The 72,089-nt window shown below is 39.3% G+C and overlaps 1 protein-coding gene across 1 annotated transcript; it reads left to right on the top strand.

The window, feature by feature from the left end:
• Positions 1-39,001: 39,001 nt before the first annotated feature.
• On the top strand, positions 39,002-68,082 carry TFRC (transferrin receptor). The gene is made up of 19 exons (XM_074301537.1): positions 39,002-39,291; positions 46,625-46,691; positions 47,573-47,783; positions 48,290-48,506; positions 51,239-51,385; positions 51,608-51,710; positions 52,467-52,586; positions 53,258-53,356; positions 53,746-53,885; positions 54,689-54,843; positions 56,215-56,334; positions 60,074-60,159; positions 60,355-60,418; positions 60,894-60,961; positions 61,169-61,227; positions 61,469-61,550; positions 63,347-63,568; positions 64,110-64,250; positions 65,011-68,082. The coding sequence occupies exons 2-19, from the start codon at positions 46,656-46,658 to the stop codon at positions 65,251-65,253; spliced, it is 2,313 nt and encodes a 770-aa protein (XP_074157638.1). The 5' UTR covers positions 39,002-39,291; positions 46,625-46,655; the 3' UTR covers positions 65,254-68,082.
• Positions 68,083-72,089: the final 4,007 nt, after the last annotated feature.

The raw sequence follows: 72,089 nt of genomic DNA, 5'->3' as shown, positions 1-72,089 counted from the left end.
CTGACTTTTAATCCAGTCTGCTAACTGCTTCCTCTTTATAAGGCAGTTTGCCCCATTCACATTTATGGTTAGAAGGACTAATTCTATATTGCTTGCCATCCTATTAACCACTGCTTATGCTTTTCCCCTTTCCTTCCCTTTTACCCTCCTACCCAGTATTAAACTGGTGAACACCACTTGCTTTTCACAGCCCTCCCTTTTTAGGATCCCTCCCCCCACCTTAAAGATCCTCCCCTTATTTTACCCCTTTTCCTCGAAATTTCTGTATTCCCCTAATGCTTATTGTGCAACAAGAAAATGATATTCACACACATGTATTGTATCTAGGTTATATTGTAACACATGTAAAATGTATGGGATTGCCTGTCATCGGGGGGAGGGAATAGAGGGAGGGGGGGGATAATTTGGAAAAACGAATACAAGGGATAATATTTTATATATATATATATATACATATATATATATATATATATATATATATATATATAATAAAAAAAAAAAAAAAGAAATTTCTGTATTCCCTTCCCCTTAGCTTACTCCTTCCCTTTCACTTTTCAATGAAGTGGAAGAAGTTTCACCATAAATCGAATATGTCTATTGATACATGCTATGTTCATCTCCCTCCTTTCTTTCTCTCAGATATAATAGGTTACCTTTGCCTCTTCATGAGATGTAGTACCACCACTTTACACTTTTTTATGATATAATCTCTTTCCACCTCTAGTTTCTAAGACAAATTGTACATATGTTCTTTACATATTTTTTTGACAGAAGTATAGTTCTCAAGATTTCTTTTTACCTTTTTAGAAATCTCTTGAGTTCTGTATTTGAAGATCAAACCTTTTATGTAGGTCTGGTTTTTTCATCAAAAATAGATGGAATTCATTTATTTCGTTAAATGTCCATCTTCTTCCCTGGAAAACGATGCTCATTTTTGCTGGGTAAGTTATTCTTGGCTGCATACCAAGTTCCTTAGCCTTTCGGAATATCATGTTCCAGGCCCTGCTTTCTTTTAATGTGGACGCTGCTAGATCCTGGGTTATCCTTATTGTAGATCCTCCATATCTGAATTGCTTTTTTCTAGCAGCTTCCAATATCTTTTCCTTTGTCTGATGGTTCTTGAACTTGGCCACTATATTTCTTGGCGTTTTGATTTTAGGGTCCCTTTCAGTAGGTGATTGATGAATTTTTTCAATGTCTATTTTACCCTCTGTTTCCAGAATGTCTGGGCAGTTCTCTTTGATAATTTCCTCGAAAATGGTGTCCAAGCTCTTTTTTTCCTCCCATTTTTCAGGGAGTCTGATTATTATCAAATTGTCTCTCCTGGATCTGTTTTCCAGGTCTGTTGTCTTTCTGGTAAGGTACTTGACATTCTTTTCAATTGTTTCATTTCTCTGGTTTTGCTTGATTACCTCTTGGTTTCTCCTTGAGTCATTCATTTCTACTTGTTCCTGTCTAATTTTCAATGATGTATTTTCTTCACTCACTTTTTTTATATCTCTTTGTAATTGTCCAATTGAGTTTTTATCTTCTATGGAATTTTTTTCCATTTTATCCATTTTATTTTTTAGAGAGCTGTTTTCTTTTTCCAGCTCACTAATCCTATTTTCCTTGGAGTTGTTTACCTTTTCCAGCTCACTAATCTTGTTTCTCAATGATTTGATTTCTTTAATCCACTCTGTCTTTGAATGCATGGGATGACTTCTCCAGGCTCTCTTGCCAAACTTCCCTTTCCTTTTCCCATTTCTCTTCCAGCTCTCTTGTGAGAGCCTTTTTGATTTCCTCTATGAGGTTCTTTTGTATTGAGGAGCAGCTCATATCCCTCTTAGGGGATTCATCTGGGGACAGTCTGTTCCTAGTCTCCTCAGCATTTGAAGTCTGCTCCCTCTCCACACAGAAGCTGTCAATGGTTAGAGCCCTTTTGAATTTTTTGTTCATTTTGTCAGAGTAGGAATCGAAGAAAACAAACTGACAAGAGAAACAATTGGTCTGTTTTGGGGGGGATGGGGCTGGATGGTATTAATGGGCTTCCTCTACAGACTGGGGGTAGGGCAGCAGAGAGCCACTGTCAGAACAGCAATGACTGTACTGAGTCTGTGCTCTGAGGCTCCGAGAACGCACTGAGTCAGTCCAGGTGGGGGTTGGGGGTGGCCGGGCTCTGAGAGACTGGCTTTCTGGGGTTTTAATCTTCACCTCCGGTGTTTACACCCTCTCCGCCGCTCCTGGCTTGCTGCCAAGATGGAGCATCCACACTGGGGCAAAAGCCCTTTCACAGAAACGGCAGAGATCACACCCCTCCCCCTCCGGTCTGAGCTGTGTGAGCTGCCTGTCTTGCTCTGGCTTGCCTGCCCTCAGTCTGCGCCCAGTCTGATTGACCCTCCCCCGAGCAAACACAGACCTTTTCTGGCTTCTTTCAAGGATGTCTTCTCTTGGTGATTATTTGTGGATTTCTTTCTGGGTCAAGCATTAAGTCAGAGGTTTGTCATGAAGTAAGTTCTGAGAGAAAACGAGGAGCTCAAGCAGCTGTCTGCCTCCACGCCGCCATCTTGGCCGGAAGTCGGGTATGCACAATTTGATAACTTTTTGGGCATAGTTCCAAATTGCTCTCTAGAACGGCTGGATTCTTTCACAACTCCACCAATAATGCATCAGTGTCCCAGTTTTCCCACATCCCCTCCAACATTCATCATGAATCATATTCTTAAGAAACTGATTTCTAAATTAACGTTAGAGACTAGATTGCCTTGGACCAAATGTTTACTTATTGATTTGTTAAAGAATTAGGACTGTTCCTAGAAGTGACCTGGGACTCCCCTCCTATGAGATTGGTTTATTCTATTTGGAAGAAGAAAGAGAAAGACCCTCTTCTGAAACAAAGGATTAATTTTTAAGGAATTACATACTGGCAGTGTCCTCATCCCTTTTTAGCTTTTAGGAAACAAGAATTACTGACCCAGGCAACACCTTTGGAGTTTGCAGTTTGCAGGAGAGTGGGTGCTTACTAAGTCCTGGAAGAAGCAGAGTGGGAAGGATCTTACTAGACTTGACAGATGACTGAGACTGCAGTCTGAAAGCTGAAGAATACTAGGCTTACAGGATCTACAGAAGAACTTCAGAAATGTCTATTTAAGGACAATTTTTAATCTTTAAATTTGATTTTGCAATTAGAAATATTTTGGTTTGAGATGGGTTTGTGCCTAGAGGAATTTTAACAATATTTGTCTTGTACCTGTTACTTATTTTTATTTTAGGGGGGGGGAAATATAAGTTTAGAGGGATTCCTCAATTGGAGAAAGTTGAATTAACGTTTTTTTTGAATGAAGAAATCATTAATGTTAACTCTAATGTTTTATGTGAAATTAGGATATTCTATATTCTGCATGAGTTTTAATTGGTTATATTAAATCATCTTAAAGTTGTACCCATTATTTAAAGGGACTCTGAGAATAAAGTTTTTACCTTTGTCCCTTTGAACATGTTTCTATTATGGACAATACGTAATTTAGAATTTCTCTATGTATTGGGCATTTTAAACGCAAAATGAGTAGTGTAAGGTTGAAGTTAAAATCATCTACTTAGATATGAAAGATAAGCTGCAAACCTTCTAGGATGAATCTCTTACTGTTATCAATGTAAGATCATAGTCAATACTTTTTTAGGATATATGATCCTTGAGAGCTAGATTCATCTGAAGCCTTGATTAATGAGATTTGCTATTGGAGATAAAATCCCTTGGGACAGTAGCTGATATTATTTGTGTAATACCAGAGAAACTGAGGCTAGATAGATGTTAGAGGTTTTAATATTGTATCAATGGAGAGCTTGGACTAGTTGACTGATCTCAATGTATCTAGCAAGGAGCAAGGGATTCCAGGGATTCTTATAAGGTTTCAGCGATCAGGGAAACAAAGGCAGAGGAGGGATACAGCACTGGTGAGCAGGAACTTCCAGGAATGGACCATAAATTCCGTTCTGGCAGGTTGGGGGTGAAGAAGGATAATAAATTCTGATGGGGGAAGACTAGGAACCAGGATGTCTGAGGTAGGAGATGTGCCCACATATCTGAGTAAACCATCTGCAGTTTATGACTTTTTATAATGCTAGTGGTCAGGGTGCCCAGTCCTAATGGCCAGGAAGGGGAGTTGCCACCAGGGAGACTGAGGCAGAACAATCCAGGGAAACTAATGCAGGGAAATCGAGGTAAAACAAAGGACTGTTTGACAAATCATCAAGCCAATGATCCAACATCTGAAAGGAATATGTCACAAGCTATTCAGAAGAATGTGATCCTGAATTGTTACAGGTGGAAGTTAGTATCTGGGAAAAAATTTTGGAAGACCACTTTGGCCACTGTTGAGTTGGGATCCTTCTGATTCAGTTTCCCATGTGGTGTTTTCTTTAAATAAGAACCCACCTGATTACTCCTAATCTGGATTAAGGTGGATTGTTACTACCTGATTAATTAAAAAGCAGGGACAATTACCTGAAAGTAAAACTGAGTTAAAGATGCTTTATCCTGTATCCTGTATGTGCCCTCAGGTCAAGGCCTGAAGGACCTGTTTTGATGCTATCATGTCCCTGTTTTTTTTTCTCTAATGGCAAGTTTTTATAATCAGGACAAATGGTCAGCAGAAGCCATGAGCACCATTCAAAAAAAAATGTAGTCATTATATATTAAAGTAAGTAAATGAGTACTGACCTAGTCATCCATCTGTTGCTAGGTGCATATGTTTTTCTATTTATTTTAACATCTCTGTTGTTGCTGACTTTTGTGGTAGGCATCTTTATTTGTGAGAAGTTACCTATTCCAAGGATGGGGGACATAACTGGTTGGAATGATTGGCCCTGCTACCTGAGCCCAAGAAGAAAACTACCATCAGGAAGGAGATGGCTGTGGAAAGCTATCCTCATAGAACTTGGGGGGCCCTCCTGTTCCCAATCTGTATTATCCAAGATGATTAGAATGAAGGGCAAGGAAGGGAGTAAATTGTCTGGGTGATTTCATAGTTAATATTCCCATGAGAAAAGACTATGTTTCCAGGAGAAAATACTGACTATTGCCTTGGTAAAAGATATAGCCATCTTTTTATGGTTACATAAAACCATATATATGGTCTTGGTTTGGAGGAACCTGTTGCAGACTGGCTCTATCGTTTCTCCTGATAGCCCTCAGTAGTGTTATATTCTCCTCTGTCTGATGTAACTTATTACCAATGTGGTTCAGAAAACTCTGTGCAAAATCATCAAGACAGAAGGTACAGTTTTTGGGATTAGTGTGATCAATGGTGCTCAAGAGACAGGGGTTGGAACTGGAGCTTGGGAGGATAGGTGAGACTCCAAAGATAAAGTCATCAGGGAACTGAAGAAATATATAAACTTTGGTGTGAGAAGCTTTCAACTGATGAAAGAGAGTGGAGATTGAATGAAGTGAGCTGTGAAAGCTTTCTCAAAAGATGGAGACAGTGTTCTAAAGCGTGAGTGAGAGTCAGCTGTGCCCCAGGGCTAGGTATCTTTCCCAGAAATCATGTGGTTTACAGAAGGGGGACCTTTTCTTTGTGAGACTAGGTTAGGGCCACCTTGCACTGAAACTCCCAAATAAAGTAATTTAGTTGTTAGGCCCACTCTTTATTCCGAGGCCTATCAGAGAGAAACTGGTAAATATATCAATCTTACCTCTGCTCTGAGTCCCAAGAATCCTCCGGGGGCTATCTCATAGGGAAGCAGTTTTTAAGCACAACAGAGCACCTGAGAGTTTTGGTGAACAAGCTTAGACTTTATTCAGGTGGCTCACATCTACTCCATGACCTCTTTCACCTATCTTGGTAGTGCTTCTCCAGGCCAAGGTCTGGATGGTGAAGAGAGATGGAGCTCTTCCTGCCCAGAGCTTATATAGGGTCTATGACGTCACAGACACAAGCAGATCAATGATGAAGGTTACATCCCAAACTTGACAGAGATTTCAGAGTGAGACTTAGGTTCCACCATGAAGGAAGTCCCTAACTACTTTCAACTCCAATCACATCCCGGATCTCAGAGACCATTGGCCCACTTACATCTCAATTGTGCTTGCCTGACCTTTCTAGGACCCTTACATTTAGTAATCATGAAGATGGAGTTGGGTTGAAAGTTTTCCTCATTTATGACTGAGAATGTGAAGTCATTTGTCCTGGATAATCAGAGCAAAGGTCCAGCCTAAAAGGAGCCTATATATTAGCCTAGACCCCTTTATAATTCTTGTCTGTTAGCTGGTCCTTGCTTCTCCTTGACTAACTACTTGTGGGAGGGAGATGCCCTTTCTCACGAGATCGGAATAAAATTCCATTCTGCTTTTGCCTTGAGAAATCTCCTTAATTTGATTTATTTGAGCCGATGGTCTAGTCCCACACAAGGGTATACTTGGTTGTAGGCACTGAGAAGTACTGAGCTGCCCCAATGCACTCAAGTTAAAGGCTTTGACTTAAGGTTAGAAATTACTTGTGACTCCCTGCTTATCAATAAACTTTAAGTACAGTTTAGGGAAATTCTTCTAGCAAGTTGCCAAGGGCTCCCTAGATTTTGGTTCTCTACAGCTTCTGAAACCAAGAGTCTTTGGTCTCTCATCAATGAACTCAATGTGGGAAAAGCAGAGGAACAAAAAACTAAACTCAGAAAGCAAGGTCTTTGTCTAAAATAATTCCTGATTAACAACTGTGACTGGCAGCAAACTTAGATCATAAAGACCATTCTACTAAGATAGGCAATCTGCTTATTATAGGTAGGAGCTTCACCAGGGGCCTGGAGGCCAATCCTGATTAAGTCATGAATTCTTGGAGCTTGAGTTGTATGTATTGACAAGTTGGAACATATTTAAAAGAGAAATTCCAGGTTGTTGAAGGGAGAGGAAACCAATTCATAGGTGGAATAAGATGAAAGGAATTTGAGCATGCTTAACTTGGAGAGAAGACTTGGGGAACACATAATTACTGTGTTCAAGAATTTGAAGGGTATCCTGTGGAAGAAGGATAAAATTTACTATGTGTGACTCTGGAGGGCAGAATGAGAACTAATGGGTTCAGGAAGTCAGATTATAGCTCAAGATATGAACTATGAAAATTGAAGCACTACCAAAATGGAATGTGCTATTTTATAAGGTAGTTTCTATCCTAGAAGTGTTCAAGCAAGGGCATGTCTAAGAGGTTGTAGTAGAGATTCAGTTAAATTCACACATTTAGAAATATTAGCCACTGTGCTAGATACCAGAGAGATAAAGGCAAAGATGATTCTTTTTTCAAGAAGCTTATATTAGGATGTGGACAATTGGGGGAATGGAGGGAAGAGAGGACAGGAAACCGATATATGGATGTCAATATAGAAAATATACAAAGCAATTGAGGGTGAGCTACTAACAACTGTAGAGATCAGGAAAGGCCTTAGGAGGTAGTATTTAAACTGAATCATAAAGTTGTACCCAGAAGTATCCATTACTAGAATAGTATGTTAAAGACATATATATATTTAAATTTAGTATGATAAAACCTTTTAAATTTATCTTTAATAGTATTTTATTTTTCCAAATACATGCAAACATAGTTTTCAACATTTACCTCTGCAAAACCTTGTGTTCCAAATTTTTCTCCTTCTCCCTGCCTCCCTTCCCAAGACAGCAGGCAATCCAATATAGATTAAACATGTACAATTCTTCTAAACATATTTCCATATTCTCATGCTGAACAAGAAAAATCAGATCAAAAGGGAGAAAAATGAGAAAGAAAAAACTAGCAAACAATAACAAAAAAGAAAGTGAAAAGATTATACTTTGAAACACATTCAGTCTTCATTGTCTCTAGATACAGATGATACTTTATTGGAATTGCCTTGATTACCTCATTGTTGAAAAGAGCTGAGTCCATCACAGTTGATCAAAAGATATTAATTTTTTAAAAAAAGAATAAGATCTATTTATTTGAAATCATGAAAAACTGGATGGAAATGTGCTAAGAGGTAAAGCAGAGCAAAAAGAAAACAGTAACAGGTAAACATTCATTATGATCAAATAAAAAGAATCAGAATTGGACCTGAGATTTCATTGTTATAGATAACTTCTAGATGAAATAACTTGCTCTACTGATGTTGATTAGCACTTTTTCTGTGATTTAAAGTCCTTTTTGAAAGGGTGCTTAAAGCAATCAAGAGACTTTTGCAGGGTAACACAGGTAGTCTAAGCCAGCTGAGTGGCTTAGTGGATAGAATGCAAGGCCTGGAGTCAGAAAGTCTCATCTTCCTGAGTTCAAATTTGTCCTCAGACACTTCCTAACTGGATAAGTCCTGGGCAAGTCACTTAACTTTGCCTCAATTTCGTAGCTGTAAAATGAGGTGGAAGAGGAAATGGCAAATCACTCCAGTATCTTTTTAAGAAAACTCCGAATAGGATCATGAAGAATCAGACAACTGAAAAATGTCTGAATAATAAACGAGGATGTGTCAAAGCAAATGTTACCTAAGTCTTCTGGCTTGGTAGTTGACACTCCATCTATTATGTCAAATTTCCACTTTCTTTAAAAAAAAAAAAAAGAGATAAAAAAGCAAAACATTTCTTTAAAAGAAAAGCAATTATAAGAAGAATTATACAGCAAGTAAAATATTTTTCCCCAAAGTTTATATATAATTTTTCTTTTGTCAAAATAAAAATCACATATAATGCTTTTCATTGAGAATATTATTTAGTTTAGTTTTAAAAAAGAATTAGGACAAGATGATGGGAAGAAGCAGATTCCCAGATCCTTACAGATGTCATACTTTTAGGAATTGAGAAGAAAATTTTAGTTCTGTGACATATAGTCTTTATAGCAAGATGGTCCAGAAGTTAGAGTTAATTTTAGGCCATATTTGATATAATATCCAAATGAATGGATCAATGTAAATCTAGTTCTATTACAGGAAAAAAAGAATCACTCAAAACCTGTCCTCCCCAGGTTATCAACACTGTATGAGGGACATGGTTGAACAATTTAATTCTCCTCCAGTACTTTCTAAAATGGTATAGAACAGTTCTCCCAGAAACAGTATGGCAAATGAGATAGCATCTGCAAGACTCTTTTAACTCCTGGAGTACAGGATTATTAAACATCTAAAACTCCTCTGTTCTTAGAGAATAATTGCAATGAGTCATTGTTTTAGCTTGTGGGCCTCTGGGCCTCTTAATGTGGTCTGTATCACATGGGCTTGTCTCTTGCTTTTTGCCTTTTGTTTTGTGACCTGCCTTTGTTTCAGACCATTGCCCCTCACTTTGACTTTTGTTTTTATTACCAAAACAGATTATTACTGGCTGCTTTTTGTCATATTAAATAGGCATGCCCACATTACTAATTTAAAATTTATTAAGAACTTTGATAGGGACAATAGCTGGATCCATGATTTCATTAATAATAATAATAGCTAGCATTTATATAATGCTTTATAGTTTGTAAAGTGCTTGACATGTATTATCTCACAACAGGCATGAAAGGCTGTTACTATTATCATTCCCATTTTGCAGATGAGGAAACTAAGGAAAGCAGAGATTTGTTTTTTTTAAGTGACTTTTTCAGGGTCACATAGCAAGTAAATGTCTGAGGCTGGACTCAAATTCCAGTCTTTATGTGTTGATCAGTTCTGATGGACGTGACTTTTCAACAATGAGATGATTCAGGCCAATTCTAATAGACTTGTGATGGAAAAAGTCATCTGTATCCAGAAAGAGGACTATGGGGACTGAATTTGGATCACAACAAAGTATTTCCACCTTTGTTATTTTTGTTTGCTTGGTTTTTCTTTCTCTCATTTTTTTTCTTTTTTGATCTGATTTTCCTTGTGCAGTATGATAAATGTGGAGATATGTTTAGAAAAATTGTATATGTTTAAACTATATTGGATTGCTTGCTGCCTTGGAGAGGGGGATGGGGAAAGGAAGGGAAAAACTTTTGCAAAGGTGAATGTTGAAAACTATCTTTGCATGTATTTTGAAAATAAAAAGCTATTATCAAATTCCAGTCTTACTAATTCCAACTTCACTGCACTAAGTGCATATGAAGGGAACTCTGTCTACCAATGCATCATCATTGCAAGTTATAAGTCTTATTGCCTAGAGCACTGAGGGGTTATTGGCTCAGGGTCACACAGTCTTGCAGTTGAGGTGGGTCTTAAATCCAGGTATTCTTGGCTTCAAGGTCAGCTCTCTAGCTAACTCTGCTGCCTCTCACTGGGACCTAATATGTAGATACTGTATTCATGAAGACTTAAGTATATGAGTTACACTGGGCCATTATGATAACACATCTGAGATAAACAGTGCTCTGTGGGTAGAGCACTGGGCCTGGCGTCAAGAAGACTGGAATTCATACCAACCTCAGACACCAGCTGTTTGACCCTGGACAAATCATTTCACCCTGCATGCCTCAGTTTGCTCATCTGTAAAATGAGCTATAGAAGAAAATGGCAAACACTCCAGTATGTCTGCCAAGAAACCCTCAAGAAGGGTTTTTGAAGAGTAAAACACAACTGAAAACAACCAAGCAAAAAGAAGAAGAGGGGCTGGATGTGAGATTTCATTGATATACAGAACTCCCAGAGGAGGACAGTCCCTCTGCCAGACAAGTTCAAGATTTTCTCTTCACTTCTCATCTTAGAGAATCAACTAGCACTGAGATGATGTAGGTCAGCATCTTCACTGCAACTTATAGTCTTAGTGCTTAGTGTTGAGAGGTTAAGTCATTTGCTCAGGGTCACACAGCTACTATGTGTTAGGGGTGAGACTTGAACTCAGGTCTTTGCATCTGAGAGACTAGCTCTTTATTGACTACACCTCCTAGACATTTGCCATATTACCAGAAAAATTCTATTCCAAGATTATGTGATACTTGACTGAAGAAAAAGATTTTAGAATGATTTTTTTTGGGGGGGCATTTATTTCACAAAGATTATCTATTTAGGCATGGAGAAACTTGTGATCTGCTTCAGCAAAAGCATGCCCATGCCAGTGAAATTGTGGATCCTCTTAAGCACTGGATTAAAGATTTAAGCCCAGGGGGTTTTGAGGTATAAAAATAGACTAAAACAAATATATAAATCTAGGCAGCTAGTTAGCCCAGGAGATAGAATTTTGGGCTTGGAATCAAGAAGATGCATCCTATGAGTTCAAACCCAGCCTCAGATGATTCCTAGCTGTGTGGCCCTGGGCAAGTCACTTCATCCTGTTTGCCTCAGTTTCCTCATCTGTAAAATGAGCTGGAGAAGGAAAATGCAAAAAGAGACAAACACACAGACAGAGAGACACACAGACAGAGAGACATACAAAGAGAGATATCTAAGGGGAAGGGGAAGGGGGAAAGAAGGAAGGGGAGGGGGAAAAGACAGAAGGAGAAAGAGACAGAGACAGAGACAGGGAGGGAGAGAGAAAGACAGAAACAGAGAAAAGAGAGAGAGGGAGGGAGAACTAAAAGAGGAGGGATCCCAGTTCAGTACAGGATCTTCTCTTCAGTTCTCATCTTAAAGAGTTGACTAGTACTGAGAGGATAAGTTACTTGGCAAAGGTCACTCAGCTACTATGTGTTAGGGATGGGATTTGAACTCTTGCTTTTCCAGCTGAGAGGCTAGTTCCTTTTTGACTCCACCTTCTAGACATTTGCTATATTACCAGGAAATTTCTATCCCAAGAAAATGATAGTGTGATGCTTGACTGATGGAAAGGATTTTAAAATGATTTGGGGGGCATTTATTTCACAAAGATTATCTATTTAAGCATGGAGAAACTTGTGATCTACATCAGCAAAAGCATGCCCATGCCAGTGAAATCGTGGATCCTCTTAAGCACTGGATTAAAGATTTAAGCCCAGGGGGTTTTGAGCTATAAAAATAGACTAAAACAAATATATAAATCAAGGGGGTCATTCTGGGCAGCTAGCTAGCCCAGGAGATAGAGTTCTGGGTTTGGAATCAGGAAGATGCATCCTATGAGTTCACACCCAACCTCAGATGATTCCTAGCTGTGCAGCCTTGGGCAAGTCACAATATCTATTAGCTATCTATCTATGTGTGTGTGATACGTATCTATATCTATATCTATATCTATATCTATATCTATATCTATATCTATATCTATATCTATATCTATATCTATATCTATATATCTAACAACAATCATATGAAAAAAAGTCCCAAATGACTAGTAATAATAAAATTACCGGCATGTAGCAGGTGCTTAGTAAATGTTTATTAATTTGCTAATAAAAGGAGTGCAAATTAAAATAATTCTAATCTTTTACTTTATATTCATCAAATCAAGGATAATAAGCGATAGAAATAATGTTGGAGGAGTATGGGAAAATACACATTAATATTCAGTTGTAAGTATAGAAAAATAACATTCAGCGGGGCTAGAAGGATGTGATGGAAAAAGGAAGCCCTTTTTCCATCTGGAGCTGAATGAATAAGGGACATGGTTAGCTTTATACTTAAGGAAAATTACTTTGGCAACAATGTGTAGGATGGTCTGGAATTGTTTGCCCTTCATTCTCAAAGAGGGCCATGACTTTAAAAAGATGATACCATGTCACGCAAGTGAATTGGGATTTAAGTGAGGCAAAACTGTACAAAGTCGTCCCTCTCACTCTTTCTTCCACAGCTATTTGGGTCCAGTGGCAAGATACAAATATTCCAGGCTGACAGGAGATGGCCCCAAGGATGGTTTAGAATTGGGAGAGACTTGAGGCTGTGCTGTAATCTAGATGAGAGATGATAAGAGCCTGGATTAGGTGATGGCTGTATGCATGGAGAGAAGACCTATAATATATTTTTTTAAATTGATGATTAAAAAAAGGGCTTTCCTCACAAAAACGCTGTTGGGTAGACAGTGTGAGTTCTATTTCTCCCATTTTATGGAAATGAAAAGTGAAGCTCAGAATGGTAAAATGATTAGCACATGGCAATAGAGCTGCCTCTGAAGAGCTGGGGCCTTGAACTCAGGTCTTTGATTCCAAGTTCATATGTTTTTCACTGAAATCCCTGTTTGATCTAGATAAAGTAGACATGTATTCTTGTCTGCACCTGAAGTAGGATCAATGGCCTGAAAGTTGGGTGAGAGAATAATGGAATACGGTCTTTTACTGATCCATCTATGGTTTAATAGTTGAAAGATGGAATTTGCTGCCTAAGTGTGTGTTCTCTCTCTGCTTAAATCCTTATGGGTAAGAGTCTCATTAGGGAGCTATGATTCATTTTGGAAAAAAAAATCCTAACTATCCCTGTAAGACTTTTGTAATTTTTATCTGGTGTATAATATTATAATAAGAAAGGATTTAACCTAATACTTGAGAAAAAATAAACACCCAAGTTGCATTGAAGTCACTTTATCAAGCAAAAGAAAGCCTGATGCTAACCACTTCTGAGATATGTAGTTTTATTCTTCTTTTGGTGAAGTTTCTCATTCTCTCTAAAACTCAAATAATTTTAAAAAATAAATCTAAACTCAATAACTCAAGGGCTTGCCCAGTACAATTTCTGAAGGAAACAAATCAAATATTTTATTTTGCTCACCAATCTAGGAATTGGTACATCTAATAAGCTCTGGCACCTTTCTGTACCCTTAGGTGTTTTATTTGGCCTTGTAAAACTAGAAGAGAGTTAAACTTATTAACTCTAATTAAATTAAATTAGCTGAGCTGATTAAGATTAATAGTAAATTGCAAGAGGTAAATGAATTCTGTTCAACAATGAAAGATTAGATACTAGCTAAAGGAGAATGCTTTGTTTCTTTGGATATCTCTTCTTATCTTGAGACAAAAATTAAATTAATCATCATTCTCCTGCAACACAGCCTTCTCTTATCCTTGCTCCCTCAACTCTGGTCACAGGGACCAAAGGGTCAAGCAGGAGTCACTGGTATGTTCCTTAGCAAGGATTCAGATCACATATGATTCAAAGTGCTAGAAGTTCTTAGGGTATGTGTTCCTATATGCCTTGGAAGGTGGAGATGTTGGAGAGGAACAACCCCTCATCTCTGGGAAGGGAGAATGGATCTAAGAGTCTCTAGAGAGTTTTGGGGTCTCCTCTGAAAGGGGGGATGGAGTCACTGGTAAGAAGGTTAGATAGGTGATGGGGGCTTCCCTTGGTGCCAGCTCAAGCAGGAGTGTCCCCAGAGAAAGGATTCCCTATTGCTGCCAGCTCTCCATCCTTCTACCTAAACCTTCACACCAGCCTTGTCATAGGCCAGACACATGCTCTTTTCAGTTTAGAGCTCAGGAAAATGAAGGCCAGAGGGAAGTGACTGGCTTGAGGCCATATAGCTAGTGAACAGCAAGAAAAAAAATGCTAGAACCTAGATGTTCTCTTCTAGACCACAGGCCCTCTCACCTGAGGGGCACTAGGGTGGAGGGGGAGGGAGAGGCATCTGAGTCTGTGGGCTAGGTGGGTCTGGACAAGGCTTACTAAGGGAAAAGGCCCTACTCATAGGGCGGCCATCCCTGTTCTGCAGATTTGCTGAGACCTGGAAGTGTCCCTCAGACAGGATGCAGGAACTTAGTGGGTGGCCCCCAAAGCTAAACCCCTTGAAGTTTTAAGGAATTGCTTTAGGAAAATTAAAAGGAAGCACCGATTTACACAACTTAAGGAATTTGTTTTCCCAAGAGATTGTATGGACTCAAGATAAAAATAAGTTGAAGAGTAAAGTTTAGATCAGCATATTATTGATTTATCTAACAGGAAAGGAATTGATGTTTAGGGTACATTCCTAACTAATATTTAGAGAATATCATCTTGGAAGACAACCATGCTGTCTCACACAAAGGGGGGTGAGGGAGGAGGTGGGGGGAAGGAGAAAGAGACACCAAAGAGTAGGCTGGGTAGAGCCTCAGCCCAAGCCAGAGAGGAATTTGTGCCCTTCCGTAAATAAAGATTTAATTTTGTTTTTTTCCTTATCTAGAAACAAAAGGCACCTGGGCTGGATAATATTTATTTTGTGACTATACAGGTCTCTGATTTTAATTTACTTTGCACTGCCCTTTAGCCACTGACCCAGACTGAGGCCAAAGTACGTGCTGGCAGCCTCGTCCTTGCACAATAGCAGTCTCCACAGCACGCTGAGATTTGCAGGCCTGGACACAGAAGTTATAACTGTGGTTGCTTCTGAAAGATGGTGGCAGGGGTTTGATTTCCAAAAGGGCATTAAATGTTTTAGATAGATTTCAACCTCCCTTATGACCTGATTTTTTTTTAACAGTCAAGTCATCTTGCACAGAAGACCATCTCCAGCCTGTCTCTGTCTCTCTTTCTCTTTGCCTGTCTCTGTCTCTGTCTGTCTGTCTGTCTCTGTCTCTCTCTATATATCTGTCCTTCCTTCCCTCCCTCCTTTCCTCCCTCTCTATCTTTCTCTGTCTGTCTGTTTGTCTGTCTGTCTGTCTCTCTCTCTCTCTCTCTCTCTCTCTCTCTCTCTCTCTCTCTCTCTCTCTCTCTCTCTCTCTCTCTCTCTCTCTCTCTCTCTCAGAGTAAAATGCCCACCAGGCAACAAGACAATAGGAAATAAGAACTGACTAAAAAGGCAGTCTGGATATAAAAGGAAAGAACTTGCTTAGAAAAAGAGAAAGAAATGAAGCCATACTGGTCATTTTGTGGATTTCAAGAAGCACAGACCAAACCTCACATCAAGCTGATCTAATAACAGGGCTTACTGAATATTAAGTCACACGGTCATATTCATTCCCACAAAGAAGAAATCTGCCCATTTGTTTGAATGCCACCTGCTAGGTTTTCCTTCTTTTGTCTGCAACTGTCATGGCCCCTAGAAGTTCAGTTCTATCCAGAGGGATATCTGATTCTAGAAGGGGCCCAGATTCTAGGGCTATGTAGTTTTACATTGAGATTAGACAAAGGGAATTGGAGCCACCTATAAGTTGGAGCCCAGCATCTTTAATTTTTTTTATTATAATGGTAATTAAATTAAAAATGGTAATTTTCCAATTACGAGTAAAGATGGTTTTCAACATGCATTTTTAGAAGATTTTGAGCTCCAGTTTTTTCTTCTTCCTTCTCTTCCCTTCCCCCTTTCCAAGACAGCAATCACACTGATATAGGTTACACCTGTACAATCAAATTTTTAAACATATTTTCATATGATTCATGTTGGAAAGAAGAATCAGAGCAAGACGGAAAAACCTCCAATAATGATAACAAGAAAAACAACAGCAACAAAAACAGGTGAAAACAGTATGCTTAGATCCACATTCAGTCCCCATAATCCTTTCTCTAGATGGGGAGTGGCTCTTTCCATCCCAAGTCTATTAGAATTGCCTTGAATTACCTCATTGCTGAGAAGAACCAAATCATCACATAAAGTTATAGTTACTGTGTACAGTCTTCTCCTAGTTCTGCTCACTTCACTCAGCATCAGTCCATGTAAGTCTTTCAGGGCTTTTCTGAAATCTGCCTGCTCATCATTTCTTCTAGCACAACAATATCCCTTAATATTCATGTGCCATAACTTATCCAACCATTCTCCAATTGATGGGGCCACTAAAAAAGGGCTGCCACAAACATTTTTGCACATGTGGGCCCTTTTCTCTTTTTCATGATCTTACTGGGATACAGGCCCAATAAGGCACTGCTAGATCAAATGGTATATAGTTATATAGCCCTTTGGGCATAGTTCCAAATTATAGAGCCCTGCTTCTTAAACTGTGGGTTGAGACCACATATGGGGTCTCATAACTGAATATGAGAGTCATGAAATTATGATTTATTATCAGTAAATGTTTGATTTGTATACCTATTTTATATACCTGGGTCATGTAAAAATTTCTTAGGTGAAAAGGAATTGTGAATAGAAAAAGTTTAAGAAGCTCTGGTTTACATCATAGGTATTATTAAAATTAAGTATTATGGGCTTGATCACTGGAATATGGTTATAGAAATGTACATGTGGGCCCTTTTCTCTTTTTCATGATCTTACTGGGATACAGGCCCAATAAGGCACTGCTAGATCAAATGGTATATAGTTATATAGCCCTTTGGGCATAGTTCCAAATTATAGAGCCCTGCTTCTTAAACTGTGGGTTGAGACCACATATGGGGTCTCATAACTGAATATGAGAGTCATGAAAGAATAGAATAGTTGAAGGGGTTAATGGAAACCTTTGTATATGAAGAAGGTATACTCACATGTAGAAATTGAGGCATCTAAGAGGAGAAAAACGAAGGAAGGCATTTGGGCGAAGGTCAACCGGGGAGCAAAAAATATATAAAATCATGAAAATAAACTACAAATCACCCGAACAAGTGGAAGAATCAGCTGAAGGGTTTCTGGAGCAGGTAAAACACTAACATGAAAGTATTCTATTGTAATTATGGAAGACTTAAACGATGGAGACAGAAGTTCCCAGATGGAGAATTGTAAGGTATTTTAGAGGTTATTTCTTTCAACCCCTTAATTTTACTGCTTGGAAGCTGAGGCCCAAAGAGGTAAGGAGGTTTGTACAAAGTTCCCGTGGCAGTGAAAGTAATATGATGTATTTAAAAGCGGACCTCAAAATTTCAAACTATTTCCATGGTGCCATAGTGCCCCCAAGCAAGTTCTGCATTTGTCAAAAGCATAACAGTGAGAAAGTTTTGACACTTTCATGTTAGTTTTATTCTTGAAAATGTAGATTAAATGACTAGGGAAAATCTATTCTAGACTGATTTTTATCAACAAGAAGGGGTACTACAGGTGGTTGCTAAATTGGAAATGATGGAAACTGTTGAGGGCGGTAGCCCCTTTGGTATTCCTTGTTTGATCTCCAACTTCCTTTGGGACTTGGACCTTTGATACAAGATCTGGTGAAACTAGTTTGGGCTATCTGAGGTGGCCAGGGTTTTACAGCCCCCCATTCTAATCTGCTCAAACAGACCAAATGTCACAGCAGGGGAAGAGACTTCTGTCTCTACCCAAAAGATAACAAGAGAATCCTTATCTTATTTACATCACTCTCAGGAACCTCCCTACATCACTGCATAATAGAGAGAACCGGAATCTACTTTTGCAAAGGGCCTTGTACCATGCAGCCATTTTGCCCACCGGCTCTCCGGTGTTTCCATTCTAATCAATAAAGACTATGTTTCCATGCAGCATTAAGTAGCAAATTCCTTTGCTGCCGAACCCGCCATTGGTTACTTTGGGGAAGGAAGGAGAGAGAGAAAAGGAACTGACCCATCTCGGTTTAGACCTCAGTTTATTCCTCATCATTTGGTGGCCCGATCTTTCGAGGTAATTTTGCTGAGGTAAACTGGGAATTCTCCCTTTTATAAGCGTAGGCAGATTAAAACCAAAATCCCTGGAAGAATAGAGGTTTTAAACTGTGGGGAGCTGAAAGAGCTCTGGGAATGGTTTGATCTGGGTCGCTAGATGCAAATGGATTCTGTTTTTTGGGCAGATATTTCCTCTATAAGAGAGAAATATTTGTGGGACCTGACAGAGACGTCTGATCAGGTTGCGCTATAAAAGAGGAAATTTTCGGGCTTGTGGAGTGGTAAAAATGGGTCAACTCTTCTCTTCCATCCCTAAAGATTCACCTCTGGGATATCTCTTGAGAAACAGGAAAAATTAGGCCTCAAGAATTTCAAATTACTATTAGGGAATTAGATCTATATTGCAGATAACACGGTAAATGGTCAGAAGTTGCATACGTGCAAGCTTTCTGGGCCCTCTACACGGATCCCAAATCGCGGTTAACTTGCAGGATGTTTCTGCCTAAGTTTACTGAAGTGGAACTGGGGAGAGACGCTGATCTCCAGCAGAACTTAATCCCAGAGCCGGACTCTGGGAATACTCTGATGCTTTGCCCTTCTCGGCTGAGAAGCGGAGACCCTTCCTCCTCACCCTGCTCCCTCCCGGCTCCTAATCAGGTTTCCCTGCCCCAGAGCCTCTGCCCTCCTACCCCCCCATGAAGCCTGACTCTACTACAGCTGCGGCCCAGGACTCTGATTTAGCTATCTCTAAGCCTTGCCTCTGAGAGAAATGGCCAGTTCTTTGGGGGAAACGCTAGAGTGCAAAGGTCCCTCCCTTCTAGGGATTTTCCCCACATAATGGAACTTATTGGGGGGGGTTTACAGCCGTTCCTTTTCAGAGCGATCTGTCCTGGGGAGATGTTATCTCTTCTTATCCCACAATACAGGAGATAAGAATGATTCGGGAGCTCACGCCAAGGTTTGTGGCTAACGTGATTGGGAGGTACCAGATGGGGGTCCTTGCTATTATCCCCTTCGCAGATTCCGGGGGGAACTCTGAAGAGGGGAGTGAGGACATAGAAGAGGGGAGTGGGACAGAGAGAGGGGGAGGGGACAGAGAGAGGGGGAGGGGACTGGGAGAGGGAGAGTGGGACAGAGAGAGAGGGAGAGGACAGAGAGAGGGGAGTGGGAACAGAGAGGAGGGAAGATGAGGGATCATCTCCTAACCCATCCCATTGAAAGAATGGAAAAGGGGAATACAAAGGAGGTAGATTATGAGAAGCTTATGCAAGCAGCTGATAAGAATCCTATTAGAGTATTCACTAACCTGCACCCCACTTTTCTAGAGGGGATTGCTGTTATTTCCATGTATTTTTTCAATCAGTTTTCCCCAGATATAAGACTAAATTGGCAGAAATTGGCTCTAGAATCCCAAAATTCCACGATTCAATTATCAGAAGTCGCCTTTGGGGCATATAGGGATTGGGAGGAGGACGGAAGGCTCGGAGTAAAGGGCAGACAGCAGGCACAGATTCTGGCTACCGCCATTCTCCATGGGCCCCAAAGTTTGTGTTTCAGATTCCGTCAGCCACTGGGCGAGGAATTGCCCGCAGGCTCCGGCCCTTACCCTGAGTAGGACCGGGAAGGACACCGGAAGAGTGACGGCCCAGAGAAGGAAAGGACCACGGCCTCCAGCCTCGCCCCCCAGGCCTCTCTAGACTCGAGGTGCTGTGCCCCTGGACCAGGCCCACCTTCTTCTATCTGCAAAGCCAAGCTGCCCGGGGTAAATCTGGATTTAGCAGGTACGCCAATCTCGTTCTTTCCTACGGGAAGCCTCTGTCGTTCTACTCCTCCATTCAGATCCTACCCCCCCCCCCCCAACGTACTGGAATTGAAGGGAAAAATTGTTTGGAAACCCCGGCCTGCCTTGCCAGCTTGAGGACCTCAAGTTTCCAACTATCCCTTCCTATCTCAGCCTATTGATGGGTAGGAATCTGATAAAGGAAAACTAGGAGCTCAGTTCTCTCTGATTAAAATCTCCAAATAATCATCACACTCTCTCACATTCTCTGTGGGATATGGGAGGAAATGGGAGTTTTAAGAACAAGGATTAAGAAATTTGGGAATTGGTTATTTGTGGTTTTAAATTTTAACCTGTTGTACTAATGTAAGTGAGTGGAACTTGGCAATTTTAAAGTGACTAGAAAGTTTTTTTTCCTTTGAATAGAGCCTGCCTGAGTAAAGGCCATAAACCCTTATCTGATCGAAACTCAAGCAGTAGAAAAACCATTTGATTATGGGAAATACAACTTGGCTAGTGGCCTTGCGTATTCGATTGTTTATTCTGAGTATAAGATCTTGGAATTTGTTTGAATATTGATGCATTTACTGCTAAATGAGAGATTTGCTCATCGAAGTTAGGCAAACCCTCAGAAAGGGAAAAATTTGTTGGGTTTGATTCGGGTTATACGCTATACAGTGTGAATTTACAGGTTTTGACGGAAAAAAGGATTGAGCAATTAAAGATTTGCAAGGTATTAGAAGGTATGTTACAAGAAGAAAAGTTTTAAGGGAAGGATGAAAGGAAAAAAGTGTTTTTGAATAGGGGAAGGGTGAGCACATGGAATACTTTCCTCCCCTCCCCCCCAGGTGTTTCCTGCCGTTTTTTTCCTCAAGTTGCTGCTGTAGCAACAAAAGAGTGCTTTAAAGTGCCTGGATCAAGTTTAGGTTAATTTATTGAATATTTGTTTCTTGATACAAAATGGGTTTAATGTTTGTGCAATATAGCCATAAATGTGATCCATACTAAAAGTTTAATTGCTATTTTGAGAACTTCTTGAATTCTTATATGTGGTATTTGGACATTTTGTATAAGTTTAAAACATATAAGTTTAAAGAGTATATTGGGTCATTCTGAGATTATTAAAGAACCTCAAAAATAATAGTTTTTTTCTTCTTTGTCCTTTTGAAAGTGTTTCTATTAAGGACAATATGCAATTTGGGATATTTTACTATGTATTGAGTATTAAAAAAAAAAAGCAAACTGAATTGTATGTATAGTGCTCATTTATGAAACATCTATTTGAATATGATAATTGTTTAAGTTGTGAAATTATTGAGACAAATTTCTTATTGTTATCTATATAAGGTTATGATAAATATTTGTTTAGAATTTATCAGAAATCTGATGAGTGGAATTTATTATTGGAGATAAAAATTTTCTTGAGCTTAAAGTTAATTAGTTAATGTTTTTTGGGAGTTGTAAAGCTCCGCCCTTTTATATGCAATCTTGTATCCTAAATGCTTGGGCAAATAAGCACTTAGCCTGGTCATCTGTCTGCTACTGTTAGAAAACACAAATGGTTTCTTTTAAAGTTTTTAGTCATTTTTTTCACATAGGAAGCTGCTGGCCAATCTGTTTTGGCCTCTTCACATTTTTTCAGCACTCCTGTGGACCAATTCTTTCTATCACAGACTGTTCTAACCTTTATTTGTTAGATTTATGTTTTGTTTTAGATCTTGAGTCAAATTACAAATATTGACTTGCTTCTGGGACCTAGATCAGCTTTGATTGTCAGCACAGCAGACCTATCCCATGGAGCGAGAGCCTCCAAGCATTTCTCAGTCTGCAGCAGCTTTAGAAGAGACAATGGAATAGACCCTGCTTCTAGGGAACTTTGGGCTGATGTGGAGGACTTTGGGAATGGTTGATGAATGACTTTTAAACCTTGTCTGGGTTATTTATTACTGTGTTAAAATTTGGGTTGGGAGTGGTTAAAACTGTGTAACTATTGCTGTTATTCTAAGACAGTGTGGGAGATTAGCTTTGACTTTCTCAGCATTTTCTCCTACTTCTCTTTAATAGATGGGCCATTAGCATTTTACCAACAGCCCACAGAGGGGATCTGAAATATTTCCCCATTTCCAGGTGTCACCATCTCTACCCTGGAGGATACCCCATTTTTAATCTGTTCCTGAGATCTGTTTTCTCTGGGCTTCAACTTTTGGATTCTCAGCAGGAAAATTGACGGGACAACTGACTGGGACACCCCTAGATGCCCTGTTGCCACCCCCACACCTCACACCTCACTTCCTGGCATGAACCCCAAATCTCTTCCACCCTTGTCAGCTCGAAGCAGTTAAAGAGGAGTTCATCGCCCCTATTCCCACATGCATGTGGAAGTGACTTGCTTGAGGGGGGAACAAGACTAGGGGACCCTGCTACTCTGAAGATCCTTGGAGAAAATCTTCCTCAAATAAGAGACCCTGCCCCAAAATTTTTTTCTTAAAAAAAATTAAGAGTTAACTGCTTGAGGGGGGTTATGTTGAGGGCAGTAGCCCCTTTGGTATTCCTTGTTTGATCTCCAACTTCCTTTGGGACTTGGACCTTTGATACAAGATCTGAGGTGGCCAGGGTTTTACAGCCCCCCATTCTAATCTGCTCAAACAGACCAAATGTCACAGCAGGGGAAGAGACTTCTGTCTCTACTCAAAAGATAACAAGAGAATCCTTATCTTAATTTATATCACTCTCAGGAACATCCTTACATCACTGCATAAAAGGGAGAACTCGGGGATTTTCTCTTTGCAAAAATGGCCTTGTACCATGCAGCCATTTTGCCCACCGGCTCTCCGGTGTTTCCATTCTAATCAATAAAGACTATGTTTCCATACAGCATTAAGTAGCAAATTCCTTTGCTGCCAAACCCGCCATTGGTTACTTTGGGGAAGGAAGGAGAGAGAGAAAAGGAACTGACCCATCTCTGTTTAGACATCAGTTTACTTCTCATCATTTACTCCTCATCAGAAACCTCAGGAAGAAGTGGTCTTAGAGTTCATTAAATATAGCGGGAAAATCTGGGCATCATCTCATGCCTTAGACTTTGGGAAGATGGCATTCAAGTCCAAGGAAAGAACAAATGGGATCCTGTGGCTTAAAATTTTAAGAAGGAAGATGGACAAAGAGAGAGAATGGTCTCAAGAATGAAATTCTGAAAGAGACAAATTACTGCAGTGAAAGGGAAAAATAAAAGATCTATTTAAAGAGACTAGTATGCACACACAGAAAACTCACCAACCAATTTAGATTTGAAATTCAGGTATTTGGAAACAAAGTGGGTGCTCAGCAATTGAGGAATGGTTAAACAAATCATGGTGATGAGGTCTAACCAAATGATAAGGCCTAGATAAGGTATACCTAAATAAAATTAAGTTTAATTGAGGTCTACTGGCAGGTTCAGGTTACAGGGAGTCAAATGGAGCTCCCCTGCGACCCCTTTGGATTTGACGCAAGGATACAAACTTAATGAGTTCTATTGGAGGCACAGAGTACCCTGTAAATGAATTTACAGGCCTGAAAACCTATATTGATTAAAAAAAAAAAAAAAGGTTTATTGTAGGGTTTGGAAGTAAGGTTAAAGTCTGGTTAGTAAAAAGGTTAGTAAAAAAGATAAAGAAATACACCATAAGTGGCGGACAGAGAGTCTGCGATGCAAAGCATAGTGCTGGCACGTTTTGACCCTCTGCAAAGATGATTCCAGCTTGGTGATTTTATTTGCTTGAAGGGGCCTATGGGTGAAGTCCAAAATTGGTTGCTTGCTGAACCAGGCCAGGGCCAGAACCCGCCAGGTGGGGGTTGGGAAACCTTAGCAGATCATTAGAATGGGGGTTGGGGACAGCCCAAGTTAGCTCAGATATGGATCTCTCCCTTTGGAATACAAAAGGGTGGTTTTGACCAGGTCTTGTAAATCAAAGGTCAGTCATGGGGGTTGGGGATCAGAAAGGAATCTTAAAGGGGCTACCGCCAGCATCAATGGCACATGAATGTAATGGAATATTACTGTGCTGTAAGAAAAAAATGAATGTGAAGAAAACAGATAAACACCAGAAGACTTATATGAAGACATATGCAAAGTGAGGAAAGAACCAAGAAAATAATATGACTATAACAATGTAAATGAAAAAATCAGAGTAAAAATAAAAACTAAAGGCTGTGAAATTTTAAAGACCAAACTTGGACCCACAGAAGAGAGAGGAGAATATAACTCTTTTTTTTTTTTTTTTTTTTTTTTTTTTTTAGCAGAGGTTGGGGAATTTGTTGTGGAACATTGTAAATAATGGTAGACTTAGTTTGATGTATTGGTTAGTTTTCCTAAATTATTTTCCCTTCATTTTTTATTCTTTTTTTATATATAATGAATGACTACCTTTGGGGATATATTCAGAAATGAAAATGATGTAAAAACAAGAAACAAATAAAAGTTTAAATTTGAAAATCATGTATAGGAAGGGAAGAAAGGACTAGTTATTGAAGAAAGAATACTCTTGCTACAAGAGTAGCAAAGTTTTTAAGTACAATAATGTCAAGCGCTAAATCTCAATGCAAGCTGTAGCTGGCAGTGAATACAAAGGACAACAAAAAAGTGCTTTTTAGAGAGACAAAAGAAGGAATAGGGCTGTTGCTGCTATAGTAGCTGGGACAATAGCAGACAATAGCATCTGATGACAAGAGGAGACAGAGCTCCTCAATTCTTATTTTCTTCCATTTCTTTTACTAAGGAAGATGATCTTTAATTTATGTTGCAAAAGATGAGATTAAAAGTGATATAAGGAATTGAAACCCATGTGCAGTGTGGAGATGGTAACAGAACTTCCCACGTACACAATCTAAATCTCAGAATATTGAGATTCTTGGTAGATTGACTGCTGAGTCACTGTTAATAATCTGGAAATAAATCATCAGAATGTGAACCAACCCACTGGACTATATATAGTTGGGCAAATATCTTAATATAAAAAAACAAAAAAGGGGAAGGAGTGTGCTTAGTATTGGCCAATGTTGTTGACCCAAAATTCTGGCAAAAAAAGAAATGTTAAAATGCATTATTAAAGAGATGGTTTATTAGTATTTTAAAAGGAAAATGCTGAAGGCTAGCCCAGCTTCAACAAGAAATTCCAGACTTATCTAATTTATTTCCTCGATGGGCTAAATTAGGAGGAGTTTCTCATATCTGAATTTCAACATTTAGTAGTCTTTCATGTATTCTTTATGGACAAGATAAAGTTTAGGTTAGTTTGGTAGATTCAGAACTGACTGAATGATTGTACCCTAAAAGTAATCATAAAATGCAGTGATGTCAACTTGATCTCTAATGGAACCTGCCAAGGACCTGACCTTGGCCTGAAGTTTAACATTTTTTATCATTGACTTGGATGAAGTAGATAGTATGCTTATCAAATCTGGAAATGACACAAACACAGCAAGGTTGGCTAATATGTTAGATAACAAAATATAAAATCTCCCAATAGGACAGAAAAGGCCAAATCTATTAAGATGGAATTTAATTGAACTAAATGTAAAATTCTATGCTTAGGGTCAAAAACCAACAGCACAGATGTAATTTGTATGAAAAAGATCTGGGAATTTCAGTGGACTGCAAGCTTAAGGAGTCAATAATGTGATCCAGTTGGAAAAGTTGATAGCATTTTTTTTTTTTGGAAACTGGGACTCCTTATCCAGGGTGAAAGTATAGTGGACATGCAAGGGTCCGTCTTAGTATCAATTTGCATGGAAGCTTTAATCTGGTTCATTTTTCCAAACTGGGCTGGTTTACCCATCATTCGATAGCTGGCCAGTCTCCCACTCCCAGGGACTCACCATATTGGTGCCAGACTTAGTGTGTTCACTCAATTGACTTTAATTCTATTGCAGTTCAGAACTTCCAAACTCAAAGGATCCATCAGCTTCTGCCTCCTCACCAGCAGGAACAGGTTTGTACCACTATATCTGATGAATAAAATCTTAAATTGCTTAAATTAAAGTACATTGAACAGGATATATAGCTAAATCTGGCAAGAAATATCTGGAGTATCTTAGAATTAGAGTTAGAGACACTGGTTCTGGTACTAAATTCAGGAGGAATGATGACAAAGTAGAGTGGATTTAGAGAAGGACAATTGGAATGGTGTGGAAACTACAGCTCATATCTTATGGAGATCTAGCTACTGAAAGAATTTTAGAGGGTAGTGAAAGATCTGTAGTCAAGAAAACCCAAGTTCAAACCAAGCTTCAGATACTTAAGTGTGTGATCCTAAGAAAGTCTCTTAACAGCTCCCTGCCTCTGTTTCCTCATCTGTAAAATGGGGATAAGAATAGCACCTACTTCCCAGGGAAGCAGCTAGGTGGCTCAGTGGATAAAATCCTGGACCTGGAGGCAGGAAGACTGTAAGTCAAATTTAGCTTCAGATACTCACTAGCTACATTATTCTACACAAGTAATTTAACTTCTGTTTGCCACTGGAAAAGGAAATGGAACACCATTCCAGTGTCTCAGCCAAGAAAGCCCCATATAGGGTTACAAAAAGTCTGGCATAAGTAAAATACCCAGGCAGTAATAGAACAAATTTCTCAGGGGTGTTAGTGATAAAAATGAGATTTTTGTAAAGCCTACTTTATAAATCTTCCAAGTGTTATATAACCTCTCATTATTATTTTTATTATTAAAAGATAAGACTTAGAGGGAGAGATGAGAACTGTTTTCAAGTGAAATTAAAAGGTATAATTTTATCCAAAAAGTGGGTCTCAAGTTAATAAATCCTTCCAGAACTTCAGTTCTGGCTTCTTCAATTCTGCTACAAATAGTCTCAGTGATTGGTTGATAAGGAAGGAAAGCTGAATAACCCTCTCCCTTCTGAAAGTCTTTATGCTAATGTTCACTGTTGGAAATGTTACTGATTTATAGCAAGTGAGCCAGATGTACATAGTTTGGCTTTTTGGTTTTTTCCCCTGGAAAGTCTGACCAAAGACACAGAGAGCATGGTCTGGGCTGGACATCAGAATCCCCTGTGATATGGCTATTCTCTTTTGCAGGTAGCGGGTCCCTTGCTCCCAGAGATCCTTAAGGCCTAACTGCCCACTTGTTTGGGGACATTGGAGACAGGATTCATGATCTGTATGGATAGTGGCTAGATTATGTGAATTCTGAACTTCCTTCCAAATCTCAAATTCTGCTGCCAGCAAGGCTAAGATTCAGTCAATCTATGAGAAATGATCAAGTTCAGTTTTGAATAATCTTAAAGTTAGAAGGGCTTTGGATCATCTAGTCCCAAGTCATTTCTACAGGATGTACTAAAGACCATCTAACACTTTTCCGACGCCAATTGGCTGCCAATGACAGATTCCTCTCATCTCGTCGTTTACCTTTTATCTTCCCTCTAGTGATCCCACCAGGAAAATCCTGAATCCTTAAATGCAACAACTCTGGAAACATTTTTTATTATTGGAATTCACCATGCCTAATGTCCTGTCCAATGCTAAACACAGGATCATCAACCCAGAAGGGATATCAGAGTCTATTGAGTCTACCTCCCTCATTTTATAGATGGGAGGTATATAATTATATAATGGAGGCTCAGAGAGGCTGAGGGATTTGGCTAAGATTTCACAGACAGTAAATACACCCAAATCAAGATTTGGAACCAGGTCCCCTCACTCTGGAGCCAATTTTCCCCCTGTACCATCCTTACAACTCAAACTTTAATAATTTATAACTACGTTTGTCTTCTTGATGATATTTATATCCATGGAAAGTACTTTTGGCAAGGCCATTTACCAAACCCTAGGAAAACGCATATGTCTACTGTATTCTTCATAGAAGATTAAGGAAACCAATGATTTTTTGCTGATGTGATGTTTTTCTTGAACAGTGACTTTGCTGTCTTAGGACTAGATTTAATGGTCTTATGAAAGTGTTTTCCTTGATTCATTCTTTCCAATTTACATCAGCAGCCATCCTGTGGTACACATTGCTCTTTTGGAAGTACATTTCTATTCTTTTTGGCCCACATTTTGAGACATTAGACATAATGTTTAACAATATGGCATCTGTGCCTTCTGTTTTTCAAAAAAAGCCACTTAAAAAAATTCCCTGAATTAACCCTACAGAGGAAAGGAAGATCACATAAAAAAAGAATTTTCCAAATTAGGATGTTATAAAAAAGGAGGGAAAGAGCCAAGGTGATTCAAATTTGGGGGACTGTGACCTTTAAAATTATTCTCTTCTGCCACAACTTGTTAAAGGGAAAGACTATATTCTTTTTTTTTCCTTATTAAAGCTTTTTATTTTTCAAAATATATGTATGGATAATTTTTCAACATTAACTCCTGCAGAACTTGTATTCCAATTTTTCCTTCCCCCAGATGGCAAGTTGTCCAATTCATGTTAAACACGGTAGAAATATATGTTAAATCCATTATACGTATCCATATTTATACAATTTTCTTAGGGCACAAGAAAAATGAAATCAAACCAGAAAAAATGAGAAGTAAAACAAAATGCCAGTAAACAACCACCAAAAGCGTGAAAATGCTATGGTGTGACTCACACTCAATTCCCACAATCCTCTCTCTGGTGTTGATGGCTCTCTTCATCACAAGACCATTGGAATTGGTCTGAATCATCTCATTGTTGAAGAGAGCCACGTCCATCACAAGTGATCATCATATAATCTTGTTGCTGTGTACAATGATCTCCTGGTTCTGCTCATTTTACTTTGAATCAGTTCATGTAAATGAAAGAGTACATTCTTGAGAAATTATTTAAACTAGAAGGACAAAGAGGCAGTCTATTGAATGGCTTGAACGTATCCTTGTCCAGAGATAGAGGGGTATACTTGTGACTTTTCTAGATCATTTCTAGCTCTAGAATTTAGGAAAGAATGTTAATTTTTAAAAAAGAAACAGATTTTTTCCCTTCATATTCAACTCACACCTGTATCTTCTGTCTATACTATACTACTACTGTATGTACTACTAAATGCCACAATAATGAGAAAGTTCTAATGAGTTACAAATATCTTCCTGCCATGTAGGAATGTAAAAAGATCAATCTTATTAAGTAAAGAAACAGATTCTGATGCAATCAACATTTGTATTTTCCATAATCATAGTCTCCTAAATTAGTTTGGTCTCTGCATACACACATAATACATTCACACAATTTGAAACAGTGGAGAGAACTGGCCTGTAAGAAAAATCTATATTCAAGATCCAGTTCTTACAAATACTAATTGTGTGGTCCTGGGCAAGTGGCCAATACTCTGGGCAACTGTGGAAGACTAGGAGTTGCAGAGTAGTTTCAGATTTGAATTGTTGGAGAAAGCTTCCTCATAGAGAGTACCCTACATTGACAAAATTGTAGGTTCACAAATGGACAAGAAATAAATACATTGCATATATATGTACATTACGTATGTATGTGCATACATGTATGTTTGCATATAGAGGGATCTAAGCGTTCAGCAGAGCATTTAGAGGTATAAATATAGATTTGGGAGACAGCACACCTGTATGAATGATTCATTTATTTAACAAGTGTATCATATTGATCATCAACATTAATTAAAGAGATATATGTGATGAGTGAAATGAGCAGAACCAGAAGATCACTATACACTGCAACAACAATACTGTATGAGGATGTATTCTGATGGAAGTGGAAATCTTCAACATAAAGAAGATACAACTCACTTCCAGTTGATCAATGATGGACAGAGGTAGCTACACCCAGAGAAGGAACACTGGAAAGTGAATGTAAATTGTCAGCACTAATATCTGTCTGCCCAGGTTGCATGTACCTTCGGATTCTAATATTTATTGTGCAACAAGAAAATGGTATTTACACACACACACACACACACACACACACACAAAAAAAAAAAAAAAAAAAAAAAAAGAGATATATGGCATTAGCCTTATTGTACATTGGTCTACCTCATACATTCTTTTGCCCAACTTTCTTGCTTGTTATTCCTTCCATATGACGTTCTATTTTTATGTTCCCATATGTGTATACAGTTGTCCCACCTACCTGAAAGATGCTCCCTCCTTACCGTTATCTCTTTTTTTTAAATTTTGTTTTAAATAAAGGCACCATTTTAATTTTACTGTTTAACCCATTCTAAACTCCTGACTCTCCCTCCCCCCACTTTTCCATTAGTAGCAAGGGTGACCTTTTTTTAAACTCCATCCTTCCTTTTCAAGAAAATCAGTAGTGGGAAAACTGGGACACTGATACATTGCTGGTGGAGTTGTGAAAGAATCCAGCCATTCTGGAGAGCAATCTGGAATTATGCCCAAAAAGTTGTCAAACTGTGCATACCCTTTGACCCAGCATTGCTGTTATTGGGATTATATCCCAAAGAAATACTAAAGAGTGGAAAGGGACCTGTATGTGCCAAAATGTTTGTGGCAGCTCTTTTTGTTGTAGCTAGAAACTGGAAGTTGAATGGATGTCCATCAATTGGAGAATGGTTGGGTAAACTGTGGTATATGAAGGTTATGGAATATTATTGCTCTGTAAGAAATGACCAGCAGGAAGAATACAGAGAGGCTTGGAGAGACTTACATCAACTGATGCTGAGTGAAATGAGCAGAACCAGAAGATCACTGTACACTGCAACAATACTGTATGAGGATATATTCTGATGGAAGTGGAAATCTTCAACATAAAGAAGATCCAACTCCCAGTTGATCAATGATTGACAGAAATAACTATACCCAGAGAAGGAACACTGGGAAGTGAATGTAAATTGTTAGCACTAATGTCTATGTACCCAGGTTACTTATACCTTTGGAAGCTAATACTTAATGTGCAACAAGAAAATGGTATTTACACACATATATTGTATCTAGGTTATATTGTAACACATGTAAAATGTATGGGATTGTCTGCCATCGGGGGGAGGGAGTGGAGGGAGGGAGGGGATAATTTGGAAAAATGAATAAAAAAAAATTAAAAAAAAAATCAGTAGTGCCTTCCTTACAGTATGCATGCTAACGTTGGGTAAGTCTCCATTTAGCTAACAGGGTGTGGAGGCTAAGTCGTTATCTCTTAACAATCACTGATTTCCTTTTAGTTTTAGATGCCTCCTTTGCATCTCCAGGCAAAATTACCTCGTCTTGCTTGCTTATACTTTTGAATTGGTAGACTGAAAAAAGGGGGAGTTTTGCAGGGATATTTCTTTTTGCCTCAGAGGTCTCACTCTCATTCCTTTAAATAATCAAGATTTATAATCAATGTGATAATATATTTATTGAATGAATGTATTTCTAAAATTAGAAGGTCGGGAAATGTTAGCTACGGGGTTTCCCTCCTTGGAGGTCTTCAAGCAAAGCCTGGAAGACGGCTTGTCTTTTCGGGCGGAGATTGGAGCAGAGGGCTGGATCTGTGCACAGATAATACTAGATCTGGTAGCTGTGGGGATGCTGAAAGTTTGGATGTGGTATGCCACTGTCTCCTTGAGCTGTTCTACCTCAGTTTCTCTGCACTAGTTTCCCTTATTGTCCTGATTGAGTTTCCCTGAATTGTTCTATCCCATTTTCTTTAACTGTTCTGCCTCAGTCCCTCAAGTTGTAAAACCCCCCTGGTTCATTAAGATTGAGGACCATTTGCTCCCTCAATGGGAGATGAGGAGCAGATCAGACTTTCTAGCTCCTAGCTTCTTCTGCCCTCAAGAATTTATGACACTGCCCTCTAAAATATTCCAAAAGATAAGACTATCTCAGATACTTCACTGACATCTTTACTTCTGTTATTCAAACATTCTGACTCTGGCTTTTAGTAAGAATTTATAGCCTCCCCCCATCCTGACAAAACCAAGCGGTTCTAACTTTTCCCGCTCTTCTTCTTTTCTTTGTCTGAAAAGCTATAAAGGGTTTTTCATTCCCCCATTCATCACTGGATACTTTGAGACGAGAGTCCTGTCCAGTCAATTAAACTCTCCAATTAAGAAAATACTAAAAACTCTCTAATCTCTATCTTGCCTCAGTTTCTCCGGCATTACATTTTGGAGGCCCCAGTGAGATAATAGAGACTGACGACGGCATTAGAAATTAGAGATTACAGACCTCTTGGTCATCAAGGCCTGGGGCGGCTCAGGATCTGAGTCTATTCTTAGAAAAATCAGCCCTCTGGATTTCTCCAGAGTCTCTGGGAAAAGAAGCAGCTCTTCAGCCGTGGACACGCCTTCAGATCCATTGATTGATTAGGCTTGGGCGAGTAAGTTTTGTCTTGTTTTAGACACCTGGCCTGCCTGTTCTGTGTGGTTATGCTATAGCATCTGTAAGCTCAGAATAATAATATGCCGACGGGCATCGAAATTCTGAGCAGGGCATCATTCTGGGACGCTGGAATTTATCCTCTGGATTTTTTTCTGTCTTTTATGTTAATGCTGTGACTGCAGTCTGTGTGAGTTTTGTTCTGTGTTCCGTGTGATATAAGTTCTATGTTCTATGTGATTTTTCTGTTTTGTTAATGTAAGAGCTCTTTTAAGTTTTAGGAACTGTTAATCTTTTAAGTTTTAAGTTTTAAGAATTGTGATTGAGAAATTTGGCAATTGGATATAAAGGACAGAAAGGTTAGACTATTCTGTCAGAAACAGCAATTGTTCAAAGATAGGAGTTTTCCTCTGGTGGTATAGACTTATATCTGTTAACTCAGCCACATTATCATGGGGAACTCTGCTTCAAAAACAATAACTCCACTTGAATGTCTTCTTAGTCATTTTTCTGAGACATTTAAAAATCATGATTATGGAATATCGGGAAAAAAGGTTAAACTGAAACTGTTTTGCCAGGAGTGGCCTTCTTTTGGGGTAGGATGGCCCCCTGAGGGCTCCTTTGATAGGGAAATAGCTTGGGCGGTGCACCGAGTAGTCACAGGTGAGCCTGGCTATCCAGATCAGTACCCCTATATTGATGTTTGGCTGCAAGTTGTCTCTTACCCCATGCCTGGCTGAGGGCTGTGGCCATGACAAATGGTATTCGAGTTTTGGTCCCACAGTCCCTGAGGACAGTCAAGGAAAGTCTCAAACTGCCAGCAAATTGCCTACAGGATTCTCCGGAAGATCCCTTAGATAATCCCCTTCCCCCACCTTATTTGGGTTCAGGTTTGTATCCTGCTTTGCCTGGAAATCCTGAACCTGGCCTTTCACCACCTGGGCCTTTATCCCCTTCTCTTCCTCTGCCGCCCTCTTCCCCTGCCTTTGTTTCTTCTCCTGCCTCTGTTTCTTCCTCTGCCTCCGGTTCTTTTCTTGCCGGCACACTGGGGCTTGGTATGGCCAGTACAGAAGTGCTGACTCCGGCCCCTTTGCCGACTCCCCCCCATTTCTCCGCCTGGCTCTCTGCAGCCTCTGTCTCTCTCGCCTTCCTGTACTAGAGGTGGAGTTGAATGCAATACTTCGGGATCTGTCCAGCCAACCCTAGTTCTCCCCAAACCTGTTCTGCCTCTAAGGGAGATGAGGAGGGCAGAAGGAGTTCCATTCTTAAAAGCGTTTCTTTTCTCTCTCAAACTCTGGGACGTGTATGAGTTTTGTGGAGTTTTGACTTAAAGGTTTTGAAGGACAAAGCAAAGAGGAATGCAGGTTTGCATTAAGAAATGAGAAGGTATCGGAAATGTATTTGGGAATAAGAAGGAAAAGGTGGGGGGAGGGAGGAATAGGATTCTTTGTCTTCAAAGGCAAAGGTTCTATTCACTCCCCCCACCCCCACTGATTTATTTTAACAGTGGAACCTCTAGGAAAGTGATTGAAGGTTGTTTAAGGTATATTACAAGAAGGAAAGAGGAAAGTTTTTAATGGAAGGATGGAAAAAAAAAAGAGAGAGAGAATTTTTTTGAATGGGGGAAGGGTGACCTATCTTCTCCTCCCCCCACAAAGGTGTTTCCTGCCGTTTTTTTTTTTTTTTTCAAAAGGTGATTTAAAGAGAAAGACTCAATTTTAGGTTAATTGATTGAATATTTGTTTCTTGATACAAAATGGGTTTTATTGTTTGAGGAATATGGTCATAAATGTGATCCATAGTAAGTTTAATTGCTATTTTAAGAAAGATTATATTGGGTCATCCTGAGATTATTTAAAGAGCCTCAAAAATAATAGTTTTTCTTTGTCTTTTTGAAAAAGTTTCTGTTAAGGACAATATGCAGTTTGGAGTATTTTTCTATGTATTGGGTATTTTAAAAGCAAACTGATTTGTATGAACTTATTGAGACAAAATAAAAAGGGAGGCCAGGAAAGCTGTATTGGGACCTGGAGGAGGATCTGTAGAAGAGCATCGTGCTCAGATTGAAGCCAGTTTTCCCTCTGAAAGACCTTCCTGGGACCCCAACTCCCAGCAGGGTGGTACTGGGCTCTCTGCTTATCACAGATACCTTCTCCAGGGTCTTAAAGCTGCAGCCAGAAAGCCTGACATGACCAAGATTTCTGAAGTTACTCAGGGTGCAGAAGAATCCCCGGGAGCATTTATAGAAAGGTTGTATGAAGCTTACCGAACTTGTAGCACAATTGACCCAGAAGCTCCCGAGAACTATAGATCTGTGAAGTTAGTCAATCTGCTCCAGACATATGCAGAAAATTACAGAAGCAGGAAGGTTTTGAGGGCATGAATATCTCTCAACTAGTCGAGATAGCTCTGAAAGTCTCTAATACTTGAGACACATCAGGTAAAGAGTGTGCCAAGGCAGTAGTGGCAGCCATGAGAGAAGCAAACAATTTCCCTGGGAGTATTTCCTAGCCCCGTGGGCGGCAGTCATTGGGCTCAGACCAGTGTGCCTATTGTAAGAAAACAGGGCACTGGAAGAGAGAATGCCCAAACCGAAATCGTCCCAGGAATGTCCTTGCTCTAGAAGGGACAGGCTGAGGCGGCCCTGGTTCTCTTTCTCTCTCTCTAGACCCCCGAGAACCTAGGGTATGCTTACAAATTGGGGGTCAGCCTGTTGAGCTCCTGGTGGATACTGGAGCTACATACTCCGCTTTAACAAAACCTTTGGGTCCATTATCTCCGAGATCTACCTCTATACAAGGGGCTACTGGTAAAATTGTTTCTTATCCCTGGATTACTGAGCCATCTAGGACGTGGCACAGTAACCCACTCGTTCCTGGTTATGCCAGACTGCCCAGACCCATTGCTTGGGTACAAATACCTGCTAGTTTTTCAGGTTGGACAGAAGCCTTCCCCACCCGAAATGAACCACCTCTCACAGTGGTCAAAAAGATACTAAATGAGTTACTGCCCCGCTTTGGTCTTCCAGTGGCCATAGGGTCTGATAATGGGCCTGCCTTTGTTGCCAAAATATCACAAGGCATAAGCAAGGCCCTGGGCATCGATTGGAAGCTCCACTGTGCTTACCGACCTCAGAGCTCTGGACAGGTAGAGAGAATGAATAAAACATTAAAAGAATACCTTACAAAGCTCGTCTTAGAGACTCAGAGCTCTTGGGTCCCGCTCCTGCCATTTGCACTACTGAGGAGTAGATGCACTCCCAACAGACTGGGTTTAACTCCGTTTGAAATTCTGTTTGGGAGGCCACCTCCGATTTTACCCGTGGCCAGGGAACATATAATGGCTGAAGTTTCTAACTCCTCCCTTATCAAGTTTCTACAGGCCTCACACAGGTTTCACACCTCGTATGAGAAGCCCTTCCAGTTCCCTTCTCTGAACACGCGCATCCGTTCCAGCCTGGTGATGCAATCCTGATAAAGACATTTTCTACCTCCCGCCTGAAACCCAGGTGGAAAGGACCTTATCCTGTGATTCTCACTACGCCCACAGCTGTTAAAGTTGAATCAGTCCCCACCTGGATTCACCACAGCCGAGTGAAACCCGTGGTCACCACAGAGTGGAAAACAGAGATTGGTGACGACCCCCTGAAACTGAGACTGATCCGTTCCTCCGGTGCTTGATTTCCCCCAAAGACTCTGGGTGGGAAACCCTGGGAAGATTAATCCTTGTATTTACTCCTTGTATTTGTTATTTTGTGAGTGCCTAAATTGTCTGTATATCCCCCCTAAGGGCTCCTTTCCCCTTTCTCCGTTTCTAGTCTGGAAGTGCTATTATGGGATTTTTCTTAATTCTCTTCCTCCTTCCTTTGTTTTCCAAAGCTCTGGGAAACCCTCACGCCCAAAGCCCATATGGACAATGACTGTTAGAGACCTTGCAGGAGGTCCCTCCTTTTCTGCACCTACTACTCAGGCTCAGAACCCTCGATGACAGTAGATCCCTCCCTGGCTCCCTGCTTCTACTTCAGGGCTCCTACAGACCCCCGCTCCGACTTCGCCCTGGTGTTGGGTGGTGCTCACTCCCAGGAGATGACTCCTTTAGGATGACCATCCAAACCTTTGACCAGCAGACCCAGACCACAATGGAACCCCCCCCCCCCTGCATTATCCTAATGATCCAGGAACCGTCCCACCAGAAGTGGGAACAGTCCCGAACTCTCACCCTTTGTTCCCGAGCAGGAAGCACGTTCGAATTCAGCCACTACCTCCTAGTTGAGCGTAAAGATCCGCCCCCATCTAAGCCCGTGGGACCTCTGACTGCTTTACTAGTCCCACCTAGGACACCAGTCCTGGCTGATCCTTTTCTGCCTCCACCATCCTTAGCTCCACAGACCCCTGCTCTGACCCAAAGTCCTATTATTCCTGACCCCTTAGTCCCAGTTGACAGTCCCCCTGAATCCTTTGGTTCTCACTCTATGCTTGATTTGTTGCCCATAGTGCACTCCTTTTGAACTCCACAAATCCCCAGCTGGCCATGATTGCTGGCTCTGCTTTAACTCTGAACCCCCTTATTTTGTGGGGATTGCCCTGACAGACTCCGTTCCTGGAACCACTTCTCAGTCTGACTGTACCTGGGAGCAGCCTAAAATCACTCTTGGGAGTCTCCAAGGTACAGGAACCTGCTTGGTGGCTGCTTCCATGAGTCTTTCTGACCCTCTCCTCCAGTTCTGTAACCCCAGGTCTTTGATTAATATTTCAGCTTCCTCATCAGATGTTGCAGTTAGGTATCAAGCCCCTGAAGGTTCATGGTTTGCCTGCAGGGATGGCCTGACCAGGTGGGCTTATTCTGCCCCTCTCCTCAGAAGGCCAGACTCGTTCTGTGTCCTGATAGCAGTATTCCCCAGCCTGGCTGTCCTTCCAGGAGGGGATGGATGGAGCCACTTCCGGTCCCAATCTTCCCCCATGGAGACAATCAGACAGAAACGGGCTCTGCCGTTCCTTCCCCTCATAGTGGGGTCGGGCTGGCAGGCACTACCGCCCTCAGCACTGCAGCCTTTCTGAAGGGCAGTTCTGGGTATGCTGAGCTAAGTGCACAAATGACCACAGACCTGACTCAGATCGAGTCATCCATCTCGAAAGTGGAAAGCCAAGTTGACTCCCTGGCTGAGATGGTACTCCAAAACCGTAGGGGACTTGACCTACTATTTCTGCAACAGGGAGGCCTGTGTGCTGCCCTAAACGAGGAATGCTGTTTTTATGCTAATAACTCTGGGGTGATCAGAGAAAGTCTAGCCCTGGTTCGTAAGAATCTTGAGACTAGACGACTGGAGCAGGCACAGGGAAAGAACTGGTACCAGTCACTGTTTAATTCTTCCCCCTGGCTAACAACACTTGTTACATCTATTGCAGGACCTTTGATTCTCCTTCTCCTTGCCCTTGCCATAGGTCCTTGCATCTTTTCTACTCTGGCCCGCCTCATCCGCTCCCAAGTGGAGTTGGTCAAAATTATGGTGCTAAGACCTCCTGGGTATCAAGAGGAAGGTGTTCAAAGATTTGAACATTTAGGAGAGAGTGTGGAATGTTGTGCCTCAGTTTCCCTGCACTAGTTTCCCTCATTGTCCTGACTGAGTTTCCATGAATTATTCTATCTCAGTTTCCTTACTGTTCTGCCTCAGTCCCCTAAGTCATAAAACCCCCCTGGTTCATTAAGACTGAGGACCATTTGCTCTAAGGTTATAAATTGTCAATGGGAGGTGAGGAGCAGATCAGACTTTCTGGCTCCTAGCTCCTTCTGCTCTCAAGAATTTATGACACTGCCCCTCTAAAATATTCCAAAAGATAAGACTATCTCGGATACTTCACAGACATCTTTACTTCTGTTATTCAAACATCCTGACTCTGGTTTTTAGTTAGAATTTACAGCCTCCCCCGCCCCCCATCCTGACAGAACCAAGCGCTTCTAACTTTTCCCTCTTTTCTTCTTTCCTTTGTCTGAAAAGCTATAAAACTGTTTTTCATTCCCTCATTCATCACTGGGTACTGTGAGACTAGAGTCCTGTCCAGCCAATTAAACTCTCCAATTAGTAAAATATTAAAAACTCTCTAATCTCTATCTTGCCTCAGTTTCTCCGGCATTACAAATGGAAGGAGGAAAATCGAGCCAAGAAACATGAACACATGTTTCGTAGAGAATATTCTCGGCGTCATGTTGTTTGCTTTCTCAAGGGAGCAGGCAGGGGGGGAATTTGAAACTCAGATTCTTTTCAAAAAAATGATTGCAAATTTTTGAAAAATGCAATTGGGAAATATTTATTGAAATAAAAATACATTAAATATATAATAATTAGCAAAAAAAAAAAAAAAGAAGAAGAAAGAAAAGGAATGTACTAAGAACCTGCTGTGCTCTGAGCACAGTCCAATTGTGGAAAATCTCGGAACCCGAGTTCTCAAAATCTCGATCACGGAACCGTTGGCTTTTGCACCGCATGCCCAAGGTGCCCTAAAGGGCCCAAGCAGTCTAAGAGCGCAAAGTGTACTACGCGTGGCGGCTCCCGGCGCCGGATCCCATCTCCCGCGCTACTCGACGCTGCCCGCGTTCACGTGCAGCCAGCCGGGGCAGGGTGTGACGTTCAGGGGAGGGGGCGCCGGGAGAGGAAGGAAGAGCGGCGCCCGGACTCCGAGCACCGGGCTCTGCCGGCCCCCAAGGTTTGGGCGCCTTCTCGCCTGCTTTCCCAGGCGCCTCCAAACGCCGCGGGAGGAGGGCTTAGGGTGGGGGGCGCGCACGCGCGCTTCGCAGTACCCAGGTCCCCGGCTTCTGCCTCCCGCCGGGGTAGCGGGGCGCTGGGAGGGGTGGAGGTGCGTACGTGAGAGAGGAAGTGACGTCGGGCCGGTCCGCCTTATAAGGCCGAGAGCCCGCGTCACGGAGCTCCTGTGCTCTCCTGCGGGTTGGCTGTGCTTTTGGTTCTCTGCTCGGACGGCGGCAGCGGCGCGTCCTTCTGCAGCAGCTGCGGCTTCGGCGGTGGAGTATCGCACGTAAGTGTCCTGGAGCACAGGGCTCATGGGGCGCCCCCGCGCTCAGGCTGTTCTTTCCCGCTCGCCGCTGTGCAGCGCACAACGGAGCCGGCTCCCCGCTCTCTCCCCCTGCCCCTTTCCGAGTCCTTGCCCGGCGCCCACCGAGGCCCCGCGGACGCCGTGAGGGGCTTTGCAGACCCTGCCCCCAGCCTCGTGCCGGGCCCTCCCGCCCTGAGAGGGGCTGCAGCAGCGCGCGTCCCGGAGCGCACTGCAGGTGCACGGGCCGCCCCCGAGCGCCGCACCACCCTCTCCAGGCACTCCTGGGCTCGGGTCCGGTGTGCGTACTCGTTGGAAAAGTCCGTCTTCCCCCGCCTTGTTCCGAGGTGCCGCTTCTTCTTCCCCCCCCCCTTCTCCCCAGCTCTCCTCCATCCCCTCCTCCTAACCCCGGGGCGCGCGCATCACTCTTTTCCCACTGCGCCCTTTTTAAAGGTTCCGGCTCCGCAGCAGTGTAATAGAATCCAACGGAGGGGCGTGGGGTGTTTGAATGGGAGTCGGGACCGAGGCCCCCTGCGGTCTCCTCTCTGCCGGTAACGCTGCAACTCGTTTGGCCTGCTGGCTGGGAGCACGTGGCTGCAGCTGCAGGAAGTAGCCCGGGGAACTTAGTGTCAAGTTCTGTGAGTGACCTTGAGCCCGGAACCTGGCACTTCTCGGGGGCTGGGTGCCTGCCGATTCCTCCATGCAAGAAGCGAGGCTGCCGCGTGTAGTCCGGCCTCAGGCATCGACATGGGACCGTGACTCTCTTTCCATGCTTAAAAATGACCCTTTTTTTGCTTTTGTTAAACGTGACTTCTTGATCCAATAGACTTAGAATTTAGGACTCTTGGGGCAGCTCGGTGGCGCGGTGCATAGAGAGAGCGCCAGCCCTGAAGTCAGGAGGACCCGAGTTCAAATGTGGCCCCAGACACTTCCTAGCGGTGTGACCCTGGGCAAGTTATTTAACCCCAATTGCCTGGTTAAAAAGAAAAAGGGAAACTATAAAAAATAACTTTGGGGAAGGGGCAGATTCCAGATTGGGAAGGAAATTGGGGATGGTGAGGGCCCAGATTGTGAGGTGAAGCTACCAAAGGGTCGTGAGCATGATCTGTGTAGTCCGTCCGTGGCTATTTGGATTAGAACTCATCTTTCACATTTGGTCGAAAAACTAATTTAATCTATTTCAGGGAATATAGTATGGGAAATAATAGGCATAGTACTTGGGGTTTGAATTTTGTAAGGGGAGATCCCAGCACCCCGGAAGATGGAGGGGATGCTTTTTTCACTACTCTGTTACTCGCGATTTTTCCCAGTGAATTTGAGCAGGTTCGCCTAAGCTTGTAAAGTGTCAGCCCTTTATTCACCCCTGAAATTTTTTTTGAGTATTTTGTGAACTAAAGGGCATTTCAAGTGCAGAGCTTTTTTTCTCCCTGATGTTATATCAGACCTAAGATCTTGATATTGCCACTTCAATCAGCTTGCAGGATAAACTTAGGTTAGCGGCTGGAAATCTCTATCTTGTATCTCTAATTTTTTTACAAAGGACCGGCGTTGCTTTGAGCCAGTTGCTATCCACCTAGGGCCTTAGGGAAGTTGGAAGAGGAAGCAGTTTTGTCCCTGATTCCTTTGACACCTGATATCTCCTTCTGGCTTGAGAGATAGGTTTGGAATACACGATGCAGATGCAGTGATCTCTTCTAGGCTCAGAAATTTGACCTGATTGGCCATGAAATTTAAAAGCTGAAGTCCATCCATTTGCCCCTTACTGCTTGGCAATTATGCTTTCAGTAGTGTATACCACAGAACAGTCTCTCCTCCCTCCTATCTGTGTGATAGAAACAATGGCTGTGCGTGTGGGGGGGCGGGGGGAGCGGGGAGCAGGGAGCAGAGCGGCTTTAGCCCGTCTGGAGAATGGAGCCATTCCCATAAGATGTTTCATTCCCATTTCATCCTCTATAGGAGCAAAGCTGGAGTCAGCTACTGGCTTTGGGAAAGTTCGTTTTTACATAAATTGTTGCGCCCCAAGAAGGAAGAGGCATTTGCTAGTAACATTTCTAGCAAAAGCATTTCATTTTGGTTTGAATAAGCCCCCCATCTATCACAGTGCCTGACGCAGCATGGGGACTTTTAAATTGGTTGTTAATTGGTAGTCCAAAGGGAATGTTGTTACATAATGTTTTTCTCATTTTAAAAATAATATTCAAACTCTAAATAATAAAAACCAGTTATGTCATCTACCTTATTCTTCATTGACGAACAGAACATTAACGAAATCCTGTTTTTAAAAAGGATACATCAACTTGACAAGTCAAGTCAATGATTTGCTATTCCAGAAAGAGTATTTTAAAATATATATATGAATCTGTAAATTCTGCTGACATCTAACCACTCCTGGGTTTGTAGAATTTTGTGGAGTCATTGATCACTTTTCTGTTTTGCTTTTGCAATATTGGGGCATTTGGGGGGGATTTTAGGCATAGGGACCCCCAGTAAAATTTCCAACATATTTCGAGCTAATTTCTCAGTCTGGTTTGCTAGATTTTGACCTTCCAGTGGTAATACAAGTAGTAGACTTGGCTAACCTTGCTTTTTCAAAGCATTTGACAGAATCAAATTTCCCTTGTGGACAAGATGAGAGCTAGACAGTAGTACAGTGGAGTGAATTTGGGTCAGTCGACTGAACTCACAAGGTTTGGTAGTTGATCTAACTTGGAAGAAGGCTCTGCCAAATACTTCTAACTGTCCTAGACTCCCAAATTGTTAGTTGTAATAATGACTTGGCTAGAGTTAATTAATAGTCTTAAGATGGGCTTTTCAGAATTTTCAAACAGCCTAATATGTTGGATGGAAAGATCTGCAGGCTAGAGTGGATTGAAAAACAGTAATATATTGTGGCTAGCAAAAAAAATAAAAATAAAAAATTCTAATAAATTTCTAATTCTAATAATTTTCTAAAAAATTCTAATAAATAAAAAATAAAAATAAAAAATATCCTATGTGCAGTAAGAAATTTAGAGTGTCCAGCATTTTACCCTATTGGACCAAATGTGTAATATTGTGTTTATTTCTAAGTGTGCTTCATTTTAGGAACATTAGTTTCAAAAGAGGGTAATAACCTAGAGGTGAGGAGAATATCCCATGAGCACCTTTAGATAAGAGCTCTTGGTGTATGTATGTGTACATATACATATATATGTGTGTGTGAGTGTGTGTGTGTACGTGTACGTGTACACATATATACTAAATATATCCTGGAGAAGTAAAAGGAATTGGGGGGACAGGGAAAAGGATATGTGAGATATTAATTATCTCTAAAGAACTTTTGTGGTATACAAAAAGGATCAGACTTGTTTAAATGTGAGTTAGTAATCCTGACAAAATATTTTTCTTTCTGTCTCTAGAGAATCAAAGTGTAGGAATATTGTAATGATTGCAGTCAGGTTTAGGCAAGTTGTAAATAGTTATTGCTCACAGAACTATCAGAATTGGCTATTTTGGGGATGTTTCTCACTAAAGAGCTGAATAACTACTGATTTGGATTTCTGTGGTAAATTAGGTAGCTTCTGAAATATTTTTCTATTTTTGAGTTTCTGTGATGGTGACAGAAAGCATGTAATTCTTGCCAGAGTCCTTTTTGCTATAACATTTTGCTAATTTTACCAGCTGAAAGTGTTAACTTATGTGCTCTACAGCCTTTGAAGAAAATGGCTACGTAATTAAAGGTGTGGCGATTCTTGAAGTTCTGGCACTGGAGATTGGTCTAGTGTAGTGGATGTGATAAAGTCATTTCCCAGAATAGGAAGAGAATATGCTTCTAGGAATTATATTTCTTACTTGAATTCTAATTTTTCCATTTCCCTCTTATGTTCTTTGGAAAATGACTTTGATGTCTCTTTTAACTTACAGGTTCTTAGGAATCGCAGATAATGTATAATTTACTTTATAGTCAACTGAAATAATTTCATAGAAAATGCTATGTATTTGCCTGTATTTTGAGAGCAATATGAAATAGCTATACTATTGAACCACTGGCTACACTTCAGAAGCTGTAGAATTGTTTCCTGATAATTTGTTTTTTAAAAAGATAATTATCAATCATGACCTAACCTAAAATTAACTAGAACCCTATATTTGTCAGAGATATAATTTTTAAAATACCTGAGATGCACAGTTCTTGTTTTCAGGGTGTTAGTGTCCTTGTGGGGAAATGAGGGCCTTTAATACATTCGAGTCTTGCTGTCTTTTGGACACTATTTGGAGTGTGGGGTTTTTTGTTGTTGTTGTTGTTGTTGTTGTTGTTGTTGTTGTTGTTGTTGTTGTTGCTTTTTGTGTTTGTTTTTGCAGAGATACTGGAATGATTTGCCATTTCCTTTCATTCATTTTATAGATGAAGAAACTGGGTTAAGTAATTTGTTTTCACTCATACAGCTGAGCCCTAGTTTTTTAACTGGGGGAGATGAATTGCTATCCACTATGCCATCTAGCTTCTGGGAAGCTCTTTGAAGCTCTTCTCCAATTGCTTGTTGAAAAGTTAGGACACCTATCCTATTTTAAAATCTCCCTCAAAGTTTCAATGCATTCCCCTGCCTTGAGGAGAGGCTAGGGAGAAATCAGTTGGTCATTTTAGACATAAAAACGGGAACAAAGGTAACACAAAGTAGCTGGATCCTAGTCCTTTCTTGATTATAGTAGGTCTCATGCATTCACCTGTCATCTCTGTAGATAATTCCAAAACCTACAAATTTAACCCTTTTATGACTCCTAAGTTTCAGTCCTACATACTACATGCTTGTTCTTGGATCCAAAACAGCTCTGTTTTGTATCCTTCTAATTTCTGTTTATGTAGAATGTACTAGTGTACCAGTAAGCATTCAGGTTTATTAACTAGGAAGCAACTCCTTTTATTCTCTCATGCAAATCCCTTGGTTTTGTTCCTGTAAAAAAAAGTTTTTAATGTAATCAAAGGTGTCCATTTCATAATGTTCTCTAGTTCTTTGGTCGTAAATTCCTTCCCTCTCCAAAAGTCTGGTAGATAAATTATCTCTTGCTCTAATTATTATATCTCTTGCTTCAGTTATTTAATAATTAAAATAATTGATTTGCTTATGGTATCACCCTTTATGTCCAAATCCTGTACCATTTTGACTTTATTTTGGTATATGGTGTGAGATATAAGTTTATGCCAAGTTTCTGACATTATATTCCAGTTTTCCAGCAATTTTTGTGAGTTCTTATCTCAGAAACTGGAGTTTAGAGATTTATTAAATTAGATTACTATATTTGTTGATTATTGTCATATGTGGTTAATCTATTCATTTATTCCACTGATCTACCACTCTATTTCTTAGCCAGTACCAAATAGTTCTGATAACTGCTCCTTTATAATGGTTTTAGGTCTGGTACTATCGAGCCACCATCCTTATGGTTTTTTTTTTCATTCCCTTAATATTCTTGATCCTTCTTTGAATTTTGATATTCTAGCTCTATAAAATAATTTTTTGGCAGTTTGGTATGACACTGGACAAATGGATCAATTGAATTTAGGTAGAATTGTCATTTTTGTTATATTAGCTCAGCCTTTCTGTTGCTGCTGGGCTTTGTCAGTATATAGGAATGCTGATTTGTGTGGGTTTATTTTATATCCTTGAACTTTGCTAAAGTTGTGAATCGTTTCCAGTAGATTTTTGGATAATTTTCTAGGATTCTCTAAGAATATTATATCTGTAAGAAGTGATAATTTTATTTCCTCATTGCCTATTCTAATTCTTTTAATTTCTTTTCCTTCTTGCTAAAGCCAGGTTTTCTAGTACAATATTGAGAAATAGTGGTGATAATGGACATCCTTGTTTCACCCCTGATCTTCTTAGGAATGTGACCAGCTTCTCCCCATTACAAATAATGCTTGCTGTAGGTTTTAAATGCTCCCTTTACCCCTGTTTCCCCATGGTTACTAAGTTAATTTTCCCTCCCTTTTGGCCTAATAACTTTAATTCAGACCCTGGTCACTTTGGCTGGAGTATCACTGTAACTTAAGCAGTAGCCTCTGGTCTCTTTGCACCTGCTCTCCCTTTTCACATAGAGCCACTCAAGTGAGAAGCCTGAGTGTGGCCAGGCAATGTGACCTCCCCTACATGTAATTGCTGTCCTTAGAATAAAATCTGAACTCCTCTGTGGCATTTGAAGCTCTCCACAATTTGCTTTTTCAGGGTGATGACACGTTTCTCCCCCCCTTGTTTGCTCTAGGTACCCCAGCTGAATTGGCCTATTGGATGTTCCCAAATGGGATATTGCCTTCCCTTTCTATGCCTTGAAATTCCCACTTTCCTTTAAAGCACTATTGAAATGTGATTTTTATAGAGATCTTTGCTGATTTCTCCTGGTAAGCCATTATCTCAGGGTTCCCCATCAAGGTTTCCATATATCTCAAGTCATGAAAAATTAAGTGAGAATTTTTTGAGAGTTTTTGGGAGTTTTGAAGAAACTGAAGGTAAAGGCCAGCAAATGGCACAGAAATTTAGAAACTTTGAGAGATGTATAAAATATGTGTGGTATTATATTATACAATATTATTCTAATTCCTTTAATTTTCTTTTTTCTTATTGCTAAAGCCAACTTTTCTAGTATAATATTGAGTAATAGTGGTAATAATGGGCATCCTTGTTTTATTATACAATAATATAGTCTGACCAAATATTTAACACAAATTCTACAATAAGCACCCCATAAAAGTTTTTTTAAAAAATCAAATTTCTCTAGTGTAAAAAAAAGGTGCCATATTTCTAACTCCTGCAATATAAAAAGGACAAACTGTTGTGCCAGGCTACCTGGGGTTAAAAGCTCTTGAGTTTGAACTCCAGTAGAGGAAGCCATTGAAGGATTTTTGAGAAAAGTGAAGTGAGCAGAGATGGATTTCACTCTTGTTATTTCCAAACATCCTTATTGAATATGTCTTGGGGCACTTGGAAGCCTTGTGGGGAAGAACTCATAGAACAAATAGGATAGGGTCCATTCATGACTAAGTTTTCCCCTAAACAGTGACTGCTGACTGTCCTTATTTGGTGACTGATCTTGCTTTGCTTGTTTAAAGAAATATAGGACTAAATTTAGTAGCACATTGTCCTCAGTATTTATTCCTAAATGGGTACAGTGGTGTTTGCCTGGATGACATAGGCATCAAAATGAAAAACAAAGAAAGTGAATGCATAAAATAACCTTTTTCATATTTATGGCTTTATTTAAACAAGCTTTAAGATCTGGTACAGAAACTAAGATATTGAACCATCCTCTTAACATACTAACTCCCCTTATTTTACCTTATTAGGTGAGTGGAGCAGTTGGTACAGGAATTCGGTATGATGGACCAAGCCAGGTCAGCAATCTCTAACCTGGTAAGATTTATGTTACATGTATTCTTGGTGAGTCTTCCTGGGTGTTAAGTATCATGGCTTTTTAAGCCTTTCTAAGCTTGGTTCCACTCTTGTGGCTTCATTTCATGACACATTTTCCATTATGGCAGTCCAGCCCAGCCCTCAGAGCTGCAGTATTCAGCTCCTGTTTTGATGCCTCAATTACTGTCCTTATTTCCACCTCATAGACTCAGTCATTTCCTTCTATTGGAAGTCTTGATCTCCTTTCTTCCCTGCTCTTTATTCTTTATATTTAGTATTTATATCATATCTCCCTTGATAGAATGTTTGCTTTTTGAGTAGAGACTGGTTTTTGTCTTGATATTCTCAGTGTCAACAGAGCACAGTGCCTGCTCCATTAGTAAGTGCTTTCTGATAAGCATGGCCATGACTATAGTGATAAAACTAGGAAGGATATCAAATGTTACCAGAACTGCTTGTGAGGAGGGCGGGAGAAGAGTTGTTGTTGTGTGGATGTTTTTTTTTTTTTCCATTTGTGATTAATTTGGTTTTGAGGCCCACCTCCTCCTTCAGGAAGCAGTCATTATAGATTATGCTTAATCAGAGCACTTTCCTGTAGAAGCTTTGAATGCAAAGTACAATGCCCTAGAAGAAAAGTACTTTTAGTTCAAGTTTGAGGAAAGCAGCTCCCAACAAGAGCTAGGATTCATCAGTGGTAAGACTGTAAAGGAAGGGACTTCTGTAACTACGAATAATAAGAGAAGGGTTTTTTAGGTACCTATAAGGGCACATATGGAGAGAAATCAAGACCAAAAATAACTTCTTGAATTCATGTGCTTCCTCTTTCTAGCATGACTCCTAATTCCTTTTCATTCTTTTATCTGTTTCTCTTTAAACCTCAGTTTAGTGGAGAACCACTCTCATACACACGTTTTAGTTTGTCCCGGAAAATGAGTGGTGACAATAGTAATGTGGAGATGAAAATGGCTGCAGATGAAGAAGACGATGGTGAAAGCAGCATAGAGAATAGTCGTCCCTACGTCACCAAAAGAAAAAACATTGGTGGAAACATCTGCTTCGGGATTATTGCTATTACAATCTTTTTCTTGATTGGTAAGGAGGAGGAATGCACTCATACCTTTTTTGTGCCTCTTCTGCTTTGTTAGGCAAACTTTTTTCACTGAGAAAGAGTTATAGAAAATACCAGCCCAGGAATTTTGGCTATATGTATACCAATTCCTTTATTTGTATAAAATGTCAACCTAGATATCTGTGATCTGTTTTAGTACTAAAATTGCATCAAATACTAATCACTGGTATTTACATAACCATATGTAATATAGTAAGCTACTGTATACCGGTTACTAACACCAGTTAGACCTTTTTGGCATTGGGGGGGGGGTTGGTTTTGTTTGCTTGACTTTGGGCTTATCACAGTTTTAAGTAAAGTAAAAACTTATGAGGTTTAAAAAAATTATCAGTGATACATGTGCCTGTTAACTTATTTATAAACTGAGAGGGGATGTCGCACAAAATCCCTAGAATTTTGTCAATAGTATAAAATTTTAAAAATTACTTTTAGAACTATGCTTTAGATATTAACTCTTGTTCATCTTTAGGATTTATGGTTAGCTACTTGGGTTATTGTAAACAGCTAGAAAACAACGATAAATGTTCAAGTAATTCCAATGGAGAAATAGCACCAACTAAGAAAGTAGAAACAAATTCATCAGAAGTCCTTCCAATCTTGGAGCCTCAAGCTGAATTATCTTGGGCTGACATCAATAAGATTCTGTCACAGAGATTGGATGCTAACAATCTTACTGACACAGTCAGGTAAGAACTTGGTGGCTGTTTCTTATTTTGCAATTAAGAGACTCCTTAAGATAAATGGATAGAATCATTTCCAGGTATGAAGTAACAGAAGTGTCTATGCAACACTTTATAAGTGTTTGGTGCATCTCTTGCATAATTATTTCTACATTGTAGATCCTAAATTTAATTAACAAAATGATGAATAAGAGCATTTTAATGCAGATAAGTGCTTAGATTTTGCTATATTGTGAAGTATGGAAAAAAATACTTTAAGAATTAAAAAAATAATTTTTATTTGAGAGACCATTGTGGAGGCAGAATTCGATCTTGAGTGAATAGAGATTTCCTTAGGTAGAAGTGGAAAGTTGAGTAACGCATGGAGATAAGAAAATATAAGACATGTTTGAGGAATGCTGATTAATCCACCTTTCTGGGTTATAGTGGGAGGCTTAAAAATATTCTTGAATACCAGGCTAAAAGTTCAGGTTTTATTGGTAAAGGAAGCCTAAAAGACATGGGAAGGAGTGACATAATTGAGCTGAACTGTTTTAATTTTTAAAAAGAAAATAGAGCTATGGATAATATACAGCAATAGTATAGTGAGAAAACTTAGAAGGAAGGGGTATAGAGGTGGAGAATTGTTGGGCTGTTATTGTTAACATCAGGTAGTAACTACCTGAAACTAAGTTTTGAGGCCAAGAATGGATGAGATATGACCAGAGTGAGGATGGTAGTTAGTCTTCAAAAATGACAATGTAAATTATGATTTGGGGATTGAAATACTAAGGAAATATCTCAATATAGGCATTTATCCATAGTTAGAAATGTATGACTAAGATGGAAGAAAACTGAGAGAAATACAATGGATCTATATAGAAGGGATATAGAGAGGAAAGCCAAAGGAGCTAGAGAGATCACAGATTGAAAGACTCCTAGAAACATGCCATATTACAGAAACCAAGGACAGACTTCATGGAGGCAGTATTTTAGAATATAAAGGCATTCGATTTGATAATTAGAATGGCAGGGAAGAAAATTAGGTTGCAAAAGTATAATAGTTATGAGAGCTAGCATGTATGGAACACACTTGAAGATTTGTAGTGTATTTTGCCAGGATTATCACTTCACAACACTATCTTCACAACAACTCTAGCATCTATTTTACAGATTGAGGACATTTGAGGCATACCTTTTAGGTTTAGACAGGTTTATAATAGCTAGTAAGTGTGAGAGACTGGATTTGAATTTTAGATTTTGCTGACTTCAGGCCCAGCAGTCATTAAACAGAAGGCAAGTTGGACTAGACCAGAGAACATGAAGAAGAGTAAAGTTTAAGGTGTGCTGTTTTAAAATTTTAATATCTTGAAAACTTCAGTAAGACTTATGGGATAGCCAGTGCAATGAAACTGGAAAGATAGGGGAAGTGAAACACTTTTAAATTGAGGAAATAATTTATCCTAGAGGCAATAGAAAGCCACAGGTGCTTACTGAATAAAGGAGGTAACATGATCAGATGGGCATCACAGAAAGGCCAACACAACTGAAACTGACTGAAATCACCACAAAATTGGGATTTTGGGGCTCTTTGCAGAGAAAGACTGAAAATTCCTCTTAGAATATTATTCTATTCCATATTTGAATTTTCAAGACTATAGTTATCAAACTTTTTATTGTCACTGTTTCTTTAATGTACACCTATACCCATCCCTTATTTATCTATTTGCTTATCTACCCAGCCACTTCCTACTCCTATTTTCCAAGCTATCCTTCTCCTATGAGATGTTGAATAGATCTATTAATAGTTTAATTCATGTAAGTGTATTCAGCTAACTCAGGATTGAAGTTGGGTACTGGTGTCCAGTGCTAGGTACCAAGAGGAAATCGGGTAGACCACAGCAAGCACTTAGATACTTAGTTCCTTATTTCACTACTTCCGGAACCTCATCTATTATGCAACATAGGCAATAAGATTATTTTTATTGTTTTAAGTCCTGTCTTTAGTTTGAATTATAAAGGTTTAATGACTTAGTGACATATCAGTCTGTGTCAAGTGCTGTACTAAATACTGGGATTACAAACAAAAAATGAGAGCTCTTGTCTAGCTCAAACAAAATAAAGGGAGGATGCTTAAAGTGTACCAGCAGTACAGGAATCTGGATGGTACAGCATCCTCAAAGATAGTAAGGTGCAGATGAGAGGCTAAGATTCTCTTACTGGGAGGCAGCACATGGGTCAGTCAGACTGCAATCTTTAGGGCTCTGGAAAAGGAGCCTAGAGGCAGATAAAATGAACAGGATGTCAAAACAGAAGAAAGGAAAACATTTTTAAAAGATGACACTTTGCAAAGTGGCTACTCAACTTGTTGGTAAAATTGCATGCACTTTGTTTCTAGTTAGTAGGAAATTATATAGCTATAACAGATTAACAGTGTAAGATTAGCTAAAATTAGATATGACCCTGAATACTCCATATACTCTGAATTTCTCCACCTTCCTTTAGTAATTGGCATACAATTCTTGAAAGCAACCTAAAAAAAACCACAAACCACTTACAAAAGCTGATTAATGACTGAAAAGACAATTCTAATGGGGTGAAGCAGAATCAAGAGGGGCTTGCATTTTGCTTTTTTGAAATATTCCATTAGTAAAAGAAACCTGGTAGCACTGTGGATTTTGTGAATTCATTTTCAAGAATTTGAATAGATTTGTAGTCTGAGAAACTTAAAACAGTGAAATTTTGAACATTCTTTCTAGCACCTTAAGCAAGAACTACGCTTCTCATGAGGCTGGCTCAAAAGAAGATGCGACATTTGGATATTTCATTTTTCAGCAGTGGAAGGGATTAAAAATGGACAAAGTCTGGAGAGATTTACATTATGTTAAATTACAAGTTAAAGGCAGGTATGTTGATAATGGGAAATTTTATAAAGCAGCTCTTTTAAAATGTGAAATCCTTTTCAAATAACTTGACTCATTAATAAGGCAAAATTCAATTCTAGATAATGTTAGCCAGCCATTGTTACATAATCAAAACGTTAACCAATTTAAAGCAGTACATTCTTTTGAGAATGTTTTACTATATATTTTTTTTATTTTATTTTTTAAAAAAATAAATTTTTTTAGTGGTCCTCGGAACTTGGTGACCATATTGGATGAGAGTGGAAAGAGCAGTGAATTTATGCCTATAGATGGTTATGTGGCATACAGTGACAATTCAACAGCAAAGGTAAGTGAATCGTGAGGTAGAAAATTAGACTTAAAAGTATTAAGCCTCTATTTTGTCTTAGCTTTGGTTTGGCTTATAAGAGTTTTGACTCTTCATATCTGTTAAGTCTGGCCATTTTGCCTGGATTCATACCTTCTAGCTAAACCCAGATTAGCTTTTTTGTATTCTAGATACTTAAATGCAAAAACCCAAAATATGAATTCTGTTCAATGACTACAAATACAAACTTAATTTTGACACAAGACAACTTGTTGACTTAGAGCTAGCTTTTTCAAACTGTATAAAACAAAATGCCAGAAAGTTCTAGGATAACCTCTTTTATGGGCATGGATTATTGACTTTTTGGTGGCTGATTTCTTTACCTTACTAGAGAAAGGATTTTTCACAGCTCTGTTCCTGATTCTGCAATAGCAAATATTCACTTGCTCTAGGTAGTCCCCTAGCACACATTTAGTGTAAAGATGATTACCAGTGACTTTAAAAGTTTCTAGTTACTACTCAAGCCCAACTAGTCTTTCAGAAATTCTAAAATTTAACCATTACTATGCAATGCCTAGGTGCTTCTTTTTTAAGCATAGGGATTCAGTTGTACAAGTAACATTTCATTCTAAGGCTCTTAAGTAGATGTCATATTCAGAGTATTAGTTACTCTATTGGTACTATCACAACAGCCTTTGACTGTCATACAATTAAGGGTTAATTAACTTAGAGTTAACCTACTGGAATGGTGACTTAAAACAATTATTTTTCTTTTAGGGTACACTAGTTTATGCTAATTATGGCACTAAAGCGGACTTTGAACAACTAAAGTCAAAAACTTCTATCAATGGATCTATCGTTTTACTTAGAGCTGGGAAACTGCCTTTTGCGGAGAAGGTGAGTAGGTTTTTAGCTAGGATAATACTAAGGAGAGAGTAACATTCTTAAAATTTTTAAAATTTATTTTCAAAAGTTTATAATAAATTTCTAAATTTATTTCTTTCCTGATGCCTCTCCCACCCATTGAGAAGGCAAGCAACATGAGAATCAATTCTAAAAGTGTCAGCCTGTGGCCAGGTGCTGTAGAGGGCAACTATTCTCCCACTTCCTTAGGTTCAAAATGCCAAGGCAGTAATTTTCACCTCTGCTACAGCTTTCCAGTATGCTCCTTTCTCTCCTGGTAGTGCCACCACTAGTGCAAACTTTCATCATCCTATGTCTGGACTATTTTAATACTTGTTGGTGAACCCATCCCTGTTTGCTTTGTCTCCTGTTAGGATACTCCTTGAGGGAGGAACTGTCTTTTGTCTTCACATCTAGGGATAGGTTCTCACTACTTTTTAATTTATGTAAATTTAGTTCTGTTATAGTGAGCTGAACTTCTGCCTCCTGCTTTTTTTTGTTCCAGTCCTGTCCATTTATCTAATTCAGGGAATCGTAATCATTTTGGTTGGAAGCCCTATATATTGTAGAAACAAAACCAAACATCATAATCCTGGAAAATTCAGTTTTATATTAGACTAAAATGTCAAACCTTAAATATTGCTGTTTTCATTTTTCCCCTCCAGGTTGAAAATGCTGAAGCTTATAATGCTGCTGGTGTCTTGATTTACCTTGCCCGTTCTGATTTTGATATTGTTGATGCAGAGGTTGTACCCTTTGGACATGTAAGTTTGTTTTTTTTTCCTCTCTCTGATGGGCTGAAAATCTCTAGAAGTAGCTGGATTTGATCCACATCAAAGGAAGGTAGGGCAGTATATATTGCTGAAATAATTGATCCTTAGAGGATGAATTTTTTGAGAGGCCTGACTTTGATTTTTGTCAATTAGTTGGAAATTCTGTACCATTCTAGAAGCCTTATGTGATCCTTCCAGAGTTGTCCTTAAGCCTCTGAAAAATCAGACGTTCCATCCAGACATGGAAGCACAGGCCATATGTACAGATGAAATCAAGCATCATTGATGGAAACTGGTTATTTTTAGTCCATACATTCTTGAAATAATAGGTTGTGGTTTTTTTTGTTTTTTTTTTTTTTTTGTTTTTTTTCTTTTAACAGGCTCATCTCGGAACAGGTGATCCCTTTACACCTGGATTCCCTTCCTTTAATCACACTCAGTTCTCACCATCACAGTCATCAGGATTACCTAATATTCCTGTCCAAACAATCTCCAGATCACAGGCATTGAAACTCTTTAAGTAAGAAGTTATCTTTGTATAAGATACATTTTGGAGTGAGTGCAAAGTTTGGTAGATTTGGGGAGAATAGGAAAAGCTTGAAATAAAAGAAAAGGCTTGGTCTACCTGAAGACATAAATAAGTTATTATTCAGTCTTGTAGCAAATGGAAAGAGGGCTGGGTTTCAGACCTCTGTGAAATGAGAGTTGGACTCTGGTGATCCTCCCTTCCTTGTTTCTTTCATTCGCGCTCTGCCCACCTGCCTTTCCCAGGTCACTTAAGCTTAAGTGGCTTGCCCTGGGTCACATAGCTAGTAAGTGCCCTGAAGCTGGATTTGAACTCAGATCCTCCTGACTCCAGGGCTGGTACTCTGTGTACTGCTCCAGGTACTTGCTCCACCTAGCTGCCCCATATCTCACTTTTTAAGGTCCTTTTGACTTTAAATCTATGATGTTTGTATTTTGGAGTGAAGCTTATCCTCTATAGGATTTTTAGACAGCTAAATGTAGAATTTTATTTATCCCAATTAAATTTCATCTTATCTTTATTTATCCCAATTAAATTTCATCTTATCTACTTAATTTGTTCTCTTTCCATGCTGTATACTATGTATAAGAAACTCTTTGGGCACAAAGACAATAATGAAATAGCCCCTGCCCTAGAAGACCCCGTCCTCTATTGGGGGAATATGTCTATAGGTGATAAGTTTGAAGAGAGAAGAGTGCCGTTTCTTAAGACCTGGTATCGTCATTGAATACTACATGACTGATGATTATTTGGTAAAAAAGGGGGGCTGGCAATTCACCTTTCTCCTTTCACTTCAGTGCAATGGATGGAGAAGACTGTCCCATTTCCTGGAGGGGAGATGAGAAATGTAAGATGAACTCAAAAACAAATGTTAGACTGACTGTCAACAATGTGCTAGAGGAAAAAGAGCTTTGGAACATCTTTGGAGTTGTCAAAGGCATTGATGAACCAGGTGAGGCTTTCTTTGGTGTTCCTATTGTAATGTATCTCTGTGTATGTATGTGTATTTTAAGATAATATGTAATAGGGGCAACTAGGTGGTGCAGTGGATAGAGCACCAGCCTTGAATTCAGGAGATCCCGAGTTGAAATCTGATCTCAGACACTTAACGCGTCCTAGCTATGTGACCCTGTGTAAGTCACTTAACCCCAGTCTCAGGGAAAAAAAATAATATGCAATATATATTAAAAAGGGGCACTCAGATACTTAACGTATTAGTGTTACTGGCTGCTTACATGTTGTAGTCTCAGATTTTATTATTTTTAGCTGGGGAGATTTCTGTAACATTCTAGAAAGCTCAGATACATTTGAAAACATTTCTTCTTACTAGGAAGACATATCCAAAGTTTAATTCAAATACATTATTTGACATCATAGTTTTTAGTTTTAGGAGTTAGAGAAATAGCTGCTTCTGAATTAATTATGAATTGTTAAATAATTAATTAGAATTTAAGTAATTCTAAGTTAGCCAGTGAAAACTATTTGAAAAACATGTTGAGCTTCTGAGGTACTTGTTGAACCCCTCATACTGTGCAGATAGCACACATAAATACTTAGCCTTTGAGTCCTTGCCAAGTCTACTGAATTCTTAATCTTTTGTTGAATAGATCAATAATAACTGCTTATGGATCATCCTATTTTTTTTCTTTTTCTTTTTTTTTAAATAGCTTTTTTATTTACAAGATAATATCTAGGTAATTTTTCAGCATTGACAATTGCAAAACCTTTTGTTCCAATTTTTCCCCTCCTTCCCCTCACCCTCTCCCCCAGATGGCAAGTAGACCAATACATATTAAATATGTTAATGTATAATCATCCTATTTCTTCCATTCTAATGGCTTTGTTTCAAGAGAACTAGACATTATTTTTACAAGATGTTTGTCATTACCATAGGCAATAGACAGGTTATTTCCTTCATGTTTTACAAAAAAATTTTTCAAATGTAAGAGCTAGTCTGACCTGAAAAAGCTAAATGGAGAAATGGCAAGGTAGAGTGAAAGGCTTTGGAATACAGTGTTGTCAATACATGAGATTGTGTTGGAGAGGAATCTGCTTTTTACCCCAGTCATAGGATCATAAGTCTAACAGTGCATAGGCCAGTGCATCAATTTGCCCTCTTTTCTCCCACAGTACAAATAAGTCCCAGTTAGTAATGAAGGAAAGTGATGCTCTTTATTAATACTTAACAGATTTCTCCCATAAAGCCTGTTTTGTTTTGAGGGTTTTTTACTTCACTCATTTTATTTAAACTCTGTCCAACCCATACAAATTAAATGGAGGGATAAATCAAAGCATAAAATCAGCATGATCTTTCTATTTGCAGACCGCTATGTTGTAGTAGGAGCCCAGAGGGATTCCTGGGGCCCTGGAGCTGCCAAATCTCTTGTGGGGACATCTCTTCTATTGGGGATTGCTAATGCATATTCTGATTTGGTGTCTAAAGGTAAAGTTATTTCAGGACAAACAATTTATAAAGTGACTTTGAATTATAGTTGTGTATTTTACTTATAACATGAACTCAGTATTACAAAAAAATGGAATGTTTGGTAGAATCTTGGCTAGTGTTGCAGTTTCCTTTTTAAAATCGGAAACTTTTTTTTTTTTTGATTTTTTTTTTTTAATTTAATTTTTATTTTATTTTATAATTATAGCTTTTTTTTTGACAGTACATATGCATGGGTAATTTTTTACAACATTATCCCTTGCACTTACTTCTATTCAGATTTTTTTCCCCTTCCTCCCTCAACCCCCTCCCCCAGATGGCAGGCAGTCTTATACATGTTAAATATATTATAGTATATTCTAGATACAATATATGTGTATAGAACCGAATTTCTTGTTGCACAGGAAGAATTGGATTCAGAAGGTAAAAATAACAGTTTATACTCATTTCCAAGTGTTCCTTTTCTGGATGTAGCTGATTCTGTCCATCATTAATCAATTGGAATTGGATTAGCTCTTCTCTGTGTTGAAGATATCCACTTCCATCAGCATACATCCTCATACAGTATCATTGTTGAAGTGTATAATGATCTTCTGGTTCTGCTCGTTTCACTCAGCATCAGTTGATGTAAGTCTCTCCAAGCCTCTCTGTATTTCTCCTGTTGGTCATTTCTTACAGAACAATAATATTCCATAACATTCATATACCATAGTTTACCTAACCATTCTCCAATTGATAGACATCCATTCATCTTCCAGCTTCTAGCCACTATGAAAAGGGCTGCCACAAACATTTTGGCACATACAGGTCCCTTTCCCTTCTTTAGTAGTTCCTTGGGGTATAAGCCCAGTAGTAGTATGGCTGGGTCAAAGGGTATGCACATTTTGATAACTTTTTGGGCATAATTCCAGATTGCTCTCCAGAATGGTTGGATTCTTTCACAACTCCACCAACAATGCATCAGTGTCCCAGTTTTCCCACAGCCCCTCCAACATTCATCGTTATTTGTTCCTGTCATCTTAGCCAATCTGACAGGTGTGTAATGATATCTCAGAGTTGTCTTAATTTGCATTTCTCTGATCAATAGTGATTTGGAACACTCTTTCATATGAGTGGAAATAGTTTTAATTTCATCATCTGAAAATTGTCTGTTCATATCCTTTGACCATTTATCAATTGGAGAATGGCTTGATTTCTTATAAATTAAAGTCAATTCTCTGTATATTTTGGAGATGAGGCCTTTATCAGAACCTTTAACTATAAAAATGTTTTCCCAATTGTTACTTCCCTTCTAATCTTGTTTGCCTTAGTTTTGTTTGTGCAGAAACTTTTTAATTTGGTGTAATCAAAATGTTCTATTTTGTGATCAATAATGGTCTCTAGTTCTCCCTTAGACACAAACTCCTTCCTCCTCTACAAGTCTGAGAGCTAAACCATCCCATGTTCCTCCAATTTATTTATGATTTCGTTCTTTATGCCTAAATCTTGGACCCATTTTGATCATATCTTAGTATGTGGTGTTAAATGTGGGTCCATGCCTAGTTTCTGCCATACTAATTTCCAGTTTTCCCAGCAGTTTTTGTCAAATAATGAATTCTTATCCCAAAATTTGGGATCTTTGGGTTTGTCAAAGATTAGATTGCTATTTTTATTCACTATCTTGCCCTGTGAACCTAACCTATGCCACTGATCAATTAGTCTATTTCTTAGGCAATACCAAATGGTTTTGGTAACTGTTGCTTTATAATATAGTTCTAGATCAGGTACAGCTAGACCACCTTCACTTAATTTTTTTTTTTTCATTACTTCCCTTGAAATTCTCGACCTTTTGTTGTTCCATATGAATTCTGTTATTTTTTCTAGGTTATTTAAATAGTTTCTTGGGAGTCTGATTGGTATAGCACTAAATAAATAGATTAGTTTAGGGAGTATTGTCATCTTAAATATATTCTCTCGGCCTATCCAAGAGCACTGAATGTCTTTCCAATTATTTAAATCTGACTTTATTTTTGTGGCAAGTGTTTTGTAATTTTGCTCATATAATTCTTGACTCTCCTTTGGTAGATATATTCCCAAATATTTTATACTATCGACCGTTATTTTGAATGGAATTTCTCTTTGTATCTCTTGCTGTTGGATTGTGTTGTTAATGTATAAAAATGCTGAGGATTTATGTGGATTTATTTTGTATCCTGCAACTTTGCTAAAATTCTGAATTATTTCTAAAAAATCGGAAACTCTTAGGAAATGTTTCTGTAGGTGGCAGTGTGAGGATGTCTGCTGAGTTTTCCTTTTTCATCTTGATCTGCTGGCTGTGGAGGAAGCTGTATATATAACATTACATTAGCAAGCATTTTTAAAGTATTTACTACTATTGTCTACATCACTGTTCCCTGTTCTGAAGGAGCTATGTTTAAAGTGCAAACTATAACCGTAATAGAGGAAAGGCCTCTTAGGGAACTTAGCTGAAATTCTTGGGAGTCTTGAATTGGGGAACTCAAGAGGTGAAGAAGCATTGAGAGTATGAGGAAACTGAAAAGCCAAGGTGGAGTGTGACACATTCAGGAGATGGGGAAAAGATCTCTTCAGATAGCTAACTCTGAGATACAGGCCCTGGGCACCTCACCCCTGAACTAGCACATGGCCTTGTGGTGTAGTCAGTGATCTCACGGAAGCACCAGTCTGACCATTTGTGCACATGGACACCCCTGGCCTCCCCTCCACTGGTGCTCTCATCTCTGGGATGAAATAGGATGTACAGTCCATAGCTGAACTGGAAGAGCTTGTTAACTGGTTTATAGAAACAAGTTATACTTTAGTTGTATTTTTATAGGATGAAGTGGTAAAAATTTTCATCGAGTCTTTTGGTCATAAAAAGGAATTGGATAGGTCATGACAAAATGAGGGTGTGATTCTTATTCAACATAGGATATTCAGCACATTAATAAAAGTTGTCCTTATCCCTTACAATTCCTTTTAAATAAAAGATAACTCCAGAGAACTAAAGAATCTTCTCTTCCCCCTCTCAATAGAGATCCTAACCACTATGACTACCTGGATAACCAGAAACTGATCCTTTCCACCATTTATTGTCTCACACTCTCAAGATGTTTAACCACTTCTTCCCCTGCTCCCATCACTAGTACAGCCATTATCTCAGGGCCCTCATTTCAATTTGGTATTTGGATAAGGGCTATCTGCCATGCCATTGCTTGTCTAGATCCTGGGGGCTTTTTAATTGACAGAACCAGTAACTTTTACTGTTTACACAATTAGCATGAGCTTCTTAAAAGGCAGGGATAGTCTCATTTTTCATTCAGTTGTTTATGTACATAACTACTTCCAGACATTAAAAATTAATGTCAGCTTTTATGTACTTTCTTCTCTTGATATTTAGCTTCATATTGTCCTGCTTTAAGAAAAGATAGTGTTTACCATGAGTAAGGAACCACCTGCGTTGGTACCTTCTAGAAACTTGTTCATTATCTAACTTGATTTGCCTGAATTCCTGGATTCTGAGGGAGGATATTATTTTTTAGGACAAAGTGAAACTTAGAAATGCCCTTTTTCTTAAAAATCTTGGTTCCTGGAGAAGATAAAACTTCTTGGTGGAGGATTCTGAGGTTTTTTTGGTCAATTTTATTTAATGGTGTAGAGGTCAGAGAAGGGGAGACAGATGTTGAGAAACAAAGTCAGAAATAAAAAGAGTAAAACTTAAGTTTTCTTTTTGTCTTTTAAGATGGGTATAAACCCAGAAGAAGCGTTGTCTTTGCCAGCTGGAGTGGTGGAGAATTTGGAGCTGTTGGTGCCACTGAGTGGCTAGAGGTATACTGTCAATAATTCACTTAAAAAAACTCAACTTAAAAGGGTACTAGTTACCCATGGGAATATTAATTGATTTAATAGAAATGCTTTTTCATTTTAAATTGAATTCATTCAATTAATACAAATTCAAACTGAATTTTCTTAAAACAATACTATGTAGTCACAATTTTTTGCTTGAATTTTCTACTTGTTTAGAGTTACCTTTCCACATTGCATCTGAAGGCTGTCACGTACATCAATCTGGACACTGCTGTTGTTGGTAAGCTTATGTTCTACAGATTTGCAGTATTAAGTACAAGTAAGGTAGCCTCAGGAAAACTTTATAAGTATAGAAATTATACCAGCAATTCCACTGGTTTAATGTTTAATAGAATGTAAATGAATAATATTAAGTTTATATGTAAGGATTTGCTGAGCAACAAAATTTAACTAAATTTGATTTCTCTAAATTGCTCTTTGATATAAAACCATGGTTTTCTTGGGTTTCTGGCTTGTTTTCTGTTAAGCTGTATGAGGTAAGAGTGTTGGTTTTACTTCTGGAAGCATTCAATCTGATTTTTTCCTAGGTCAAAAGATCATTTAGCATAGTTTAATAAAACAGTGAAACCCACCAATATTTAAAATTGGATAGAGACTACCATCAAAAATAGTTTATATTAGATTAAATCAAACATTTAAATTAAATCAAACACTGATTTACTTTGAAAAATAAGTATTGTTGATTCTTGCCACAGGTTCAAAGAACTTCAAAGTCTCTGCCAGTCCCTTATTGTATAGACTCATCGAGAGAATCATGAAAGTGGTGAGTCTTTGAAATTAATGATTTGAATAGTTTTCCTGAGATAATTAAGGTTTGATTTTTTTATCAACATAGGGAAGGTACTACAAGGTCCTTACATAATTTATTTTTAATTACTTTGTTAAGTATGTTTTTAATTTTATATTCATCCTCTTCATTCTTAGTTTAAAGCAATCAAATTGATGCCAATTTAATTTTTCTTGCATGTAGGTGAACCATCCAGTTACAGGAAAGACTCTCTTCAGAGACACTAACTGGATCAGTGAGGTGTAAGTTTGGATACTACTTGAACAAAGAAACAAAATATTTTAAATAAAAACCTATAATTTAAAAGGCCCACAAGTTTAATCACATGCATTAAAGATTGTATTTGGCTTTATTTAAAACAGTATGATTTTACAAAATCCTTTTAAAATTTTACTTTAATGCTTTATTTCATCAAAACCATTTAGAGGGAAATGTTTGTTATAGAAATATTCTTAGTATTTTTAATACTTCATTTCCTTGCAGGGAGCCATTTTCACTGGATAATGCTGCTTACCCTTTCCTTACCTATTCTGGAATCCCATCAGTTTCATTCCGTTTTTGTGAGGTAGGTTTCATTTAAAAAGAAACCAAAACTACAACGGGTCACTTTATTGTGTACTTTAAAATGAGTTTTCATACATTATTTCCACAGTGCTTAGTCACATAGTATTATATAGCTACTGTCTAGTAACATAGTGTTACATAAATTGTAGCTATTCCTGTTGCTGTTCCTTTTCTTGTTTAATGGTCTAATGTATTGGTATATGCCCAGTTATTGCCAGACTGCCTTTTTAATCAAATAATTAATTCTTATCGCCAAAATTTAATCTTTACAGTTGTCAGGCATCAAATTATTATGATCCTTTACAATGTTGATTTCTTAAGCAAGACTCCCTTAGCTTGGCAAAAAAATATTGAAGATGATATAAAAGAACATAGCACAAAGTTTTGAGTTCATATTTGTCTTAAGTCAAAAGGAAAGGAACAACTTCTGAAATTAGTGGAGGAAATAAGGAAGGAAAGTTGATATACTTGTAGGGGAGAACTTGTAGGGGAATAGATTCATGACCTGTAATTATAGTGTCCATGATTGCCTCTAGAGAAAAGATTCTTTGAAAATACCTACTTTTTTTTTTCCAGTGCTGGGCATGGGTGAGACATGCGTAATGCATTGACTGGTTTTTCCTGAGTGAGAGTGGGATAGATTCAGAAATGACAAATGGTATAAAAGGGAAAATTCAAGAGTTGTAACTAGACAGGGTTGATTTTTAAATATTATAGAATCTCAACCAGTCATTGTAAAAGTTCCTTGAGTAATCAACAAAAAATAAAAGAAATATAGTGGGGTTCACATGCACATGCTTGAAGAGGATCCTTGGGCCAAAATAGGAATGGGGAATGTTGTTGGAGGTGAGAAGCTTACAGGCCAGAAAAATCTGGTGATTAAACTTGAAGTCAGCAGAGTATTAAATTTAAGCTATAAGGGAGTCCTTTAGTTGGGGCCTGAAGAAAGCAGGGGGACCTGGAGAGGAGTTCTTCACTGCTCCATCCCAAAGTAACCCATGGCATTGCTAAGACCGCCTTGCTTTGACTGTTATGCCTGTGTACTTGATGAGGAATAAAATGTTCTTCTGGTCCTCCTCACCTCACTATCAATTCCTCCAAGTTTTCCCAGGTTATTCTGAAGCCATCCCTTTCATTAACCATATCCCTACACAACTTGTTCAGCCATTCCCCAGTTGTTGAGCATTCTTAGTTTCCAGTTCTTCATTGCCATAAAAAGAACTTCTATAACTTAATGTACATACAGGTCCTTTTCTTCTTTGATCTATAGTCTATAGATCTAATAGAAAGATAGCTGTTACAGCAAAGTTTATTTAATAAATAATACTCTCTCTTGGACAAATTACTTCACATTCTGTCAGACTTGCCTTCCTGTTTCTTGGACACAGTCCAAGACAGGCCTTCCTCACCTGTCTCATTTCCTTCAGAGCACACCTTAGGCACCACTTGTTCATTAGGCCCATCCTGGTTCCTTTGCTTCTGGAACCCTTTCCATCATGTATTTTGTGTGCATCTTGTATTTAAACTGTATTGGTCTTTTTCCCCTTTCTATTAGAATATAATTGCCTTGAGATCCTGCATTTTCCTCACTTAATTCACCACCTGGCCCATAATTGGCAGTAGTGTCTCAATGCCTTCACATAATTCATTGTGGTTAGGAGCTTTCATTTTTGGCACATGATAAACACTTTAGTCCAATACCCTTTATATTTTCTTTATTTCCCTTAGAAAGAAAGCCTAAGCTCAAGTCTTCTGAAACTGCTTTCTAATAGTAATCAGATTTTGTTTGTTTTCTAGAATATTCCTTACCGATATTTGGGTACCAAACTGGATACTTACAACAACTTGTCAAAAGATATACCTTATTTGGGAGAGCTGATGAAGGCAGCTGCAGAAGTGACTGGACAAATGGTGATATGGCTTACCCGCGATCATAAGTTGTACCTAGATTATGAAAGGTACAAAGAAGAATTAAGTAGTGTTGTCTGGAAATTTTTGCCATTCAAGTCAGAGTTAAAGGTTTGTATTATTTAAAGTTTGGTCTTTTTCTTAGGTATTTTCAGTATCGTTTTTAGATCTTCTTGAAGTTTGAGTGTGCCTAAACAAGACAAGTTAAGTGTTCTACTGTATTTTGCTCTGTATTCCTTGAATCTCTAGATCAAATCTAGTATTTAATTCTACAAAGGTTGGCTGAGTCAGCTACAGAATTCTGAAAATTAGAGAAAAATTTATTGAAATTAATGAAGTCAGGAGCAGCTAGGTGGTACAGTGGATAGAGCACCAGCCCTGAAGTCAGGAGGACCTGAGCTCAAATCTGGCCTCAGACACTTCCCAGCTGTGTGACTCTGGGCGAGTCAATTCACCCCAATTGCCTCAGCAAAAAGCAAAAAAACAAAATGAAATTAACTAAGTCTTCATTGTCATATGCTTAAATTTGTGGGGAAATGCTTTAACCCTGTCTAGAAGGGTGGGAAAATGCTAATCCATTAGTAAGGCCTTGGTAATAGTTTTGAACAGAGTACATTCCCATTTAGCCTGTAAACTTTGTTGTCTATTCTAGAGCCTGAATCTGGATTTGGAGTGGCTGCTCTCTGCTCGTGGTGACTTTAGCAGGGCTACTAAAGCCCTCACAGCGGATCTTTCTCGTTCAGACACTACCAATATACTCTTTAATAGACAAATCAATGATCGGATCATGAAAGTAAGTAATTTTTAGTTAAAAAAAAAAACATTTTATCTAAGAATGAAGAGATTCCAACAACTATAATTATTGAAGGGAAGCTGGAAGCTAGCATTGAACTTAAAAGCAGGTGGAAAGAGTTCCATATTGAAGAATTGTAGGTAAAGAATTCATACAGAGAAAGTTGTAATTCTAGTCAAGGGTGACAAGTGAGTTTGCTATTTGCATTAGAAAGTGTTAAAGCCTCAAAGATTACAAGTTTTTGTAAATGGAAATTTTGTATTGTACTGTACTTTACAGAATATTGAGTGCCTAATATATAATTACTGGCTAAGAATTTCATCCTGTAGATATCCATACCTGCTTCTATTTCTGCTGATTTTTTTTGACCCATTGTGCTTTGTATTCAACATCTTTACAAGAATTTTGTTCTACTTCCAACGAGTTCTTTATAACAGGAATAGTAAAGCAAAATAGATTTCCATGTAGGCCATATAAAGAAAAGTCTTTTTTTTTTTTTTTTTTTTTTTTTTTTGTTGTTGTTGTTGTTGTTGTTGTTGTTGTTTGTTTGTTTTGTTTTGTTTTTGTTTTTCATCTGGAGTCTTATTTCCTTTCTTGGTAGGAGATACAAGTAGCATCAGTTTTCTAGAGTTTGGTTGATATTATCTTGAGGTTCTTAAATCCAGGAAAAAGATGTGTATTGGCACATTTTCCAGATCTGTGTTAGAGAACTAGCATACTCTCTAATATGTAAATTTTGGTTTTTGTTTTATCATTTTAGGTAGAATACAATTTCCTATCTCCCTATGTGTCTCCAAAGGAAACTCCTTTCCGTCATATCTTTTGGGGATCTGGCTCTCATACTCTTTCAGCTTTGTTAAGCCATTTACAACTTTTGAAGAAAAAAGACATCAACTTCAATGAAACACTGTTGAGAAACCAGTTGGCCCTTGCTACCTGGACAATTCAAGGAGCTGCAAATGCATTAGCTGGCAATATTTGGGACTCATACAATACATTTTAGATGAAATTCCCACACTACTCATATGAGAACAATAAGGCAGTGTAGTCCTCAAAAAAAAAAATCATCACTGGTCTTATTCAATATTTTCAGGACCATAAAAAATTAAAAGCTTTGTTAAGATTTAAGCATTGAATCCTGCCTAGCAGTTAGTACAGAGCAGGTACTTGTACTTACTGCCAGGTGAATATTTTACACCCCTGCCAAACTGAACTCAAGTCTCTTGAAAAAATTGTTAAAAGACTCTTCCCTTTAATCTGTAGGCTCCATTTAAGGTTAATTGCAGTGTTAACTGCCTTTCAACTAATCCCCTTTACACAGAGTCAAAAGCAGCTGGGGGAACCAGAGATCCAATAATGATTCTAAAGGCCTAATCCAACAACTGTTACCCTGAACATGGGAAAGAAGATGACTACTGAGGACTTTAAGTGTCCACTTGTAATAGTTTATCTCTTGCTGTTGACCAAGAGATGAGGTTATGAGATATGATAGTTCTCTTCCCTCTATGAGACAGAGCCAGCCAGGGAGAAGACTAGGATTTCCTTGCCAGAATGATTTACCTGAATAAGTTATATTTGGTGATTTTTACAGGAACATGATCCTGGTGCATATCTTAGAATTCTCCATTAATAGAGGAGATTAGAAGCCAAAGAACTTTGATAACTTTTTCCTGCTGTCTCCCCATCTTTTTACCCCTCCCCTAAGAAAATTGGCTTAGTGACTTTTCCATGAAGTCCTCTGAACTATGTCAGATTGATATGGACTATTGAAAAAATGTCACTCTTGCTCAGTTTGTCAAATCTAAAACTGAAATATTTGCCAAATTTTGGCCAAAAAGTTAACCTCATGGGAAAGCTTTCTATTATTTGGCACTGAGATATATTTATTTGTCTTTATTTATCAGTGACAGAGTTCACTATAAATGGTGTTTCATTTTTTTATAGAAGATAATTATCGGAAGCAGTGCCTTCCATAATTATGACAGTTATACTGTCGTTTTTTTGAATTAAAAGCAGCATCTGCTATTAAAACTGAACAGATACTAGAAGTTTTGCATTTGACTTGTGCTGCCAAAAGACAAGGCTTTACTCTAAAATTTAAACTGACCACACAACTTTTGAATAAACGATAAAGTCAAATCCTTAAGGAAATAACCTATTGTTGAACAGAACATGTGAAGATTACAAAGAAAATATTTTAGGTAAAATTGGCTCATTCCCCAAATGTATTTTGCACAAAGATAATGAAATCAATGAAACAAATCCAATTACTATTCTCTTTTTTTAAGATATTAATGGTGGTCATCTTTGTAAAATGCCCTCATCTTAAAATTGACATGCCTGCATTGTGTCAGAATTTCAGTGCAAAACTTCAAGTACCTCTTACAGATCTAGCTTACATTATCGGAAGCAGTGTCTTCCATAATGAGTAAAGAACAAGGTAGTTTTTGCCTACCACGGTGTTTATATCGGAGACAGTGATCTCCATATGTTACACTAAGGGTGTACGTAATTATCGGGGACAGTGTTTCCCATAATTTTCTTCATGCAATGACATCTTCAAAGCCTGAAGATCATTAGTATCTAACATGTATTTTCAGCATCTTTTTATTCTCTTTTTAGTTGCAGAAGCATACCTTGTAGTCAACATTGTCTAGTAAATATTCAGCCATTGTAAATCAAAACTGTTTTTCAGGTTTTTGTGGGTCTCCCCCACCCATTTAATATGGATATTTTCTTTGTACTTTTGGTTTCTCAATTTTCTGAAATTTTTCAAATTTCTGACTAATGTGTCAGGGATTTTAATAATGAATGAATGTGCTTAGGTTCCACTTGGTTGCTTTTCTTATTGAACTGATCCCAATGAAAGTTGGGATTCAGAGCAGACTTGGGATTCGATGGTTTTGTTGTTTTTTTAAGGGATTTTTTTTGGCTGGAAAGGGGGTAGAGTGGGAGGTTTACAGAGGTCTCTGAACATGTTTATTTGCTTAATAGAATGGTGGTCATTGTAAATGCAAACAAACTTGGAGGCCCATGTGAGTAAAGGGGTCTCCCTCTTTTTTTTTTTTTTTTAAATAAAGCAAATGCCTATTCTAGCTGTTGGCTTTTCAGAGGTTATCTAAAATCACCACACCAGACAATGGCAGGTCCATTAAGGTGTCTTCAAATGAAATTGTAGATTCAGGAACTTGATATGCCTGTCTCTGACTTCTTGTGCAATCTGATCTTAACCTCACCCATGATTTAAGGATGGTAAATTCAGTATGTTTTGATTGCCATTAAGTAAAGAAGGCAATATGGTTGGACCCATTGCTTCTGAAGAGCCACACATAGCTAAACTTTGAATACAGCCTGCTCTTTAGAGCCAAGAGTGTACATGTCCTGGTAGTGCACAGGTTTTGGAAAGGTTAATTCTTTTCCTTTGTACAAGTTGTTCCTGATTAAGTAACACAAGACATGTATTCCTAGGCGTTTCCCTAATGTTCAAAATAGTGCTTTTGTTGCTGAAGATTTTTCTCTTCTAAAAAATATGGCCCATTAATTGATCCTTAAGATCAAAAAAGCGACATCTAGTGTTCATGATTCCTTGTTTTTGGTGTTGGGTGGCATTTTCCCTAGTACTTGCATTCATTTCACTGTGCGCTTATTTCACCAATGTTTATCAGCTCAAACTTTTAGCAGATTAAAAATAATTATCTTAAGTTGTGATTGCATTACTTTGCTATGTTTCTGGTGCATAGAGTATTGCTGTTACTAGTCACTTTAGCTGGTATGTGAAATATTGTAGAGGTTTCTTGTTACTAAATAAAATGTAATAAATAAAATGCCCAGATTTTTGTGACTACTATATTCTTTGATGTTTGTACTTTTAAGCATTTGGTATAAATGTATGCCTATTGTGGGGCTGAATTCATTTTTATCTACATTTTTATCAGTTCTTTTCTATCTGCTCAGATCTTAGTAAATTTATTTTAATTCAATACATAAAATGTCAGTAATGGCAGTATTGTTTTAAGAATAATTTTGAGTGATCAAGACATTCATTCTATTACAAATAACCAAATTAACTGCAAAGATCCTATGAAGAAAAATCTTTCCATCTCGGGAAAGAACACACAACCTATACATATGTATATATACGTATATACACACATCACACATACACATTTTGCATATTTGAAAGAAATGGCAAGTTGTACATTTTCAGGTTGTACATATTTGAAAGAAATGGCAAGTTGTACAGTTTCAGGTGCAATGCTTTTTAGAATTTTAGAAATGTTAAAACTTTCAATTTAATCAAAACTGCAACCTAGTACTGCAACCTGTTCCAAAATTTGGATAACATTTGGTAATTCGGTATTTAAACCAAATGGTATTAGTCCAGTAACCCTGAAGTCCCAAGGGTCGAGGACAGACAGATGCATGGAGCAACATTTTTAGGGATACTTGAGCTCACTGTTTTAAGTAATCTTAGGGACAAATTGCGTTGAAGATGCTGACAAATTTTGGTAAAAGGAATTGGGGAGATGTTGATTGAGAGGGGGGCACCAGCAATTTGGAAAGACTGAAAAGATTTTTTTTTTTTTGAGACTCAAGCTTTACCTTCTACATATGAAACCCTCCCCGATTCTCCGCAGCTCCTCACACCAGACTTTGAACATGAAGTGGCCAAATCTAGCCAGGAAAAGTGGAGATTCATGGGAAAGGGCACTCCGAGGTTTGCGGCAGATGAGATGGTCACAAATTCATCTCTGCAGCCCTTGGCCCATTGGGTCATCCTCTTCATCCACTCTAACACTGTCCCGCTCTGTCCCTCCTTGCTGCATCTTCCTCCAGCTCAGGCCAGCCAACGGTAGCTATCCCCAGATATGTTCCCTGGCTTGGTTTTATTGGCTCTCGTTGACCCCATCCCCGGGCAGGGAATTCCGAGGTGTAGCCTCTCCGCTGATCTCCGGTCTCTCATGTCCAGCCGGTTAGCGGAGGGTCCGGACGCGAAGCACCTGCAGCACGTGGGCACGGAGCTACCTGTGCGCTTGGCCTCCCGTTCGGTCGGGGCGGGAGAGGGTCTCCACGTGATGGGGAGGACTCATTACCCCTCCTCCCCCCTCCTCACTCACCTCCCCGCGCCTTTCACCCTCTTCTCTGTTCCTGGCCATTGTGTCTGCCCGTCAGGCCTGCGATCGCCCTGTCCAAGCCCTCATCACCTCCCACCTGCTGTGGCCTCCGGATAGATCTCCCCCAGCCGGGGCTTCACCCCCTCCCTGCCCTGGTATCCGGCAAGCTCCGCCCCCGCCCGGGCATCTCTAGGACGGAGGAGAAAGCGTTGTAGTCAGGTAGGGAAGCCCCTCCTCACCTCGCCCCTCCAGCCTTGCCCTTGCTCTCCCCCAGCGGACCCCAGAGTCCGACCCGACTTCGGTCTTGTCTCTGACCGGAGTTGCACCTCCGGGCTTCCCTCCAACTTCTGCAGAAAGTCATCCCCACAGGCAGCGGGGGGAGGGGAGGACCAGTCTCGAGTTCCTGTCATTCTGTGACCATTCCTGCCAAAAGCCCCCCACAATCCCAGCCCACTTGTATCCAGACGCTTTCGGGCTGGGAATGCCTCCGTTCATCCTGTTCAGGTCTCGTTCCTACGGCGGGGTTGGCGCGTCTTCCCCGTTGCACTGTGGGCTTCCCAAGAACCGCGGCCGCCTCCGGCCTCTGCATCCCCAGAACTTAGCGCCGCGTCTGGCGGGGTGCGCAACGTTCGTCCACCAGATGGCAGCACGAAGCCAGCACTTGCTCCCAAAGCTCCGGGCCGAGGCTTCTGTTTGCTCCTCCCAGGCACCCAGCAGGCCCACTCGGGCTTACTGCGGCGGCTGCGGGAGGGATCTCTCCCGGCCCGGCCCGGCCCTGGAACTCACCGAGATCACGCCCACGAGGCACCGCGGACTGCTGCGCGCTGCTGCGCAGCATCAATCCCCGAGCTCAGTGGGAGCGCAGACAGCTGTGGATGGGGGGAGGCAAGGTTGAGGTCGGGGGGAGAAAGCTTCCTCCTTCTGTTTGTTGGTTGTTTATTCAGTCCCCTTCGTCCTATTTGTGGGTTTATCAAATCCCAACCGAGCTTAAAGTACTGTCCTTGGTGCTGGACCTGTCCACAACCCTGTGGGACCTGCGTTTCCGGGAGAGAAATGCGGGTCACAAATAGGCACGGCGCTCAGAGGTCTGATTGGCTTGAGAGATGGGCAGATAACACCGAACCAGTCCCTGGGCCTTCTGGGCCTTCTGGGCCTTTCTAGTCCCATCTAGTCCCATCCGCCAAGAGGACCGCCACTGAGATCCCAGACACTGAGTCCTTCCCTAGACTAAACTGCCAGCACTCCAACTCTGCTGCGTGGGGCTGGCCAGGATGCCAAAAAGACCATTCCGTGGAGATCTCACACAGGGCAGGCACTTACAAAGCACTCAAAAAAAGGAATCCCTCTTTTTTTTTTTTTTTTTTTTTTTCATTTTTTTATTTTAATAATTTTTTATTATATATATATATATATTTTATAATATTATCCCTTGTATTCATTTTTCCAAATTACCCCCCCTCCCTCCACTCCCTCCCCCCATGACAGGCAATCCCATACATTTTACATGTGTTACAATATAGTCTAGGTACAATACATGTGTGCGAATATCATTTTCTTGTTGCACAATAAACATTAGAATCCGAAGGTACATGTAACCTGGGCAGACAGATATTAGTGCTAACAATTTTCATTCCCCTCCCAGTGTTTCTTCTCTGGGTGTAGCTACCTCTGTCCATCATTGATCAACTGGAAGTGAGTTGGATCTTCTTTATGTTGAAGATTTCCACTTCCATCAGAATACATCCTCATACAGTATTGTTGTTGAAGTGTACAGTGATCTTCTGGTTCTGCTCATTTCACTCAGCATCAGTTGATGTAAGTCTCTCCAGGCCTCTCTGTATTCCTCCTGCTGGTCATTTCTTACAGAGCAATAATATTCCATAACCTTCATATACCACAATTTACCCAACCATTCTCCAACTGATGGACATCCATTCATCTTCCAGTTTCTAGCTACAACAAAAAGAGCTGCCACAAACATTTTGGCACATACAGGTCCCTTTCCCTTCTTTAGTATTTCCTTGGGATATAAGCCCAGTAGTAGCGCTGCTGGGTCAAAGGGTATGCACAGTTTGACAACTTTTTGGGCATAGTTCCAGATTGCTCTCCAGAATGGCTGGATTCTTTCACAACTCCACTAACAGTGTATCAGTGTCCCAATTTCCCCACATCCCCTCCAATATCATCGTTATTTGTTCCTGTCATCTTAGCCAATCTGACAGGTGTGTAGTGGTATCTCAGAGTTGTCTTAATTTGCATTTCTCTGATCAGTGATTTGGAACACTCTTTCCTATGAGTGGATATAGTTTCAATTTCTTCATCTGAGAATTGTCTGTTCATATCCTTTGACCATTTATCAATTGGAGAATGGTTCGGTTTCTTATAAATTAGGGTCAGTTCTCTATATATTTTGGAAATGAGACCTTTGTCAGAACCTTTGTTTTTAAAAATATTTTCCCAATTTGTTACTTCCCTTCTAATCTTGTTTGCATTAGTATTGTTTGTACAGAAACTTTTTAGTTTGATGTAATCAAAATCTTCTATTTTGTGATCAATAATGATCTCTAGTTCTCCTCTGGTCATAAATTCCTTCCTCCTCCACAAGTCTGAGAGGTAGATTATCCTCTGTTCCTCTAATCTATTTATGATTTCATTCTTTATGCCTAAATCATGGACCCATTTTGATCTTATCTTGGTATATGGTGTTAAGTGTGGATCCATATCT

This window comes from Sminthopsis crassicaudata, chromosome 3 (assembly GCF_048593235.1).
Source record: "Sminthopsis crassicaudata isolate SCR6 chromosome 3, ASM4859323v1, whole genome shotgun sequence".
Classification (NCBI taxonomy): domain Eukaryota; kingdom Metazoa; phylum Chordata; class Mammalia; order Dasyuromorphia; family Dasyuridae; genus Sminthopsis; species Sminthopsis crassicaudata.
This window is presented reverse-complemented; position numbering and strand designations above follow the sequence as displayed.

Bases quoted from the DNA above. Each gene is read 5' to 3' on its own strand.
- TFRC (XM_074301537.1), top strand. From the start codon at position 46,656: ATGATGGACCAAGCCAGGTCAGCAATCTCTAACCTG. The intron at 60,419-60,893 runs GTAAGCTTATGT...TTCTTGCCACAG, and splicing joins TCTGGACACTGCTGTTGTTG to GTTCAAAGAACTTCAAAGTC. The intron at 61,228-61,468 runs GTAAGTTTGGAT...ATTTCCTTGCAG, and splicing joins ACTAACTGGATCAGTGAGGT to GGAGCCATTTTCACTGGATA.